The sequence below is a fragment of the Dendrobium catenatum genome, unplaced genomic scaffold, assembly GCF_001605985.2.
Source record: "Dendrobium catenatum unplaced genomic scaffold, ASM160598v2 fragScaff_scaffold_466, whole genome shotgun sequence".
NCBI classification, from domain to species: domain Eukaryota; kingdom Viridiplantae; phylum Streptophyta; class Magnoliopsida; order Asparagales; family Orchidaceae; genus Dendrobium; species Dendrobium catenatum.
Window position 1 is genome coordinate 188,574 of NW_021318928.1, and position 63,899 is coordinate 252,472.

General features: G+C 34.5%; 3 protein-coding genes across 3 annotated transcripts; 1 reads left to right on the forward strand and 2 right to left on the reverse strand.

Moving 5' to 3' along the window:
• The first annotated feature begins 12,279 nt into the window (after nucleotides 1-12,279).
• On the forward strand, nucleotides 12,280-13,372 carry LOC110103441 (nuclear factor 7, brain-like). Its single transcript, XM_020832165.2, has one exon. It carries the CDS (start codon nucleotides 12,662-12,664, stop codon nucleotides 13,184-13,186), a length of 525 nt encoding a protein of 174 aa, XP_020687824.1. The 5' UTR covers nucleotides 12,280-12,661; the 3' UTR covers nucleotides 13,187-13,372.
• Nucleotides 13,373-18,067: 4,695 nt separating this feature from the next.
• On the reverse strand, nucleotides 18,068-36,371 carry LOC110103429 (purple acid phosphatase 15-like). Its single transcript, XM_028694386.1, is given in 8 exon segments — nucleotides 18,068-18,187; nucleotides 19,048-19,329; nucleotides 20,369-20,559; nucleotides 21,361-21,578; nucleotides 22,031-22,364; nucleotides 27,581-27,772; nucleotides 33,234-33,489; nucleotides 36,339-36,371. Coding segments are annotated over 8 exon segments (1,626 nt in total).
• Nucleotides 36,372-37,727: 1,356 nt separating this feature from the next.
• Nucleotides 37,728-51,456, reverse strand: LOC110103435 (purple acid phosphatase 15). The gene is made up of 7 exons (XM_020832155.2): nucleotides 51,065-51,456; nucleotides 50,138-50,329; nucleotides 47,977-48,310; nucleotides 47,310-47,527; nucleotides 46,433-46,623; nucleotides 40,019-40,300; nucleotides 37,728-38,241 (listed from the first exon to the last, which is right to left on the reverse strand). The coding sequence occupies exons 1-7, from the start codon at nucleotides 51,342-51,344 to the stop codon at nucleotides 38,098-38,100; spliced, it is 1,641 nt and encodes a 546-aa protein (XP_020687814.1). The 5' UTR covers nucleotides 51,345-51,456; the 3' UTR covers nucleotides 37,728-38,097.
• Nucleotides 51,457-63,899: the final 12,443 nt, after the last annotated feature.

A 63,899-nucleotide genomic window follows, 5' to 3' on the forward strand; every position in this document is an offset into this window, starting at 1 on the left:
TTATTGAAGTTTTCTGTTAGCTATATTCAATTTTCCTGTTAGTTATATATCTTTGTTATTTTATCTGCATTTCCTTTCTGAACGGCATCTACGCTCATATATATATTTTTTCTGTTATCTATTTCTTGCGAGGTACACTGGAGCTTAATGATCGGCTAGCCTAAACGACATATTTGCTTTATAAGCTTTTAAGTGGCAGCGCCACATTCAGGTATAATTTCTGGCAACTCAAAACCTCTTAGTTATTATATCGGAATTCACTACATACTGCACACAACAAATTTTATAGGTATTACTAGTACGATGTTTAGGTAGCCAGCCTTAGGGTAGTTCACTGACCGAAGCTTTGGCCTCTATAGTCAACGCTTGCCATTCTCTCTGTGAGCCCTAGAGACCGTTAGGGTCATTTAGGGTCGTAGAGTAGGTCCAAGACTGACGGGGATCGCCGTGTGGTTGGGATCGTTTGTTTCGCTTCTTACGACGAAGTGGGCATCTGTGGTTTTTTGCCTGCTAGTGATTGCTGGTTTTGGGTACGATGCCTGACTTTACTTTATTTGCTGGCATACAGGCCCTGCCAGCAATTTTTTTTTTCTTTTTTTCTGTGAGCCTTAGAGACCCATTAGGGTCATTTAGGCCCTGTAGAGTAGGCCACCTACCTATGAACCATGCCCCGGCTCGGCGCTGTTTTCCCACAGAGAACGAAGTCGGTGCATGACTTGATGATTTTATCTGTGGCGGAGTACCTTGCCTGGAGGGTACGCCTTAGGGTGTGTTTTATTTTATTTTTTTATTATACTCTGATGTCATGCATGCATCTTGTTTTTTACAACACATTTACCCTCACATTATGCTTCACTTATCATCACGCATCATCACCATCAATATAGTAGGGAAATATTCGTATCTGTCATGCATCAATACATGGCGTTAAGGTAAACCTTTTGCATATTATAGAGTCACTGATTGAAATCTCTTGACTACGAATCCTTGATTTCTGCTAGGATAGAGCCTTCTTCTTGTATCTACATACTAGGGCGCATTGATTCGTGTTAGGATGTTAGCTGGCAGCTCACTCCAGGCAAGCCATAAGTCCAGGTTGTACACGCCTACAGTGTGTTTCCTTTTATCTATGTTTTGAGTCTTGTCGTTTCTCTAGGGTTAGTACCGATTTTGATTCTCTAAACTCAAACAATTTTTAAATCATATCTTTTACTCCATCAAAATGTTAATCATCACTAGGTAGATTAGGAAGAGATCTATTGGAAGAGAACTTAGGGAACTTTATTCTGTGCCCGAAATCAAAGTGGTAATAATCCAGACACCTCGAATCCGAGAGTTTTTTTAGATGGGAGGTCTAAGCTGTAATTACTACGGGGCTTTGCGCACGTTAGGGAAAAAAGACCGATCCCCGACATCAAATAACCCCATTCGAGCTGATGCATCGAATGGGGGAAATCTCGTGAACTTTGGGTTTTATAGATATTATTATCCCATCGAGTTGGGTTAGGTGAAGCCGCTATCGGCTCCCATGGGTAATCGTATATAACTCCATCATGGTCTAGGCCATCGGGACCTGCTTGTGTCCGATTGTAATAGGTCTACGACCATTTGTCCTACGGGATTAGTGTAATCGCTACTCTTTGCATTCGAGGACACATTGAGCAGAATCCATTGCGGAGACCCACAACCTCTTTCCATAACTGCACTTTGAAGCATCTCTTTCATCTCGTTCTTCAAGGAAAGATTGGAGCCCCAATAGCCCTTAGCTCATAGTATGTGTTAGATCTGTTGCCATCAGCACACAACTTTACTCCTATGTCAGGATGTTCACTATCATTCTCCCGTCAGCTATGGATGCCTATGCCTTTAATAATAGAATGCACTTGAACACCACCATCATCAGCCTTCACCGATGACTGATATTGGCCCTTTGCCTCTCAACCACCGTCATTGACCCTTCACCTACTGCCAATCATCATTGCCAGCATTAGCTTATTGGCCCGACGTGTTAACCTTGGATAATACTTAACCACCTCTGTTAGGCTTTCATGATCTTACTTTCTTACTCTTTGTCTATCAAAGGATCAATTTAGATCGATGGATTTAATTCCTGATCATACAACCATTACCTCGTCTTCCCGTCCGCTGAGGTCAATGATCCTCCTCCCGGGTTCTACTACAGCTAGATCCTTTTTAGACCATCTTCTAATGCAAAAGTGATTGATTACTTCTATCATGGATAGTCTAAGGGGGAGGAATAATCTCTCATCGAGATTCCTTACATACAAAACAAAAAGGGACATTAAAGCTTAGTATGTGATGCTTCTATTTAAGATAAATGGAATGCTTCTAATGTAAGAAGAAGTGTGGGAGAGAATGAAAAGAAGTTGGGGGGGGGGGGGGGGACCAGTTGCGCATATGAATCGACTTGTATATTGATGTTTTAAATTTTATAGATGTTTGATAGACTGTTTAATTGAAGGTTTTAGATAACTCTGGTAAATTGTTTGAGTAATAGATTGACATTCTTTCCAAGTTAGATCTTGGGGCGTGACAACCCGGGAGGAGAATCGTTGACCATCAGCGGACGAGAAGACGTTAGGTAATGGTTGATGATCAGGAATAAATCCATCGATCTTAAATTGATCCTTTGATACAAAGAGTAAGAAGTAAGATCATGAAAGCCTAACATAGGTGGTTAAGTATATTCCAAGGTTAACACTCGGGCAATAAGCTAATGCTGGCAATGATGATTGGCAGTAGGTGAAGGGTCAATGACGGTGGTTGAGAGGCAAAGGGCCAATATCAGTCATCGGGTGAAGGGCTGATGATGGTGGTAGTCAAGTTGCATTCTATTAAAGGCATTAGGCATCCATGCTGACGGGAGATGAATAGTGAACATCCTGACATAGGCAGTAAAGTTGTGTGCTGATGGCAACAGTCTAACAGCATACTATGAGCTAAGGCCTATTGAGGCTCCAATCTTTCCTTGAAGAACGAGATGAAAGAGATGCTTCAAAGTGCAGTAGGAAAGAGGTCAATAGACATATCGGATGTTATTTATCAGAGCATTGCTAGATGATGTTAACCTGTGTGGAAGAGGAAAAGGGAATTAATCAAAGAGGTTTAACCTATAGGAGATTATTTGTTAGATCATTGCTCGATGATGTTAACATATGTAGAAGTGATAGAGGAAATCCTCCAAGGATGTTTAACATATCCGAAGTTGTTTTTCAGAGCGTTCTTGATCACATTAACCTATATGGAAAGGTTGAATCAAATCTCCCTGGAATCGATTCTATGTTGATTGGGAGTGGGAGAATGACTTGTTTATCATGAATCAAATGTGTAGAATCGTATTACTTGAGACCGTTGTTACCTTTTTGATGTCGAGATTATGACCTTTCCCAAGGAATCAAAGTCCAGGTTAAGTATTGGAGGGACTTGCTGATGACAATCCTATTTGAGATTATAACCAAGGTTGCTCCAAGTCCATATTTGCTTTTCATGGAATTGATGTAGCAATAACTGATTGTTGAGAGGTGATAAAACAATATATGCTTTTTGTTTCAATGAAGTCATCCTTAATATTGAAGGTCTTCTTTTGGACCTAATAATAGATCATGGTAAATGAACTATCTCGGTTCAACCGTGCCCAGGAAGTTTACATGAAGGACCCTCAAGATTGAAGCAAAAATTTCCCCCAACTAGGAATTACTTCCATAGGCGGCGCCAAATTGTTGTGTCTTAGAATATTCATGACACTAGAGAGATAACTTCAAACAGACCGACCATCAAATTGGTTCTCGGTTGAATCAATTGAACCAACTGGTCTGATCCGATTTTTAAAAGCATGGAGATTACTTCAAACTCAAGAACTCTTAACAAGAAGTTTAAACTAGAGGGTAAGTGAGTTAAGTTGACGCATGAGCCGGCTCAAATTCAACTTGATACATGGCTCATGAGCTGAGCTCGATGAGCTAATGAACTAAATTTGAGCTAGACTCAACTTTACTCGTTTTAAAAAATATTAACATAAATTATACTTAAAACATATTAAAAGTTAGGAGTTCAAATAAAATAACTATTTAAAATATTTAAAATTTATGTATGATTTTTTATATCAAGTGATTATTTATTATTTATCATCTACCTTCTTATATATTTTTAATTTCATTATAATAATAATTTGAATTATCACTATTTATCTCTTTCGTTATAAGCAAGTTCGCTCATGAGCAGACTTGAACTCGTAGAATTAAGCTCAAACTGAATTAATTAATCAACCTCAAGCTAAGTATGATCGGAGTTTGAGTTAGCCCTTTTATACCTCTCGTCCAAACTGTCAATTAATAAGTTAAAATAAGCTAAAATGCAGCTCTCCTTGATCTATTGGCTAGGAGTTTGACTATCAACCAATAGGTTTTTGGTTCAAATTTTTTATGTGATGTGTGTGAATTTTTCTTAATTGACTCAAAAGTGAACAATAAACCAGTAAGAAAACTGTCCCAAACAAAGCCTAAGTTGCATTTAGATAATAAAATACCAAATTCAAAGTTCAAAAGAAGCGAAGTTATAAGAAGTAATGAGAAATAAACCTTCCATTACTCCTTTGCTTTGTTCCATTCATATTTTAATAACAGTAATTTCATTTCTCATGATATTAAGCATCAAATGTAAGCTAGCTGAAGAGTCTTGAACCCAGCAACAACAGTGCAAACGGAAGTTGCCACTTATCTTTACCAAACACGAGCAGTAGTAACATGATTTAACAGCATGGAAACAACATCCGAGCCAACAATGGAGGATGCATCATTCAGCTATTGATCTTTGCACATGTTTGCTCTTCCAGCTTCTTAACATTCCAACCATAGCTACCAATTGCATACAATTGATCACAATAATCGTGATTTGTTTATTTATTTGGAACGGGATATCTACACGCTGCCACTCCAAAGGGAGTGCTTGGCAGTGTAACTAATCCCTCGGCAGAATCTAGCGAGATCACCCAGTGGCATTGGGCCCACACTTATTTTGCCCCATTGAAGAGGCGAGGCTGTAGTAGAGGCTATTCGAACCTGAGATGAGGGTTCCCAACCGTGCTCACCCACCAATAATTGTAATTTAATTTTTCATTGATTTAAATTAATCTGCAGGAGCTCCAGCGACATTGTTCACTAAAGTCTCTTCAAAAATAAGCACAACTACTTCTAAACTTCTAAGTTGAAACCATAGAATAAAACTCCTAGTTTCACAAAAATATGAGATAATAAGGACAATTCTTGAAACATCAGCTCTGAAACTTTTCTTTGAAGCACGAAATGCAACGGCTTCATTTTCTGCTTCATCATTGCCTACTTCGGTCTTTCCAATTTCACTACAACTAAAAGATTTTTCAGCTTTTTCAACAATTCATTTGAACTAAACACTTCTTGGTATTGCTAAATTCAAAATTTCCTTTTCTTCAAAACACATCATGTAATTGTATTCAATAACTCCTGATTCCATTCAACAAAATAAAAAAAAGATATTGCTGAAAAATCTTGTAAGGCACCCTGCTAAAGCTTTGTTCTTGCTTTCACTATTAGATATCAGTACTGGCATCTACAGATATGTTGTAATGCTCCCAAATAACATGCCATCTTGTTCTGTTCATGCTGATTAGAAACAGAACTACTTTTGCCTATGTCATTTTTCTTTACCTAATGACAATGCATATAGTACAACCGTGATAGTCTGATAGATCCAATTCAAACTTTTGCTGCCACAGTCGTAAAATCTAATTAACAAACTACAAAAATTATTACATAAAAGTAAATATATGTAATGAATCACTAAATACATGGGCTAAATTTTGGTTAATTACATGCTCGCTATTTTTGGTGCTAGAGATAATTTGTTGAGTCACATGTTCGGCAGTCACTATAGGAAAATGTTCTGTTACAAGCGGACAACATCTACCGGTAATAGCAGAAATACGTCTGAAATTTCAATTTCCAGGCACATTTCTGGCGAAAACACATTCGACGATAATTGTTCATCGGAAAATATTAACCGGCGCAATTTTACCGTCGAAAAAGTTCCGGCGGCGTTTCCGGCATATATCTGACAAAAAAAAAGTTGATAATACGCCGTCTTCTTTAAGCGAATTCCGGCGTTTAATCCGCCGGTATTTCCGGCGCAATTATACGCCGGAAGTACCAATGGATAATTCGCCACCTTGAGCCGTCATACAACTGTCGATGGATGGAACCGGCGAAGTTTCCACTGAAAATTCCGACCCAAAAGAGCGCCGGAAAGATAATACGTCTATCATTCATCTTGTTCCGTTCATGCTAGTCGGCAACATCTCAATGCCACCCTTCCCTCTCATCATATCGATGGAAATCTCCATGCAGAAAATTCAAACACACGCTCAAAACTTAAACATGATAAATAAACATGTCTTGAATCCGATATGATGGAGTTAAGGCACAAACAAAGTTCATGAAAGAAAATGGTTGCATCCTAATGGGTCTTAGGAGATGGTATGACTCAAGCAAGGTTATGACATATATCTTGAGGGAAATGTCTATACTAATGACTACGACATAAGCAAGGTTCTATCATAAGAATTAAGGGCAAGACTTAAATGGGATTATGTCATAGGTCTTAGTGGCGATTATTACAATGCAAATGAGGCTATTCCATAATTCTTAAAGATAAAGCCAAAAAAAATAAGACAGCCAATGTTTTAAAGGAGATAGCTATGATAGGCCATAGGGGAAGCAATTATGGTTCATGCAAAGTTGTAGAGTAAGCCCAATGTAGTGATGGCTATAGCACATGTAAGATTATGACATATTCGTTGAAGAAGAAAGCAATGATATAAATAAAATCGCGATGCAAGTCTTGAAGGAGATGATGGTGGCCCATAAAAACTCTCAAACTAAGCAATCGTCAAAGTTTCATTCTACTTCAAATATTTTTTATCATTGTTTGTGCTTCAAAATTTTCCTATATTTATGAGATGACATGTCATTCAGAATGTCTCGAATAAACTAAAATGAGATATATTTATAACTTTTTATGAAGTTTATTTAATCCTTATCTAGAATGTGCCAAATAACTCTCATAATTATCAATAAATGATCATGTCGTCCCCTAATCATAATATGCTTATTCAACATTGCACATCATCTCTATAAACCAAGACATAAGGATCAAGGCATAGTATGGTGGTCAAAGGTTGTCCACCGCCACCAAGAATTTCTTCAATCAATAATTTAAAATTATCATAACGTAAATCTGGATAGCATTGATCCAATCAAATTTTATAAGCTAAAAATATGAAGGTTAAAATGATGTAAATAACTCAAAAAAGTTTTGCTTCTCAAATTGCAGGCCAAAATAAAATTTTGATGATATAATGTCATTTTTATATCAATATAATTTAAGAACAATTATGTTCATCATCAAATTTGGGGCCAAACAAAAAAATTGAGATGAAATGTCATCATCTTATATTTGTATAATATTCCTCTTCAAGAATAAGCAAATGAGTGCCTAATGAGGGAATTGACAATATCAAACTCCCCTACTTTCTCACGGGAAATTATTGCGTCAAGTTACCGGACGTGTTCGGAGATCAATGAAAATGCGTCACATCACCTCCTACTCGGTATTGAGCTCGGTACTGAACAGTACCAAACAGTACCGAGCTCGGTACTGCTCAATACTGCTCGTTACTCAGTATCGAGCTCAGTAATGCGAATACCAGACGTAAGTCTGTGTCCGGTGACCTGACGCAATAATCTCTCACTTTCTCACACACATGAAACTACATGTAAGAAAGAAGAGAGCCAACCCAAGCCAAGCATGGTTAGACCGGCTTGATCATGATTGATACACCTTGGTTTAGTTTAATTGGGGCTTCAAATTGAACGATTTTTGTTGTATATTGATCTGTGCTAGGAGATAGCCCATTTGATAGTAATTTTGTGATCAATGTTTGAGACTTTTTATATTTGATATTTTTTTGACAAAATCTAGTATTAATCTAAATCCGTGAACCTTTGGCATGCAACCCTTGCATTAAAATTTATATTTGTTTTATTAATCTTATCTTGATTTCAATACTCATTAAATAATAAATTTATAGCCTGACTTCACTATAAATTTCTAACAAAATTTATCGAACTCATACATTACATGAAAACCTCAATTTATTTGCACAAAAAATGAAAAAAAAAAAAAATTAATTCCAACTTATTATGTTATATGCACCTCAAATTATTTCAATTAGTAACTCAAGTTAACAAATCTATCATGAGTTTGTAGAAGTCCTTCGTCCAGATCGACTCCAATCACCTGCATTACAAGGTTAGAAAGCATAGGAAGAAATGATGTAGTAATGCAAGATATTGAGTAAAGCCATTGTATTTTCTCTGTATATCGCTTGTAGCTACAGTAAACATCTTATAGGAAGAAGATGACATAGGTGGTTTGAAAAGAACGGCTGAGATCAAAGTAGCTACAGTAAACGAGCGATCAAGATTTCACTAGGTCTGTAAAAGCTGCTGGAGCCGTCGAAGGTAGTGGATAAGCTAGTGCACGTATCACTCGGGATTATCATTTATCACCTCCCCTCAAGTTAACAGTGGCTTCTTGAAGTGTTAACTTGGTACAGAGCATGCGGAAACGGGCGGCCGACAGCGCCTTTGTGAAGATGTCAGCAGACTGGTCTACAGAGGCAATGTGATGCACAGCAATGTTCTTTAGCTTGATGCAATCACGAATGTAGTGAAAATCAACCTCTATATGCTTCGTACACGCATGGAATACAGAGTTGTTGGCTAAAGCAATGGAGGAGACATTGTCACAAAAGAGATTTGTGGGAGACGAGGTCTCAATTTGGAATTCGGTAAGTAATCGTCGAAGCCAGATAATATCACTAGCAGCAGTTGCCAAGGCTCTATATTCAGCCTCTGTAGAAGATCAGGCAACTGTAGTCTGCTTTTTGACACACCAGGAAACGAGGTTGTTGCCAAGAAAAGCACAGTAACCCGTGACGGAACGGCGAGTGGTGGAGTCAGATGCCCAATCTGAATCGGAGTATGCTTGTAACTCAAGCGAAGAACGGACGATGGGTAGACCCAGAGAAATCATACCACGTAAATACCGCAGAATTCTCTTGAGTAGCTAAAATGAAGCACATAAGGATTGTGCATATGCTGGCAAAGAAAATTGACAGCAAAGGACAAGTCCGGTCTTGTAATGGTGAGGTACTGTAATGATCCAACAAGTTGCCGATACAGTTCAGGCTGATGGAACAAGGCAGCAGCAGCCGGGAGTGGAGGTATTTTTGTTGGAAGTGGTGTTTGCACCGGTTTACAATCCTTCATACCAGCTCGAGATAGCAATGTCGTCGCATATAAGGATTGAGAAAGATGAACACCGGAAGAAAAAAGAGTAAGGATTTGAGCTTTCCAAATAGGATAATTGTCGGCAGTGAGTTGCGTACTGAGCACAGTTTTTACATTCATCATAAGGAACTTAAGTTGAGCTGGAATGGGAGGTTCAGTCATTGCGACTGTTTGAGAAGGAGTTACAGAGGAAGTCGGAGAATCCATTTTGGGTTACTCAGCTGGTGAACGCCGAAGAGGCTCTGATACCATGTAGAAGTCCTTCGTCCAGATCGACTCCGATCACCTGCATTACAAGGTTAGAAAGCATAGGAAGAAATGATGTAGTAATGCAAGGTATTGAGTAAAGCCATTGTATTTTCTCTATATATCGCTTGTAGCTACAGTAAACATCTTATAGGAAGAAGATGACAGAGGTGGTTTGAAAAGAACGGCTGAGATCAAAGTAGCTACAGTAAACGAGCGATCAGGATTTCACTAGGTCTGTAAAAGCTGCTGGAGCCGTCGAAGGTAGTGGATAAGCCAGTGCACGTATCACTCGGAATTATCATTTATCAGAGTTTAAAAACCAAAGACATTATGTTAACATTGGTATTTTTTATTATAAACTTTTGGAATATAAATATTTTAAGAAAACTTAAATCCTTACTCATTATTTATCAAATTAACAACTTATTGTGATTCACCCAATTAAAGTAATTTATTATATTAATGGATGATTAAGGTTCGTTAGGGATATCTTTTGTAATAACCCGTATTTCTGAAATGATTATTTTTAAATGAAAAATCTAAATAATAGTGTCGTGGCTTGCTAACGAAAGAAGAGAGAGGGAGGAGAGAGAAGATTATTTTGAGCTTTTTCTTCCGTTAATTTTGTTCGGAGACTTCTTCTATTCGTTGTAAGTAACTCAAATGTCATTTTAATTTTCATTGATTTTGAATTTCACGGATTCTTCTCTCCAAAATTGATAAAAATGCATTTCGTCTGATTTATCGTGTTTTTACCATATAACTTTTAGCATATAATAGATATGAATATTGTGGCCGTTTTGACAGTAACATCACTGAATTTCACATAGTGGAAGTAAAGTTATAATTTTTTGAAGTTATAGATATTATGTAGATTTTTTTTTTATTGAACATAATTGACTATTTCATACTGCATTTTTATTATGACATTTGCATAAACAAAAAATATTGGTTGTCAACACTATAAAATGGGTTGACTGTTAAAACATAATATCCTACATATGAGAGTGGGACAGGTTTTCCTTTAAAGATAGTTTGTGGTGTTGTCATGGTGATAGCATGTACTAAATGACTGAATTACGTCGACGGACAGAGGGTGATAAATCTTAAATGATTTTTTAAAGTCACATGTAATAATAATGATACTAATATGATATAATAATATGAAGAAGGAACATATGAAGGATGAAAGCACCACATTAAAACTAGATGTCTTGTCTTGTTGAATTATATATTGATGCATGTATATACAAACAACATTGATAAATAGAGTAGTGACATGTGTACATAAATAATATATGAATGGATGCAAGTATTGATTGTATATAATTGATATGATGGATGTAAGAGGATAAGACTGATAATATTAATACATGTGTGCATGTAATTATTTTTACTAACACTTGAATGATTATAATATCATTATTTTATTGATTTATTGATTCTCATGCATGTTATTGATTCTTAGATTCATTGTAACGATTTTTCTACTTTTATTATTAATCATCTCGAGTTTTATAAACGATAATTGATCATTGTTGAGATTAATTTTATTAATTGAATTGAGTATGCATATTGATTCTTCTCGTCTTATGTTGAAAGTTTTGGTGAGTTTGAGTTACTGCTATGCTTTTATGCTTATTATGTGAATTTTAATGATTTTAGGTCAGGATTAGACAAATTGAGATTAGCAAAAATTCTCAGATTTTCTTTTGATTTTGTTTGTATTTTTCCTTATTATTTTATAGTCACGAGTTTGTGATAGAGTAGTAATTGCACCGATCTCCTTACTATTGTATATTGATTTTGGGAGAATAAATATAATGCAATATTTTGAAGTATGCAATTATTTTTGTTTTCAATGGATATAGATTTCTTATTTTGATGATATGTAGAATCTCTGGTTTATTAATTAAGAAGATAAAATATATAATTCTTTCAAATTTGATTCTATGACATTACAACTTTCTTATTGATTTCTAAAGCCATTTTTTAGTGCAAAAATTTTAAATATTAAATATTATGGTTCTAAAAAATTGCTTTAAGAAGCAGTACTCGTCCCAAGCTTCGTTTAGGATAGTTTTCTTACTATTTTTTAAAACAACTTTTTACTAAAAAATTATTAAAAAATGGAAAAAAATGCATGTTAAAAGCTCTCCCAAACAAAGCCTGAGAGTCTGATTGGAACAGCTTTCTTATTATCTTTTAAAAATTTATATGGTGAAAAGTTATTTTTACAACCATAATATTTTAGTTGATTTTATCACAACAGCTTCATAACCAACTGTATAAAATAGGGCAACTATCCTTAACATACCATAAATCAATTTTGTTTTTTAGGTCGGCAAACTAGTGTATTTTTTTATTTTTAAGATGACTTTTTTATATTAATAATTTAAAAAATGAAAAAAAAAAACAAGTGAAAATGTTTTGATTCAAAGAATCATAAAATTATTTTAAAATGAGATTAATATAATTTTTTTTACATTGCAATTATTTAAAAATAAATTTAAGAATTTTAAAACTTATTCTTATGTCTTATAATTGGTCTATATTTCATTTAAAAAAAACAATTAAAAAATCCATCGACTTTTTTGGCACTGCTTCTTTATAAAGCCCGTCACGCCCGACCGCACCTCATGTCGGAGATTGCGGATGTCAGTTCCGCTTCTTTGTTTCTCTTGCACAGTAACAGCAACGAAAAAAGCAGAAATTTCAAAACCCTAGCGCTTAGATCCACATCCACTCCTAGAATAACCTTTTAACTCTTTTTCCCTTCCTATTTTCTCCTCCTCCTTCAATCTTTGCCTCAAATGAAACCTAGGGCTTCTCCATGTGCTCTCTCATCGAAGCAAAGCACGATTCCAAAGGGGCAAAAGGAATCCTGCGCTGGAGTTCATTTGAACTAGAACAATTCCCACTTCAACCAGCCGATCTCTCGGCGATTTGGGGTAATTCGTCAGAACTAAAGGGATTTAGCGCTTAATCCCCGGATAATCGTGCTCGCCATGGCGCAGACTAGCATTCGGCAGAGAAGGACAACGCTCCTTGAGCAGATCTCCATGATGGAGCCCACAAACCTCCGCGACCTCCTCAATATGCATGAGGAAGACAGCTTCTCCGTCGCCAGTCGCCCTGGTGGCAGGGCTGTAACCCTAGCGTCGATCCTGGAGTCGGAAAAGCGCGGCGAGCGAAGGCTTCTCGACATCCTCCGGGAGGAAGGCGAAAGCAGCGGGATGCCGCCGGAGACGGCGGAGGAGCGAGCGATTAGGGTTCCGCTGATGACGTTGATGGAGCTAACCGATGAGCTTGGAGGAGATGACACGACAACCACCGTCGCCTGCAGCGGCGGCGGAAGCGATGCGGTGGCGGAGGAGATGGTGTGCTGTGTCTGCTTGGTGAGGAAGAAAGGGGCGGCGTTCATCCCTTGTGGGCACACGTATTGCAGGGTGTGCTCGCGGGAGCTGTGGGCCGTAAGGGGGTGCTGCCCACTCTGCAATGGCGTTGTCGCTGATGTTCTTGATATATTCTGATTTATGGGTGCCAACAACCTGGTAAAGATTTTGGATCAAATTCTTTCTATAATTTGTATTCTGATGACGAACTGATGCTGATGATGATGATTTTGTGATATCGATATGTTTAAATTTTTGCTTTTTTCTTGGATTTTGTTTGGATTGAATGATGGTAAAGGAAATGAAATGAATTCTTAAAAAAAATTGTTGGGATTGTTGTATAAATTTTTTAAATTTATTTAAAAATGAATATGATATATGAATAATTAAATAATTAATCTTTGTGATTGATTGTGAGCCTCGATATCATCTCCAGACCATCGTGGCCTACATATCTCAACGTCGGTATCAATTGTCATTCTATGGCCATCTCCATTGGTAACAGACAATAAATGAGAGATCAAGCTGGTGATTTAAACATTGTAATCTCACCTTTTTCACTTAAGGAGATGGAAAGATTTTTTGTAATCCTCCATCTATATAAAGAATTGTTTCAGCTAGGTCAGGCAATGCGGTTATTTTTCTTTTCCTATTTTTCATAGAAAAATTATGTGTCTTATGAGCTAATTTTTATGTGTGTATGTGAATATTTGTGTAATGCTAATGCATAAAAAACTTACTTTGGGCATCTCCAACGGAACTCCAAACGACGGTAAGGCATTGTTGGTTTGCTCCATTCGAACGTTAAAAAAACCGCTAATCGGATAAAGGTGAATAGTCGTAATGTTCACCCGCTATTTTTTTTTAAACATATTTATATGATTAAAAAATATAAAATAAAGTATGAGAAAAAATCTATTAGGAATATTCTTTCTTTGGTGTTAGAAAATGGAGTTGAGTTGGAGACAAGTTACTGCATTTTGATGTATTACTGTATTTTGGAATGAAAAATGAGTTTTTCGGTTGGAGATGCTGTTAACCAATGTAAATATTTTAGCACGCAACAATTTGATGTTCTTTGTAAGAATAATCCCCCAAACCTTTAAACAATTGTATAATAGGTAATAAGCATGATGACAATAATAATGGAGCCTCCCCTTTAAACATTCATCAAATTATGAGTCAATTTTACAATGAAGGACAACATATTCTAGCTGGTGAAGGTTTCACATCCCTGTTTTTTCTAGGATTGTGCTTATAGGATGGAGGAGCATCAAGCTCAAATATTTTAGCTCTTATAAGAGGCTAGCCGAAAAACAACACCATCACAGTACTATGGAGTTCACATTGGGCTTGGTCACCCAAATAAGGCACCCTCTTCGACATTCTCATGATGCTTGACCAACTCGTAATCCCCTAATAGTCTTGTTAGACATAACTTAGGCTTCGTTTGGAGCGATTTTCTTATTGCTTCTTAAAACAGCTTTCTAGTATAAAAGTTTTAGTTTTTGAATTAGAAAGTTGTTTCAAGAAACAATAAAAAAAATAATCCCAAACGAAACCTTAATCTCAACTTATTGACACCCTCTTGATGTCATTCAAGATGAGCAATGATGCCTTGTATTAAAGGATTTCAGAAGTCCTCATCTCTTACTAATGCTATCTTTAGCACCTTCAACCAATTGGATTCAGGGTGACCCTTATAGATCCCTATTATAGATCATCATTTGATTCTTACAAGCACATCGATTACTATAGAATTATGATGCATATTTAAAATTATATAAAATAGGATAAATTTTAATGTAATGAGCAATATTTAATGTAATTGGTCTTCTAATCCTTACAATCTAATGTTAAAATGTTCAACAAAATTTAAATTGGAACTATTTAAATCAATCATCAATATTTGGAAAAAATCTGAATATAGTATAACAATTTATTCAAGATATTCTAATTCAAATTTAATTATTATTGATGAATATAGTATAACAATTTATTAATATCTGAATAAAAATATATATAAAAAAAATCTTCTCATCCATTAGTACTTTTCAGAGTTAACAAACCGATCAAAATGTCATAAGAAAATGAATTGGTTTACCCACTACTTCCCAACTCATTTTCAGTAGAAGTTCAAACCAATTAGGTAGCTGAAAGCAATACGATTCTGCAATGTAACAGCCTCTCTATAGTTTCTTGTATTAAATTAGAAGTTCGTTAGAGTTGGGCTAGCTAACAAATTAACTATAATCTTTATATTGCTGGTTAATAATAAGAAAAAAAAATATACAAAATATTTTTATTAGATTTAAATGAGAATTCAACTCTTAGGTTTTATTTGGGATAGTCTTTTACCGCTTTTTAAAATAACTTTCTAATAAAAAAATTTTTGAGCTTTGAAATTTTTGTACCAAAAAGTTAATTTAAAAAGTAATAAGAAGACCGTTCCAAATGAAGCCTTAATAGAATACATGTAGCAAACCTTAAGTTGCGAGATAAAGGTTTCGTTTGGGACGGCTTTCATACTGCTTCTTAAAACAACTTTTTAGTATAAAACTTAAAATTTTTGTACTTTAAAGCTCCTTCAAGAAGCAGTAAAAAAGTCCTCTCAAACGAAGCCAAAAGCTACTTCTTCTTCTTGTTTATATAACTTTTTATATTAGGAAAGGAAGATATATTTTAGAAATAATTATTTTTTTTAAAGTATAAAATAATAACAATTTTTTTAATATTGAATGCTATTTATAATATAAATTAATTATCTAATATTTAAATAGCTTATAAATTATCACATATAGAATCAGTTGTTATTTTGAAATATTTTCATAACTTTGAATGAATGAAATTATTTCATAAAAAAAAAAAGAATGAATGAAATTAGAATTAGGTTATCCGCTCTAACAAGTTGTACTTTGCTGAGCGCTGCTTAATGGATTCTGGCCGACCGCATGACCATCACAAATTTAATTATAGATTTATCAAGAAATTATTTTTAGGACATTTGTGGAAGGAAAGAGGGAGAAAAACAGGTGGAATTTTATATGTTTAATAACTTAGAGTTCTCATTAAGATTTTAATATTGCTCATGCTATTATACTCAAGTTAGTTTTAACGAAATATTTAAAAAATTCTAAATAATAATAAGAATGAGGGTCAAAACTCTTGTATAAAACAAATTTAATAAACTCTAATCATAAAGATTGTTGCAGGTTAGAATATACTTGGCGATAGAGTTAGGAATTTTGTCTCAGCATTGTACGCATACGGCATACCCAACACAGACAGAAAAAATGTAATACCAAAATTTTTACGTGGAAAATATTGGAAAAGGAGAAAATCATGAGGTTGTGCCCAATTGAAATGATTATACTAGTGTTTGATTAGATTACATGTGGCTGACTTGTCCCTGAAATTGAGGATGATCAGATTACAAATAATCAACCGTCGAGTTGAAATCCAGTTATGAGCGGAGATCGGAATTCCGACAACGTTTAGTCGTCGGGTGGAAATCCTGCTTTAATTGATGGTCTGATGGAAGTCCGGCATTAGTCAACATACGGGCAGAAATCTGGTGTTTGTTGGCGGTCAGGTAGAAGTCCGTCGTCAATGGCGGTCAGGAAAAAATCTGGTGTGGGTCTGCTGCTAGGTGGAAGTCCGGCGATGGTCGAGAAGGAGTCTGGTGTTAAGAAAGCTCTCTTCTTGCCTAAGTCCCCTCTCATGAGAAATGAGGGATCTATTTATAATTTTCTGAGAGTGCCATGACCAATAAATAGGAGGAATATCAAAGATAAATTGGGAGTGGTTTTAATGGATGGCCGATGTTGATTCCCTTGACCATGGACCGTTTAATGGACAGTTGAATGTCTTAATGACATCAAAATTTGAAAATCTTGAGCTTGTTGGATTCTTCTTGTCGAGACGCTCGATTCTACTAGAAGTATGTTACGTTTCGAAACTATTTGGTAATCCAAATTATGGATTCAACCTGCAAATGCGCTTCTAATCTTTGATTTGGACCCATTTGAGCTCGGATTCGGTCATATTTGGTGTCCTTGGGTTCGTATTTTCAAGACGTTCAGTTCAACTCTAAGTTTACTAAAATCGGAGTTCAGATAGACCCGGATTTAATTTTTGAAATTTCCAACTTGATTTTGCCTCAAGATTCGTGCCCGATCAAGATAAATTTTTTATGATATATCAAAGATAATGATTGAAGGCACTCGAATTCATATTATTTGGAGATAAATTTGAGAACTATATGAATTCTTTTTCTCCATTTTGCTCTCTTAAAACTTAAAAGACAGATTAAAGATAATTAGAGACCGTATAATGGCTTTAACATCACTGCCCATCATGACTTTTAGAACAGAATACTTTCAGCGCTCCATTATGAAGAAAGCACCACCAACCCTTCATCTAACATTTCATAAGCTTGATTGTTGGCCGGATATCGCCGGCCCGCCGCCATTTGCTCCTATCGGCTGCCACCGCCCATTCTAAAAATTATTCAATATTTACTAGATATGATGAACTTTCATTGTCTCTGATTGTAAAGAAAATTAAAAAAAAAAAAAATTAAGTTGGGATAATGTGAATGCTTAAAAGTTATTTGTGTGTGAAATTTGACCTTCTTTAAAAGAAAATTGTCATGATAATATTATGAAGGACAAATATCGGTTTTAATTAAAATAGTGAGGCCCAATTTTCTTGCTTAAAATTAAAAAAAAAAATAATGAAAAATTATAAAATATTGACATAGCTTCAGTTGAAATAGCTTTTTTTACTGTTTTTAAAGGATCATTCTCACATTCTAGTATAAATTTTTATACTAAAAACTTGCTTTATAAAAAATAAGAAAGTTGTCCCAAACAAAGACTTATTTAATGCATTACAAAATGCCTGAATTGAAATTGGAACTGATGTCAGTGAAATCGTTCTAAGCTTCAATCAGTAACTAGACTGAAAATGGAAGAAATCTTCAAAAAAGTTTGATCAAATTAAGCTCATTTTCAAAGCTCATTTGGGCAGGATGGGGCACTTGTGCGGCTGCCTGACTATATAGAGCTGATCACCTGTGCTTTTATATGAATCCTGATTTCGTTGCCATGTCCACAATGCATGAGTCTCATTTTTCACCTGCACGTTATGACATAAAAGTGAGAACATGAAATTTCCAGTATCAAAATTTAAAAATTTCTGTAGGATTTCAACAATATATTTATTCATTTACTTAGTACTATTATGCTAATTTGAAATTTTGAATGCATTTATAATTTAGAAATTTGTTTAGCATTATCAGTCATTAGGCCATCTCCAACCGAACGCCAAACATGCATATGACGTCGTTCGATCGCTCCAGCCGAACGCCAAATCTTCCACTGTTTGGTTGCGGGTGAATAGTGCGACCTCAATATTGGCGTTGCACTGTTCACCTAAACGATTTTTCTATCTCAACCGGATTTGCCATAGAAATGCGCCAAAGAGGAGAAAGAAGATTACCTTGCAAAAGCCCGCAAAATGGAGTTCGATTGAAGATGAATCACGACATTTTTAAATTTCAGTGCATTTTGAAGTGAAAAATGGGATATTCCGTTGGAGATACCCTTAGGCAGGGTTGAAATAAACAATCGTCCAAAAGACACAATTCTCCATTAATGCTTAGAATTTAGTTCTCTAGAGATTTCAGCCAGGTCAAGGGAGTTAGAATTTAAGTGCCATCTTCCTTTTTTAGCTCGTGGAGTCTCTCTTTCTCATCTTTCATCAACGTTCTTTCTACATTCTATCATTGTTTATCTCCAAACTAAGGTCCGTTTCAAATAATTCTCCATTAAAATAGAGCAATAAGCAATCCTCATTCTTCAGTTTAACAAGCTTTAAATAGTAGCAGTACTTGTTTATCTATCGAACCAAAGTTCCTATGACCTCTAAAGGAAAATATACCACTAAATGTAAAGGTATCAAATATTAAGATGACATAGTGAGTATGCTGATTATACCTCTAAAATTCCATGTCCGAAGCTACTTTCTTTGTATGCACTGTAATCAGGTTGATGGTCCCAGCAGAACTTGCCCTCAGCTGGTCCACCTGTGAAGTTGAAGGCGCAGAAGCCCCCTATATCATCTGGGGTTGTTGCTGGATCAGGACAGTGGCCAGGGTCATCTGCATGATTTACTTCCATCTTCTCTCGGTTTCCTCCATCTCCAACCACAATGTGAATGGGAGCACAAGGATCCAATGTGTAGTTATAAACCCGATTTGATCTCTCGTACGCATGCACCTGGCATTAAAGAGCGAATTAACAGTTAGAATTAGAAATCATCTACATGTTAGTTATTAACAATATATTCTTTCTTCTTTGTATAGAAAGAGTGCATTTCGACCAATGATATCAAACATGTAACTAATGTGTCTTTGAAGTAAAAACAACAATAGAACAAGTAGAAAACTACAGGAACTTGATGATAGAGACTGATTTTTGCTTATTTCTTTAACAAGAAAGAAAGATACAAGTGATCTACAATTCGAGAAGTAGATTGCTCTCCCAAAAATCTTAGACGTCGCTAGGAAACTCATAAGAAAGAAACTATAGCATGAAACAATTTGCATGAACTGAAAATAATACATAGCTAGCCTTAAATAGGCTCCCCTACTTTCCTCCAAAATCAGTTTTCTTTCCTCAATTAAATATTTAATTCCCTCTCAATTTTGAACTCATTCCCTAAATAATTTCCCTCCAATTGTCATTAAAACCTTCCTAACTATCTCTCCATAGATTTCTCCTCAATTTTGAACTCCTTCCCTAGATAATTCCCTCCCAATTATCATAAAAATCTTCCTAATTATCTCTCCCAAGATTTCTCCTTCTGACATAATGCATTATAGTTTTCTTGGGACCCACAACGGGGGTTGAATTCTCCCTAATAGTTACACTGCAAAAAGAAGATCTTCAAGTTCAATAGCTAAGTTTAAAATTTCTGCAAATTGTGGAGTAATCTTCAAGTTCATGTGTTATGCAAAAAGATGACCCTAGTGGCCACAATTTAGAATGAAATCTCCAAATTTTAAGCCCATGGTCGTAAAGGATAAACTTTTACTTCACTAGGGAATAAACTTAAACCTTAAGGACAAACCAAAAACTTGGGAGCAAGTTGATTGCTCTCATTAATTATACCCAACTTCATATAAATAATTAGTGGATTAAGATCAATCCCTAACTTCTAAAACTTGTAAAGCTAGTTCCGTAAGAAGTTAATAGCAACATAAAACGACGGGTTTGAGACAAGCGCATCACAATAAGAGTATGACAAGAAACTTACATGGCCATTGAAGACAATGTCAACACCATATGAGTATAGTAGTTCTTCCATTTCCACCCTCATGCACTCCACCTCCCTATAATGGGCTTTATATGTACTATACCAAGGTGAATGCCAAGTTGCAATCAACCAAGGGGTAACTCTTCTATCTACAGATGCCAAATCCCTTAGCAGCCACTTGTACTGCTCTCCTGTCATGAACAAAAAAAGGTGTTGCCGAGAAACATCATTGGCAAAAATGAAAGTGTGCATGTATGTTGGGAGAGTCTGGAAAAGGAAAGTGTAAAAAAAAAGGTAATGAGGAAAATAAAATGAATGAAAAAGGGTTTCATTGAATAAAAAAATGACTTCAAATGCAACTTAATTTAACTATCAACCTTATGGTCCAAACTCCAAAAGAGATTGAGGTTTTGAATTTAGATGCCAAGGTAAGAAGATTATGACATATTGCATTTGGACGTTGGATGAATCAAAAACATTTTTGATAAATGCCAATTTTCTATCATAACACATTATATAGCAGGAAGATGAAACTTCAACAAGTTTTGAATATAAAAAGGACACATAAAAGATCAAGATAATCATGATCAGAATTTGACTTCTATATTATATCTTCAGTATCTTGTGTAATGAACTCAGTTGGTAGCCCATTAGCTTGCTCTTTTCTGGGATAGCTATCATGTCTCAAAATGTAGAAAACTTAAACAGTGAGCTTTACAAGATGCATAAGGGACCGAGGAAGTTACGATGATTGTAAACACGTATGCTTGCATTTTTTGGATTTGAAATGAGACAATCAAGTGTGGACCTTAGAGTACCATCACACCTAATGGTATCTAAAACAAGAACGCAAAGGATGTACATGCCAATGAAATGCATTTCATATGTGTGTCGACATCTATATACCCCAAAGATAGAGAAAGTGGTCTATAATATGAATATCGTTGAATATATTCAACAGGAAAGTAAAAGAACTAGCAACTTAAGCTTACCTGACTTATTATAGGAAATGTATGCACCAAGCATGACAAAATGTATTCCTCCAGCCTTGAAGGAGTAGTAAAATGTGGAGTCTGATCCACTTTCTTTAGTTGGGAATGCAAATCTTGAACTATAAGCTTCAAAAGTCTTGCCGCCCACCTGTTCTTCTTCATCATGGTTTCCTTCTATCACCATTATTGGAATTTCTGACACTGTAGGTTCCATAAACCTGAAAAAAATTTCAATGATACATTTAATTAAGAAACAATTTTTGTTGAAGGTCAAAAGCAGAATTAAACATATTAAAAGTCTGAAAACATCATAAAAGCCACAAGTTTCTTGTTTGAGGGAGAGCTTGGAAGGATTAGGTTGCCTCCATGTGAACACCTAGAAATACCCAAGAGCATTTCTCCTCTGCAATGCAAAGGTAACTTTGCATATATCTACCCCATCTATACCCCTAATGGTAGTAGTATGAATAACTGGGTACACCCTTAAGAAGACTAATTATGGTTAACACCAATATAATGATATCTAGATTGACATCATTATTATGAAGTAAAAAAAATCTGTCTAATATACAAATGGGTAAATTAAAAGGAAGCCATAAAGGTCTTTAATTTTTACATATTACTATATGAGAAAGGTAGATCAATAATATAGTGTTTCAATAATCTTTACCTTGCCCAGTAGTCCCACCTAGGTTGGTAGGACTCTTGTATTGGGGTATTTGGAAATGAGCAATAATAGCACTCTGACCCAGTTCCATTAGTTAAATACAAGTTCGCGTAAGTAGCATCCCCCAACAATAAGATCAGATCGGGTTTGTTACTTTTCATATGATCTACAGTTGAAGTTGTATTATAAGTAAGGCCAAGATCCCCGACAATTGCAATTCTTTTTGGGTAGTTCTTAGGACCTGAAATGGGCATTGTTCTGAACTCATGTGTGGTACTCAATGCTGGTATTGAAGGGTCTCCACACCGATAGAAATAGCGGGTACTTGGTTCAAGTCCTGCAACCCATACAAGATAAATTTGATTATTATTGCAAAAACCAGCAAAAAATCTAACCCAAGGATGAAAAGGTTATGATCGTTTGAAAATGTGCATTTCAAAGTTGCATTTCAAATGTGTAAAGAAAAAATAGATTTGACAATGTAATGTACATCTAGCTAGACTGTGGACAAATATATGTTAGAAGCACCTAAAAAGGTTCTTTGGGTATTTCATAAAGTACCGAAAGCTTTGAATGTTATTTTTATAATGAGAAAATAACTAAAATGATTCATTGACTCTTTATGAAAGATCAAAATAGTCCACAACTATATTAAATACTCCACAACTATATTAAAGGCACTCAACTCCGTAAAGAGGAACCAAAATAGTCCCACCATAGAATTATTTTGATTTCATTTTAAAGACTTTAAGGATCAAAATAGCCATTTAATATAATTGGAGATCATTTATGTCCTTCATAAAGACTCAAGGAACAATGTTGGTCATGTTCTCTTTTAATAATGTTTGAGTAGCATCCAAAAAGATTATTTGGATACTTCATATAGTATGTACGTAAAGTTCAAATATTATTTTAATAAAATATGAGTAGCATGGGAAAGCATATGCTACTCATCAAAGAAATTAGCTTTAAGAGGACAATACAAGCTCATTAGAGAATCGATTTTACAATTGCAAGAGATCAACCCATTAGGTCAAAAGAAGTTTCAAGTGTAGAAACTAGAAACCAATAGCAAGAAAGCATTACATATCTCAAGAAAAGCTCAAAATTTTCCAAGCATACCACATCTTTTCTTTCTTGAATCTCATGAAAAAATCAGTCGACTAAGTGACTAACAATACCTAATATCCTAATATTTCCATCATATTTGATTTGGATATTTCTAATTGAGAAACTCTAAAGACAAATTGCATTTCCCAACCATTGCGAAATCCTTAAACCTTTAGATGCCACATAATTGGTGGCTTTATGTTAGGAAATGTAAATCAAAGGAGGTCAAAGTTGTACGTGATATAGTAGTGGTCATCAAATCCATTTTCTACCCAAAAGCTTAAGTTTATACCTAAGTGCAAATCATTTGGTATTTCTACATCAAGATATTAACTATGTGAATGTAAATCAATATTCTCTATGCCTTAACAATCTCCTTCTTGCAAGAGAGCTCTCCAAGTCAGGCATCACATACAGTCAAATATAAGTCTTTTTTATTTCAATATCATATATCATCAACAATGGTTAACCCGACCACGTGGAGCTATCATGGATCCCTTAGCAGCCACTTATACTGCTCTCCTGTCATGAACAAAATAAGGTGTTGCCGATAAACATTATTGGATAAAATGAAAGTGTGCATGGATGCAGGGAGAGTCTGAAAAAGGAAAGTTTAAAAAAAGGGTAATGAGGGAAAGAAAATGAATGTAAAAGAGTTTCATTGAATAAAAAAATGTGTTATGACTTCAAATGCAACTTAATTTAACTATCAACCTTATGGTCCAAACTCCAAGAGAGATTGAGGTTTTGAATTTAGATGCAAGGTAAGAAGATTATGACATATTGCATATGGATGTTGGATGAATAAAAAAATTATTGATAAATGCCAAATTTCCATCATAACACATTACACAGCAGGAAGATGAAGCTTCAACAAGTTTTGAATATGAAAATTACATATAAAAGATCAAAATAATCAAGATTAGGATTGGACGTCTATATTATATCTTCTGTATGTTCTGTAATGAATTCAGTTGGTAGCCCATTAGCTTGCTTCTTCTGGGATAGCTATCATGTCTCAAAATGTAGAAAACTTAAACAGCGAGCTTTACAAGATGCATATGGGATCGAGGAAGTTACGATGATTGTAAACATGACTGCTTGCCCTTTTTGGATCTAAAATGAGACAATCAAGTGTGGACCTCAAAGTACCATCACACCTAATGGTATCTAAAACAAGAACGCAAAGGATGTACATGCCAATGAAATGTATTTCATATGTGTGTCGACATCCATATACCCCCAAGTTAGAAAAAGTGGTCTATAATATGAATATCGTTGAATATATTCAGCAGGAAAGTAAAAGGACTAGCAACTTAACCTTACCTGACTTATTGTAAGAAATGTATGCACCAAGCATGACAAAATGTATTCCCCCAGCCTTGAAGGAGTAGTAAAATGTGGAGTTTGATCCACTTTCTTTAGTTGGGAATGCAAATCTTGAACTATAAGCTTCAAAAGTCTTACCACTCACCTGTTCTTCTTCATCGTGGTTTCCTTCTATCACCATTATTGGAATTTCTGACACTGTAGGTTCCATAAACCTGAAAAAAATTTCAATGATACATTTAATTAATAAACAAATTTTGTTGAGGGTTAAAAGCAGAATTAAACATATTAAAAGTCTGAAAACATCACAGAAGCCACAAGTTTCTTATTTGAGGGAGCTTGGAATGATTAGGTTGCCTCCATGTGAACACCTAGAAATACCCAAGAGCATTTCTTCTCTGCAATGCAAAGGTAACTTTGCATATATCTACCCCATCTATACCCGTAATGCTAGTAGTATGAATCACTGGGTACACCCTTAAGAAGATTAATTATGGTTAACACCAATTTAATGATATCTAGATTGACATCATCATTATGAAGTCAAACAAATCTATCTAACATACAAATGGGTAAATTGAAAGGAAGCCATAAAGGTCTTTAATTTTTACATATTACTATATGAGAAAGGGAGATCAATAATATAGTGTTTCAATAATCTTGACCTTGCCCAGTAGTCCCACCTAGGTTGGTAGGACTCGTGTATTGGGGTATTTGGAAATGAGCAATAGTAGCACGCTGACCCAGTTCCATTAGTTAAATACAAGTCCGCATAAGTAGCATCCCCCAACAATAAGATCAGATCTGGTTTGTTACTTTTCATATGATCCACAGTTGAAGTTGTATTATAAGTAAGGCCAAGATCCCCGACAATTGTAATTCTTTTTGGGTAGCTCTTAGGACCTGAAATGAGCATTGTTCTAAACTCATGTGTGGTACTCAATGCTGATATTGAAGGGTCTCCACACCGATAGAAATAGCGGGTACTTGGTTCAAGTCCTGCAACCCATACAAGATAAATTTGATTATTATTGCAAAAACCAGCAAAAAATCTAATCCAAGGATGAAAAGGTATGATCATTTGAAAATGTGCATTTCAAAGTTGCATTTCAAATGTGTAAAGAAAAAATAGATTTGACGATGTAATGTCCATCTAGTTAGACTGTGGACAAATATTATGTAAGAAGCACCTAAAAAGGTTCTTTGGGTACTTCATAAAGTACCGCAAGCTTTGAATGTAATTTTTATAATGAGAAAATAACTAAAATGATTCATTGACTCTTTATGAAAGATCAAAATAGTCCACAACTATATTAAATACTCCACAATTATATTAAAGGGTCATTTCCGCACTAAGCTCCTTAAATAGGAACCAAAATAGTCCCACCATGGAATTATTTTGATTCCATTTTAAAGACTTTAAGGATCAAAATAACCATTTAATATAATTGGAGATCATTTATGTCATTCATAAAGAGTCAAGGAACAATTTTTGTCATGTTATCTTTTAATAATGTATGAGTAGCATCCAAAAAGATTCTTTGGATACTTCATAGAGTATGTAAAGTTCAAATGTTATTTTAATAAAATATGAGTAACATGGGAAAGCATATGCTACTCATCAAAGAAATTAGCTTTAAAAAAAAAAGGAGGACAACACAAGCTCATTAAAGAATTGAGCTTACAATTGCAAGAGAGCGACCCATGGGGTCAAAAGATTTTTCAAGTGTAGAAACTAGAAACCAATAGCAAGAAAGCAATACGTATCTCAAGAAAAGCTCAAAATTTTCCAGGCATACCACTTCTTTTCTTTCTTGAATCTCATGAAAAAATCAGTCGACTAAGTGACTAACAATACCTAATATCCTAATATTTCCATCATATTTGATTTGGATATTTCTAATTGAGAAACTCTAAAGACAATTTGCATTTCCCAACCATTGTGAAATCCTTAAACCTTTAGATGCCACATAATTGGTGGCTTTATGTTAGGAAATGTAAATCAAAGGAGGTCAAAGTTGTACGTAATATAGTAGTGGTCAAATCCATTTTCTACCCAAAAGCTTAAGTTTATACCTAAGTGCTAATCATTTGGTATTTCTACATCAAGATATTAACTATGTGAATGTAAATCAATATTCTCTATGCCTTAACAATCTCCCTCTTGCAAGAGAGCTCTCCAAGTCAGGCATCACATACAGTCAAATGTAAGTATTTTTATTTCAATATCATATATCATTCAACAAGGGTTAACCCGACCACGTGGAGCTATCATGGAAGTCAGCCACTTTTGCACTTTGCCTAACTATGGTAGAATGCAAAAAATACCGACATGAGCCACAAATTGCTTGAACCACTCAATTTTAGTTGATTCATAGACTCTGATACATTTGCTAAAGAGTGTGGACCAAAGTGAACTAAATTTGAGCTTAATACACTAGTAGTCAATTTTTATTTTAACCCATAAGATTTAAAATTATGAGTGCCAAATATTTGATATTTTTACACCAATATATTTTTTAACTATCCAATGTGGGATTAACCTCAATACTCTCTCAAGAATCCTAGATGGTCTTCGATATGCAAAGCAATTTATCTTCAAAGGCAAAGACAAATAATATGATAATGTGTGCAAGTATAAAACTCCAAAAGCTACTTTAAAATTTAGTTAATCAGAGAAACATGCAAGCCTTGGTGAAAAGGAGCAGTTAGTCAGTTAAGGATTCGTTTGGAACGGTTTTTTTACTGCTTTCTAAAACGGAGTTTTAGTACAAAATTTTTTATTTTTTATTAAAACTTCGTTTTAGAAAGCAATAAAAAAGCCGTCCCAAATGAAGCCTAAGTCAGACGCTAGTGTATGGAACATTATATAACCTAATGGTCTAACGAAATTGTTGCCTTCCTGCATAAGCAACATTAACACATAATAAATAGAATATCAGAAGAAATTGTTGCTCACTTGCCTTCCGACATGAGCAACATTAACACAGAATAAATAGAATAACAAAGAAATCTAAACAATAGATCAACAAAACAGTGAAACTAGTCTGCATAGAAATATCTATCCAATAACATTTGAAAGCCTAACAAGAAAAATATGCAATGTCTATCTACCTGTAAGGCGAACATGGTGGATTATTCCGGATGTCTAATTCTGCATGCCTTCGAATGGATAAATCTGACTATAAACAAGTGAATGGCCAGTAGCTTTCAAAGCTAAGTGATGTCGCAATCTTCCATAACGAACGATACTTGCAACCTTTGCAGGATGCAAAGGTTGAATGTCATTACCCATTTGGAAATCACCTGCAGGCCAGCAAAAAAAAAAAACTGTCAAAATCACATTATCATCAAAATTTTCTGAGTTGATTTCTGGGAAATCAGTAGTAAATTCAAAGCAGCAAACCAAAAACCTTTAACTTCAAAGGATCGGATAAACACACAATCCTTTAATATTCATAACTGAGAAAATTTTACAGTTAATTAAAAACCATATCACTCTGAAAAAGACAGCACAATACCATCCCTACCAGCCACACTGAAGTTTAACATTCAGTTCCAATTAAATTAAAAGCTCATTCCTTATCAGAATATCAAACCAAAAAACTATCCCCAAACAATTTCCATCAGTTCAATAAGCATAACCAAAGTTGTCTCCATAGAATTTAATAGAGACCAAAAAAATAATTTTATCAACTCCGAAAATCATGCCAATTCATCGAGAAAAGATATCAAAAGTGTATTTGAATCCATTGCAATGCAGAATCGAGGTTTTCAGTCTTCCATATTTGAAGCGGCATTCTCCAAGAGAGTGAGAGACCCCTTTTTTTCACTCAAGATAAGAAATGAGGGAAATGAGAACTTAACCGCTTAAACTAGGGATCACGACTCTTTTATACTTTAAGTGTATTTATTTTATTTTAGCCCATCTTTAAAATAAAATAAATATTAGGCTTCTTTATAATAATTAATTCCATACAAATTTAATTAAGATGCTACATAAGCCTAATAATAATTTAATTCTTAAATAGATAACAAATTTAATTGGCTCAATTTTAGATAGCTTCTAATGTATAGTACTTTATTTAATTATATGTATAAATAAACGAGCTCATATATAGAATTTTCGTACATATAATTATACATATATATATATAACTAATCTACATATAAAAAATAAAATAAAACATAAATTCTTATATTACATTATAATTGTTAAATAAAAAAATTACAAGATTTGCTTTCTATTTTGCAAAGCTTGTAATTTTCTAGGTGCATCGGACAGAGTTTAGGCTCCATTGAAAAACTTATCATTAGTAGAAATAGTGTCCTTAAAATCTCTTTTAATGATCTAGTTAGAATACCATTTAGATCTAACAGTAATAATTTCATTCCAGATAATTTATTTTAATCGGATTCATATTAAACATAAAAAAGCAATTAAAATAATCCTTTTTAGAAGCTTTTAGTTTTAAAATAGTAGAGATAAAGAAAGTTTTGAAGGAGAGGTTAATAATATCAAGACCTCCAGACTTCCATCCACTAAAATATCACAAGCATGTCATGTAGCATAAGAAGAATTTTATTTTTTTTAGGGGGGGCAATTGCCCCCCCTTGGACTACATGGTTCCGCGCCTAGCTCACAATTAGAAACAATGTAAGGTGGGCTCTTTATAAGGGCAAATTATTGGGTTAGGTGACCGAAGGCGAAAAATAAGTTCGGACATCCAATAAAAATTTGCCGCGTCACCTTGCGCTTTTTGACTTGCGCTTTACCTGCGCTTTAGTTGCGCTTTTTAACTTGCGCTTTAGTTGCGCTTTAGTTGCTCTTTACCTGTGCTTTAGTTGCGCTTTACCTGCGCTTTACTTACGCTAATTTTAAAATAATATTTTATTAATATCCGGACCTATCTCTGCGTTCGGTCACCTGAGCCAATAATTTGCCCTTTATAAGATATCTAACACAATATCATAATTTAGTCTTTGGATATAAATTATAATTTATAAATGGCACTCTTAAAATTATAGTTAATAAATATTGATAAAAAAATTCTGCTAATAATAAATATTTCTTTCGATTATCTTATTATATGCAAGAATAATTCCAAAATTATCACATATTTATTACTATATATCTATATTATAGCTAAAAAATAATCTTTTTTAGGCCGATTATTTTCCGTATAGACTTAATTAAATATGTAGTATTATTCAATTAATATAAAAATTAAAGAAATTAATCTAATAGAGATTTTGATGACATATTATTTCAATTTAATTTAATTTTAAATTAATGAATAATTCATTCAAATGAGAAATATTTAATTGATAAATATATGAAGCAATTAATCAATTTTCTCCATAAAGAGGAAAAAATCATCTCGTATTTGCTAAACTTAATACAGATGTAAGGCTTCATTAAGATAATTAATTTTAGTATATGAATGAATTATCGCATGGTGGGAAAACTAAATCCAAAAAATTAAAAGTTTTAAATCGAGAATGGTTATAATTACAGCCATGGGAGATTATGATTATGTCAGTTGAAAATTAAGTTCGATGGATTTAATTACGCATGCATAGTAAAAGAAGAAAGTTTTTAATATACTTATCTGTAGTACTCAACGTATTAAAAACTAAAAATAAAATAATCATAAATTATCCAACAATGCATTGTTTGAAAGCAAAAGCCATTGCAGCAACTTCATTTGAATAGAAAATTTTTTCATGGAAGAAGACGAAAACAGTGAAGGAAAAAATGTACAGTTAAAGAAAGTCTTAGATCTTCAAATGATGAACAAATGAAAACTTTAATCATTAATAGTTAGTTATAATTTCATAGTGAAGAAAATGTTATTTTCATGCTCCTCTTTTATTTTTTAAAAGAAAATTTTATTTTAAACGAAAAACTCAAATAAACATTATGATTAGAGAAAATCATTTTTCATTGATTCAACATGATAATTAGTCTCTGATAACACTTGTAGGATTTAATAGAGGCGAAAAAATAATATCATCGACTTCGAATATAATGTCAAATCATTGAGAAAAGATATCAGAAGAGTACTTGAATCCATTGAAATGCAAAATCGAGATTTTTGGTTTTTCATGTTTGAAGTGGCATTTTCCAAGAGAGCAATAGACCACATCTTTTCACTCAAGATAGGAAATGAGAACTTAACCGCTTAAACTGAGGACTGCTATTCTTTTATACTTTAAGTGTATTTATTTTATTTCAGTATATCATTAAAATAAAATAAAATATTCAGTCGCTACACAATAATTAATTCTATACAAATTTAATTGAGATGCCACATAAGCATCAAATTTTCATACAAATTTTATTGAGATGTCACATAAGCATCAACTTTAATTGAGATATCGCAAAAGCCAAATAATAATTTAATTCTTAAATAGAACACTAATTTAATTGGCTCAATTTTAAATTGCTTCTAATATATAATATTTTATTTATATGTTTAAATATATGAGGCCACATCTATAAATTTCACAAGAGTCTTTTCAAATATAGCAAAATTAGAAAATCACAACACACCAGAATCTTGTAACTACTCCATTCAGCTAAGAAAACATAAGTAAGCAAGCGTGAAAGATCTTAAAGCTGTGTAAAATCAACATACTGGGAAAAAATAGAAGCATCATTGTTGCAGGCTAGAATATACACGGTAGTAGGGTCAAAATTTTATGTCTAAGCGTTGTATGAATATCTAGTACACAAATAGATAAAATAAGATCTTTTATGTGGAAAATCCTTACAAAGGGAAAAACAATGGAGCCACATCCAGTTGAAACAATTCCACTAGTGTTTGGGTACATTATAATTGATTGAATCGTCCTTGAGGACGATCATATTATAATAATCAACGTCTGGTTGAAATCTAGCGACATACAGGCATTACAGTAAATCGAGCATCAAAAAGCTTTTTCGTCGAAAAAAAAAACCACCGAAAATTTTTTCCAGCTGAATTATTTCACCGGAAAACTTTTCGCAATTGCGCCCGAGCCCGCTTGCGTGAGCTACGTCCACCCTCGGTGCGTCCGAGCCCAGCCCCCCGGCCCGCGGTGCATCCGCGCCTAGCCCACTGCACTCGGCCTGGCTGCGCTAGCTACCTCCACCCGTGCCCAGACCACGAGTCCGCACCCAGCCTGCCCGTAGTGCGTCTGTGCCCAGCCCGCCCGCGTACTAGATTTCCCGCTGTTCGCGCGGGATTCGAACCAGGATCTCTTCATTTAAGAGTGCCAACTCTCTGCTGTGATTATAAAATACGTAAAATACTAATTATTTTATATTTAAATAAATTAATCAAGAAAAATTTTAACAAAATTAAAATAATTCAAATAATTTGTTAATATTATTATTAAATTTGTTAATAAAATAATAAGTTACAATTATAAATAAAGAAGCTAAGGTTATTAATATTAAAATTATTAATATATACTATTTAAAGTTATATTAATATTAAAGTAATTAATAAAATAATAAGTAAAATTTATTAATAAAGAATTAAATTAATTATTACTTTAACAATTAAATTTTAATTTTTTTAAGTTATATTAAAGTTATTAAATTAATAATGAATTAAAATTGACTATAATTAATTAATAAATGAATTTACAAATATATGAAATTTTAAAAAATTATTAAATCCGTCGGAAAATTCGTGGAAAATTCGTCAGAAACAAATCCACAGGAAAGCCGCCAGAAATATGCAGGAAAATCTTTCTAAAATCTGGCGAAAATATTTTATCTTTATCCATTGAAAACCGTCGAAAAAACTGTCGGAAAATTGTCCAACGAAAATCCGTCGGTAATAGACGATTTTCCTGTAGTGGGGGGTTAGATGGTAGTCCAGCGAAAGCCCCAGCATTAGGTTGTGGTCTGGCAGAATTCCGGGTTAGTCGGTGGTCTGGCGGAATTCTGGGCGTGAGTAAGTGGTTCGGTAGAATTCTGACGTCGGTCGGTGGTCCGACGGAAGTTCGAGAGGTGGTTGAGGAGGAGCTTGGTGGCAAGAGAGGGTGGCAAGAAAGAATCTCATATTTCTTCTCTTCATTATATTCCTTCTTGCTTGGGGTCCTCCTCTCCATGAGAAGTGAGGGGTCTATTTATAGACTTTTGAGAGTGGTATGTCCAGTAAATACGAGGAAGATCAAGGATAAATTGGGAGTGGTTTAAATAGAAGGTCGATATTGATTTCTTTGATCGTGGATCGTTTATTGAACATTTGAATGTTTATTGATATCAAAATTTATAGATGCTTAGGCTCGTTGATTCGTCTCGTTGAGCCGCACAATTCGAATATAAGCATTTATGTTTGGAAACTCGTTTGATAATTCAAATTATGGTGAACCTTCCAAATGTCTTTGGGTCTTTGATTTTGGCTCATTTGGGCTCAGAGTAAGTCGAATTTATGTCGTTGGGTTCGTATTTCCGAAATGTTCAGTTAACTATAAGTTGTTGAAATGGAGTTCAGATTGGTCCACAATTTTATTTTGGAAGTTCCACTTGATTTTTCCTCGAAATTCGTGCTTGATCAAGATAAATTTTATATGGTATATCATCTTTTTAACCACAATCATAACCGCACAATCATACCATAAATACCAATAAAAATATCTTTAATTATAAATATATAAAAATATGAAACACAACCGCTTCTACAACTTTTCAAAATTACATTTCCGCAATAGAGTTTATAATTTTTTTTAAAAAAAAAAGTCACCGAGATCAAACAGAGAAATCTCATACCTGTGACCCAAGATATCCATACGGAATCCGCGGGTAGCGGAAGGGACACAGATATCTGCTCCGGCTCGAAACCCGTCACCCGCCTCACCACCCGCGGATCGGTTTCCGGTAAATCAACGGCTTCACCTCGAAAAGCCTCGCCGTCAAGCTTCACAGTCACTGGCGCGAAGGGCCCGTAAGCGTCGACGGGACAGCGGACATGCGGCCGCGCGCCGCATCCTTCAGCGACGGCAACTGCCGCCAGTAGCAGCGTGATGACCACAGCCCAGTTCGCCATGCAAATGCTTCCTTCAGTGTTTCTCCGGAGCTCTTCTTGTTCTCCTCTTTGGAAGGATAGCATTAGCTAAGTAATGAACTAAAAAATTCGTTTTTGAATAGTATTAAGAAAATATCTCATGTGAAACTAATTAGAAATAGGTATACCAATACAAGTTTTTTAAAGGAAAAATAGGATCGTATTGCTCGGTATAGCTCTGTATTGCTCGGTATAGCTCGGTATAACTCGGTATTGGCTTCACATGATGATATCCTTCTTAATACTATGGTAGAACGAGCAAAGAGTTAAGAGGGGAGGACGTATCTACTCAGGTGGACGCATAATAAATGTGAAGGAAACTTGCCTAAAAAAAATATGAGAATAAATAATAAGAGAAAATCTTTTATTTGTTCTTAGAATTTTTAAAAAGTAGGGTTAAATTTTACTAGTTATAATTCAAATCAGATTTTATGTGGGAAATTTTAATAAAATTTTAAAATAAGTATGATTAAAAATTTAAATATGTGATCAAGCATCATAAAATAGAATTTAAAACTAGGCAAAATTGTCTGTTTAACGGGCGACTTACTGCTGGCTCAACTGATAGCTCATCAATTGATATTGTTGTAACGTGCAACTTGCTACCGTAGCAGAATAATAAAATATATATTTTTTTAATTTTTTAATTAAATTATTTTAGAAATATTTTTCATGTTCAGAAAACATATCATTTACATTTTATCAAAATTCATCTCAAACTTAAGCATCTTATCAATCATATCAATCTGCCACGTTTGTACAGATTGATTTCAACATTCCTTTTATTTTCAAATGGTTTGTTTACTACTTTCATCTCTGTCTCTAATTTAATTAAAAAATAAAAAATAATATTTTACTGTTCTGTTACTGTAGCAAGTCACCAGTTAAATGGGACGACTTGCTACGATATCAATTGATTGAGCTGGCATCTGATGTGCTGAGTTAGCAGGTAAGTCGCCGGTTTAATAAACGACTTTGCCTTGCTTAATTTTTTTTTACAATGCCTTATCACTAATTAAGATATTTTATGTACTTATTTAAAAAATTTCCCTTAATTAATATTGAGTATCTTAAATCTTAAAATTATTTTAAGATATTTGGCAAAATAATTGTTAATTCTATGAATTATTTGGCAACATAATTAGAAATTTAGATGGTCTTCCATTTAAAAATTAAAATTAATATGTGAAGAATTTAATTATATGATAAGTATAAATTAGTTATTAATATAATTTTAATTACAGGTATAAATTATAACTGACAATGATTTAATTAAAATTAACATTATTGATTAAATAATTTAATTCAATAATTAGTTAGTATTATTTATTAATATTACTTATTTATAAGTTAATTTATTTAAGTATTTGATATGTTTTGTAACTCATCTTGGTTTGTTGGCAACCAAGAGGTCTTGGGTAGAGTCTTGTATATGTAATGTGTATGTGAGTTTGTGTTAATTGGCCTAAATGTTCCAAACAAGTTTTTGATTTTTAATTATATTGGTAATTATGTAATTGATTTGTTAATTTTTTTAAATAAAAAATTATTTAACTAATACTCATATTAATAATTTAATTAGTTTTTAAAAATTATTTAATTTTAATTATTAATTAGATTATTAATTTTCTTATTAATTAATCAATGATTTTACCCGCTGCCCCCCCGGGATCCGACATTGCTAATAAAGCTCAAACTCACATTCAAGAGTATATTGTATTCATGTAACATTTTAAGTCTCATATTATAGGGGAGTTTGAAATAGTTGCCTTTTAACTCTTTATATAGTATAAAATTCACATTTTTTTAACAAAATATATTTTGTGAGGTGACATGCATATATTATAGTGTAATTAATATTATTATTAAATAAAAAATTAGTAAAGTAAAATATAGTGTTTATACTTTAGTTAAAATAAAATAATTGTAGAACTAGTTGGTTCTTTCAAACTTGGACTGATTCACCCGATTCAGGCTGGTTCTATGCAAATCCAATTTTTTAAATTGGACTGGATCAAACAATTTACTCTACGATTGAATTGGCCGATTTGATCCGTTTTTTAAAACATAGCAGACCCTAAATTTTATCATAGGAAAAATTTTATAATTTATTCTTGACAAAGTTAGTAAAGATAGATTAAAATCCAAAAAAGAGGATATAATATAGTGATTCTATGAGATTAATGAAAAACCATTTTACCTATTTATTACGAATATAACTTATTGTTTGATAGTTAGTATATCATGCATATAAAAAAGAATAATAATTTATCATAATTTTATTAAAAATTTTACTAGATCAGAATATAACTTATTGTTTTGCCATCAACTTGTTTGCCTATGTCAAAGAGAGATAATATATATGATTGTATGTGAAGTTTTAAAAAATAAAAGATGCCTATAAACTAGGCATCCAATATTTCTACGTGTCTAAATATTAATGATTGCAAAACTATATGGAGTTGAAAAGTCTTGGTTGTCAATTTCTTATTGATAAAATTATGCTAATTGCACTGAGGAGTTTTTGCACCATCAAATAAAGCTTTAAGCATATTGTAGAGATATGAAAATTTTATACTTCAGCATTATTATCATATAGAAAACTTTTTAAATATAGAGATCAAAGAAAAATATTATATACACACATTTCACACCTAAGCATATTAAGAAACTTATGAATACATAATGGGCAGTGATATAAATAATATTTTATTACATTATTTCATTCTATAGTTGATTACAAATGAGGCCCTTCCTAGGGAGAAGGTCTTGGCTTGATGTCACAAATGTACATCATATGGAGCGCATTACATGGTGAGAGTTACAATAATCAGCATAAGCATGCTTGATTGGTTGGCAGGACCATAGTTGATATGATAGAGTCGGAAGAATCATAGTCGGCAGTAGATAGGGGTCCAAAAGACCATTAAAGTAGGGCAATACTCTGGTAGAACTCTAGGCATCAGGTGGTGGCCTGACAGAAGTTCAAGGGTGGTGGCCTAATAGAAGTTCGGGCCTTAGGTAGTGGTCTGGCAGAAGTTCGAGCCTCAGGTGGTGGTCCAGTGGAAGTCCGAGCCTCAGATGGTGGTCCGGCAAAAGTCCGGGTATCACGTGGTGGCCTGGTGAAACACAGGGTCTCAAGTGGTGATCCGACGGAGCAACGACGTCAGACGGTGGTCCGACGAAAGTCCGAGCCTTATGTGGTGGTATGGTAGAAGTCCGGGCCTCAAGGGGTCGTCCACAAGAGGTGAGGGCCTCAAGTGGTGGCCGACTGAGCAACGACGTCAAGCGATGGCCGGTCTGGCAGAAGTCTGGGCAGTGGTCGAGGAGGAGCTTCTTTCTTCTCTTCTTCTCTTTTTGCTTGGGTCCCCCCTCAAGCGAAAGGAGATGTCTATTTATATATTTTTGAAATGGCATGGCTCGTAAATAGGTGAGAGATCAAGGGTAAATGGGGAGTGGTTGGATGGACGGCTGATGTAATTGAATCCCTTGATCATGGACTGTTTGATGGACATTTGAATGTCTTAGTGGTGTTAGAATTCAGTGATCTTGGGCACGTTGGATTCGTCTCGTCGAGACGTTTGATTCAACTATAAGCATGTTATGTTTGGAAACCGTTTGGTAATCTAAATTGTAGTTTAAACCTTCCAATAGCGCTTCTAACCCTTGATTTGGACCCGTTTGGGCTCAGATTGGGTTGGATTTGGTGTCGTTGGGTTCGTATTCTTGAGACGCTCATTTCGACTATAAGTTTGTTGAAATCGGAGTTCGGATGATCCCAATTTGAATTTCGGAAGTTTCCAACTTGATTTTGCATCGAGATTTGTGCCCAATCAATATAATTTTTTGATGACATATCAATTTTATATATATATATATATATATATATATATAACATTTATATAGCAATCAATATTTTTAATAATTCTGTCAAATGCTCTTTGCAAGAGAGAAGAGACCAAAATATTTGTTTTCTTTATATTGCTTGTTAATTACTACAAATGAGCATTACTCAATCTTATTATGACCGATGGTATTCAAAATAAGAGAGAGAGAGAGAGAGAGAGAGAGAGAGAGAGAGAGAGTTTATATGTTAATATATATTGTTCATTTGGGTCAAGGTTGAGCCCAGTTTATGATGCACTAATGGGCCTTCAAATTCAATTGATATATATATATATATTAAAAATAAAAAATAGTAAGAAAAATGTCACAAACTAATCATTAATGAGATGCAGCCAACGTTCTGTTCGTAGTTATTTTTTTAACAAGAATGTGCATCCAAGAGAAGCCAACGTTCTGTTCTTAGTTTTCTTCAGTTTTAAAGCTCTAACGAAATCCATTTTCTGCACAGCAATCGCTATTAGAATTTTCACCACTGCAGCCTCATCCATTTATACAAAGCATCAGTACCAAAAACCTACAGGACTACTGTAATGTGTGGTAGAAAAGTCTATCCGTCCCCCTCTTGCTTAATTTCTCTGAAATTGGAACTGCTGCCACTAAAATCGTTCTAGGTTTGAATCACTACGTAGACTGAAAATGGAAGAAATTTTCAAAAATGTTTGATCAAAATAAGTTCATTTTCGTAGCTGAATTTGGTAGGATGGGGCACTTGTGCGGCTGCCTGACTATATAGAGCTGATCACCAATGCTTTTATATGAATCCTGATTTCGGTGCCATGTCCACAATGCGTGAGTCTCATTTTTCACCTGCACGTTATGCCATAAAAGTGAGAACATGAAATTTCCAGTATCTAAATTTAAAAATTTCTTTAGGATTTCAACAGTATATTTATTAACATTTATTCATTTATTTAGTACTTTTATGCTAATTTGAAATTTTGAATGCATTTATAATTTAGAAATTTGTTTAGCATTATCAGTCATTAGACCATCTTCAACCGAACATCAAACATGTGTATGGCGTCATTCTGTCACTCCAGCCGAAAGCCAAATCTTCCGTCATTTGCTTGCGGGTGAACAGTCCGACCCCAATATTGGCGTTGCACTGTTCACCTACATGATTTTTCTGTCTCAACTGGATATGCCGTAGAAATGCGCTAAAAAGGAGAAAGACGGTAACTTTCGCAGAAGCCAGCAAAATGGAGTTCGATTGGAGATGAATTATTGCATTTTTAAGTTTCACCGCATTTTGAAGTGAAAAATGGGATTTTTGGTTGGAGATGCCCTTAGGCAGGGTTGAAACAAGCAATGGTCCAAAAGATACAATTCTCCATTAATGCTTAGAATTTAGTTCTCTAGAGATTTCAGCCAGGTCAAGGAAGCTTAGAATTTAAGCGCCATCTCCCTCTTCTAGCTCATAGAGTCTCTCTTTCTCATCTTTCATCAACGTTCTATCTTACACCCTCAAAGTCTCTCTCTTAGTCTCTTTCACCTCTAAAATGGCGGCCAATCTTTCAACTAAAGGTGAAAATGAACAGAATTATTTCTAAATGGAGATCTGGTTCAGCACAGTGCATTAACTATCGAGTGCAACACAAACTAGCACAAGAAGAAAAGAAGCTAGAAAAATTTTACTTCTATTCAACTTCTTTATTGTCCAGTTAAATATCAACAAAAAGTAAATAACAAGCAATTGCCTCAATAACTTATTCCTTCATGGCTCTGATTCCGTATGAAAAAAATAAATCATTTTTGTAATACAACATTTTTAAGTACCATGAAAGTAAAAAACATGTTGTGAGATCCTTTCCTTGTGGAAGAAGAACTTCCACCGGATCTTGAGAGAGGAGGGAGAGAGGAGGGAGAGAGGAGGGGGAAACCGTGAGTCAAACTCAGCAAATTCTTATTTCCTTGGCTGCCTATTACAGGCCTAAACACACTTATTTAAAGACTCCTAAAGACTATACAAATAGCTCCACAAATGGCTACATATATCATACAAAAAACCTATACAAAAACAAACCTAAAAATCTGGAATAATATCTAACACATGTGTTTTCTATGATTTTAAACTATATTCGATGACTTTTATAGGTAAATAAGTAAAACCGATTTTGAGTATTTCATTTTGTTAACGTGTGTGTCATACTTATGTAACATATCGAGCTCTTATCACGCCAAACATAATATACCTAAGTGCTTGTTTATATTTGGCTTATTTACAAAACAAGCTGAAAAGTCTAATTCAAGCTAGACTTATATGCTTAACGAACAAGCTAAGTATAAACAATTATTGAGACGAAATGAGCTGTAAGCAAACATAAAGTTTTTTAACATCTACTTTCACCCCTCATTTGCTTCTCTTTCTACATTCTATCATTGTTTATCTCCAAACTAAGGTCCATTTTAAATAATTCTCCATTAAAATAGAGCAATAAGCAATTCTCATTCTTCAGTTTAACAAGCTTTAAATAGTAACAGTAGTTGTTTATCTATCAAATCAAAGTTCTTATAAACTCTAAAGGATACACTAAATATAAAGGTATCAATTCTTAAAATGACATAGTGAGTATGCTGATTATACCTCTAAAATTCCATGACCAAAGCTACTTTCTCTATAAGCACTGTAATCAGGTTGATGGTCCCAGCAGAACTTGCCCTCAGCTGGTCCACTTGTGAAGTTAAAGGCGCAGAAGCCACCCATATCATCTGGGGTTGTTGCTGGATCAGGGCAGTGGCCAGGGTCATCTGCATGATTTACTGCCATCTTCTCCCGGTTTCCGCCATCTCCAACCATAATGTGAATGGGAGCACAAGGATCCAATGTGTAGTTATAAACCCGATTTGATCTCTCGTAAGCATGCACCTGGCATTAAAGAGCGAATTAACAGTTAGAATTAGAAATCATCTAAATGTTAGTTAATAACAATGTATTCTTTCTTTGCATAAAAAGAGTGCATTTCGACCAATGCTATCAATCATGTTACTAATGCGACTTGGAAGTAAAAATAGCAAGAGAACAAGTAGAAAATTGTAGGAACTTGAAGATAGAGACTGATTTTTGCTTATTTCTTTAACAAGAAAGAACGATACAAATGATCTATTATTCGAGAGGTAGATCGGCTCTCCCACAAATCCTAGATGTCGCTAGGAAACTCACAAGAATGAAACTACAGCATAAAACAATTTGCATGAACTAAAAATAATGCATAGTTAGTCTTAAATAGGCTCCCCTACTTCCCTCCTAAATCAACCTCCTTTCCTTAATTAATTCTTTATTTTTTTCTCAATTTTGAACTCTTTCCCTAATTAGAATAAAAACTTTCCTAATTATCTCTCCCTAGATTTCTTCTTCAAACATAGTGCATTATAATTTTCTTATGCCCAACAAGGGGGGGCTGAATTCTCCCTGCACGTAACAATACTCAACCCCCAAAGATGCACTTTGTCCTCAAGGTGGAAGGATAGGAACCATCCACCGATCGTCTCGTATGGCTCTTACGTAGCATAGTGCTCTAGCAAATCCTTCCACTTGATTAATACTTCTTGTGCCCCTGTTTCTTCTCTACGCACACCTTCTTCTCCTAGAGGTTCCAAAATGACCTCCATGTCTTCTGTCTAAGTCCGGGGTAGTGAAGATGGTGTGTGATATCCTATCGCCTTCCTCAACTGTGAGACATGAAAGACTAGGTGCAATGCGGATGAAGGTGGTTTCCTTAGTCAATAGGCCACTACTCCAATGTGTTCTAAAACTTCATAAGGCCCAAAGTATCGTGGGGACAATTTATCATCCTCTTCCTGGCTAGTGTCTTATGCTTGTAGGGCCTTAGCTTTAAGTAAATCATTTCTCCTGGCTCGAAGAGTACTTCTCTACTATGCTCACAAGCATTCCTTTTCATGATTTGTTGGGCTCTCAACAGATGTCCCTTGAGCTCAAATAATGCTCTATCCCTCTCCTCTAAGTATTGATCTACACTGGATGCTAGTGTAGGGCTATGTCCATAATAAATCAAATGAGGTGGATCTCTCCCAGAGAGAATCCTAAAAGAGGTAGTTTGTGCTGATGGATGGTATGAGGTTTTATACCAGTATTCGGCCCAAGCAATTTACTTTGCCCAACTCTTCGGCATATCTGATATGAAGCATCTCAAAAAGGTCTCTGCACTTCTGTTGACCACCTCTGTCTGGCCATCTATCTGAGGATGATATGATATGCTTCTCTTTAGGACTATTCCATATAAACAAACAACTCCTTTAGAAATAACTAAGGAACACATTGTCTCCAACCGACACAATGGACTTTGGAAATCCATGCAAGCGCACCACCTCTCATATGAAAGTAGTAGCCACAAAGACTGAGGTGTAAGGGTGTTTCATAGGGATGAAGTGTGCATATTTGCTCAGACGATCCACTACTACCAGTATCACCGAAAATCCCTCCGAACATGACAATCCCTTAATGAAAGCCATCGTCACTTCCTCCCATACTCTCTCCGGATGAGCTAGAGGTTGTAGTAACCCTACTAGATTCATGACTAAGTACTTGTTCCTATGGCACACATCATGTCTCGCTATTCAATCCTCTACATCACGGCGCATCCCCACCCAATATATTTTCGCAGAAACTTGACTGTAGGTCTTCCGAGCCCCTGAATGTCTAGCCACAATGCTGCCACGAAACTCGTGCAACAACTTGGGGATATATCCCGACCCCCGTAGCAAAATGAATCTCCCCTGATGTACTAGTTAGGCTCCTCTCAAAGTGTAAACGGGATGACTGTCTAGGTTCAGCAACAACTTGGCCCTGATCTTCTTTAGTCCCTCATCATCCTCGCTCTCCTGTTTTAGATCTTCCCAATTTAAACCATAGGTACTGACAGAGTTGTCAATTGTGGCTCATCCATCTTTCGTGATAGTGCATCTGCGGCCTTATTCTCTAGTCCTGGATGATATTGAATCTCGAAGTCATATCCCAATAACTTGGACAACCACCTCTAGTGCTTCTCAATCACTATCCTCAGCTCCAGTAGAAACTTCGAGCTCATCTGGTATGTCCTAACAATAAAATGCCATTCCAACAAATAGGGTTGCCACTTTTAGATGGCCAAAACAATCACGATCAACTCTCGCTCGTATACGAACTTGAGCCTCGCCCTGGTAGTGAGCATCCGACTAAAATAAGCAATGGCTAATGGGCCAATGATCCTGCATGAGTAATACTCCTAGCTCGTATCCTGATGCATCTGTCTTTACCACAAATTGCCTGCTGAAGTCAGGAAGTGCTACCACTGGCACATAGGTCATGGTTTTCTTTAGCTGCTCCAAAGCCCATGTCGTTACCTCCCCCCCAATTGAAATTGTCTTTATTTAGTTGCTCAATCAATGGCCATGTTATTATGTCATGCTCTTGCACAAACTTTCGGTAGTACCCAGTGAGGCCTAAAAACCCTCGTAGCTCCCTCAGGTTCTTAGTTAAAGGCCATCCAACATAGCCTCAATCTTGGACTTATTTGCTGCTACTCCTGCTTTGCTCACCACATATCCCACATACTCTACATGTGGCTATGTAAACGAACATTTCTTCATGTTGGCATACAACTCGTGCTCCCTCAACATCTCCAACATAGTCCTCAGGTGACCAACATGTTTTGTCTCCATACGACTGTAGTCAGGATGTCATAAAAAAACACCAAGATAAACTTTCTAAGACAGGGTTGAAAAGCCTGATTCATAAGAGACTGAAAAGTGGTTGGAGCATTGATAAGGCTGAAAGGCATCACCAAAAACTCTACTGACTCTCATGAATCCTAAAAGTAGTCTTCTGCACATCCACAGGTTTCATTCTGATTTTGCAGTATACTAATTTTAGGTCAGTCTTTGAGAAGATGACCGCCCCAAATAGCTAATCCAATAGCTCATCAATCACGAGAATAAAAAACTTATCAGCACAGATTTCTTATTTAGGGTCCTATAGTCTACACAAAATCTCTATATGTTGTCCTTCTTTTACACTAGTAACTAGGCTGGAAAAGGGGCTCACACCAGGTCGGGTAATCCTTTCCTCCTGCATCTCCCTAATGAGCCTCTATCTCATCCTTCTGAATCTATAGATACTAGTACGGTCAGACACTAATATGTGAAGCTCCCTCTTTCAAGGTAATAACATGCTTGTGCTCTCAGGGTGGCGGTCACCAGCTAGCCTGCTGAAAAACCTCATGAAACTTTTGCAAAAACTGATGTATACATTCAGGAACATTGTTTACCTCAAAAATCTCATATCCCCTCCAAGCTTTGTAGCTCTACCAAATAGCACAGCTTTGCCCCCTTTATCGCCTTGACCATGATTTTGAATGAAACCATAATTCTGCATAGGCTAGCTTCCCCTCGCAACACCACCTTCTTCCCATCCATCGAAATCTCCAGTCAAGGACTTCTAGTCTACCTTGGTCTCCCCGATCATCTGTAACTACTTCATCCCTAAGATTACATCAGTGCTCCCCAAATCCAAAGGAAGAAAATCTTCCACTATCTGTATGCCCTGGAGTGCTAGCACCAATCTCCTGCAAATCGCCCTACTCCTCTCTACCTTTCTTATTCTCATCATGAATCCAAAGCTTCTTCTATCACCAATTTGAATTCCAACAGGTTTACAATCCAGTTGAAGATGAAGTTATGAGTAGCCCTGTTATTCATCAAGACCACCACTGGTTGCTCCCCGATCTTTCCCCTCACTTTCATGGTGTGATTTAGAGTAAATCCCACCATAGAATTCAGGGGCACTTCCACCATATCAAGGTGTAGATGCTCCCTTCCTTCTACTTCCTCCACCATATCCTCACTATCGGTCTCTTCCTCCTTGCAAACCATAAGAAACTGGAGTGTGCGGTCCTTGCTCCGATGACCTAATACATACTTTTCATCACAGTGAAAGCACAGACCTTACGCTCTCTTGTCCTGCACCTCTAATTATGTGAGGCACTTGAAGCTGGCCCCGAGGTGAATCCCCCCACCTTTATCCCTCGGTGCTTCCCACTGAAATGACATGATCTGGTGGGTCCTTAGTTCCAGTGAAGTTGAGGTACTCCTGTAAGAGCCTCTCGCAACCGCGCTCTTACTACTCCTCTCCATCGGTCTATGATCCTCCACTATCTGAGCTAGCTCCATTGTCTCCCTCAATTCTCTCGATCTCAGTAATAGAAAGTCCACTTATATGTCGTGCTTGAGCCCCTTCATGAAATTTTTCTCTAATATTGCCTCTAAAATTCCCCTCAACAATCACAACAACAACTCGAATATCTCCTTGTACCCCATGACAGTCCCCTCCTAAGTCAAGGTAAGGAATTGCTCGTGTAGGTCTCCTTCCTCAATGGCTCGAAAAAGTTCCAACAAGCAATCCTTAAACTCATCCCACGAATGGATCAAATATCTAGCCTCTCTCCACTAAAACAAAGCGAAGGCTTTCCCCTTTAGACATAACCCTGCGGTTGTAAGCTTCACCTCCTCTCTCAACCCATTCACCACAAAATATCTCTCAACTTGGTATACCCACCCATGGGCATCATTCCCTTCCTCACCTTCGCTTCTCCACCCCAACTTCCACATTTTCCATGGGTTCCCCCCGTGTAACAAGGGTGGGAATCCCACCTTTCTTCCATCCACCTACCATGATCCGATTCCATGGCTCTGCTTGTCTAGCTCCTTCTCCAGTTTTTCACTCTCCTTGCTCAAACGACATCCTATAGTGGTCAGTCACCCTACCCCTTCTAACATAAAACTCCCATCTTGTTGTCCCCCCATCCGAAATTCCTATTTCGTCCCTCTTGATGAAAAGAACTCTCTTCATCGAACTCTTCCCGTCGATCTCTTCCCTTTAACTTCGGCCGAGGGAATATCGGTCAAATCGTGGTGAGGGTTAGCACACGGAACCGTTGGTGGAGTTTTGGATTGCATCTCCATGAGCTTCCTCATCATCTTCTCCATCCCTCCAAATCGGCTCTCTATTCGATTCTCCATCGTTGAAAATCTTTCTTCCATGGTGGATAACCTTTCATCCATCCCAGACTTGATTTTCTCCAATTCGCCTTCCAAAATATCCAACTTCTTTGCTGCTATCTCTCCAAAATCTCGCTCTGATACCAATGATACATTTAGGAAGTAAAAAAAAAGCAAGAGAAAAGTAGAAAAATGTAGGAATTTGAAGATAGAGAATGACTTTTGTTTTTTTCTTCAATAAGAAAGAAAGAGACAAGTGATCTATAGATCAGCTCTCCCACAAGTCCTAGACGTCGCTAGGAAACTCACAAAAAAACAAACTACAACATCAAATAATTTGCATGAACCGAAAATAATACATAGTGAGCCTTCATTAGGATCACATACTTCCCTCCCAAATCAGCCTCGAATTAATTCCCTCTCAATTTTGAACTCTTTCCCTAAATAATTTCCTCATAATTATCATTAAAAACTTCCTAATTATCTCTCCATAGATTTCTCCTCAATTTGGAACTCCTTCCCTAAATAATTTCCTCACAATTATCATAAAAACCTTCCTAATTATCTCTCCCAAAATTTCTCCTTCTGACATAATGCATTATAGTTTTCTTGCGCCCCACAAGGAGGGCTGAATTCTCCCTAGCTAACAGTTACACCACAAAAAGGAGATCTTCAAGTTCAATAGCTAAGTTTAAAAGTTGTGGAAATTGTGAAGTGATCTTCAAGTTCAGGAGTTATGCAAAAAGATGACCCGAGTGGCCACAATTAATAATGAGATCTCCAAACTATACGCCCATGGTCGTAAAGGACAATTTTTTACTTCACTAGGGAATAAGCTTAAACCTTAAAGGCAAACCAAAAACTTCATTTAAATAATTAGTGGATTAAGATCGATCCCTCACTTCCTAAAACTAGCAAAGCTTGTTCCGTAAGAAGTTAATAGCAACATAAAACGATGGGTTTAAGACAAACAACATCACAACAAGAGTAATGACAAGAAACTTACATGACCATTGAAGACAATGTCAACACCATATGAGTATAGTAGTTCTTCCATTTCCACCCTCATGCACTCCACCTCCCTATAATGGGCTTTATATGTACTATACCAGGGTGGATGCCAAGTTGCAATCAACCAAGGGGTAACTCTTCTATCTACAGATGCCAAATCCCTTAGCAGCCACTTGTACTGATCTCCTGTCATGAACAAAATAAGGTGTTGCCGATAAACATTGTTGGCAAAAATGAAAGTGTGTATGGATGCTTGGAGAGTCTGGAAAGGAAAGTGTAAAAAAAGGGTAATGAGGGAAAAGGGTTTCATTGAATAAAAAAATGTGTTATGACTTTAAATGCAACTTAATTTAACAATCAACCTTATGGTCCAAACTCCAAGAGAGATTGAGGTTTTGAATTTATTGCAAGGTAAGAAGATTATGACATATTGCATATGTATGTTGGATGAATCAAAAACATTATTGATAAATGCCAAATTTCCATCATAACACATTATACAACAGGAAGATGAAACTTCAACAAGTTTTCAATATAAAAAGGACACATAAAAGATCAAGATAATCACGATCAGGATTGGACATCTATATTATATCTTCAGTATCTTGTGTAACAAACTTAGTTGGTTGCCCATTAGCTTGCTCTTTTCTGGGATAGCTATCATGTCTTGGAATATAGAAATCCTAAACAGCAAGCATTACAAGATGCATATGGGATTAGAACAAGAACACAAAGGATGTACATGCCAATGAAACGCATTCCATATGTGTGTCTACATCCATATGCCTCAAAGGTAGAAAAAGTGGTCTATAATATGAATATCATTGAATATATTCAACAGAAAAGTAAAAGAACTAGCAACTTAAGCTTACCTGACTTATTGTAGGAAATGTATGCACCAAGCATGACAAAATGTATTCCTCCAGCCTTGAAGGAGTAGTAAAATGTGGAGTCTGATCCACTTTCTTTATTTGGGAATGCAAATCTTGAACTATAAGCTTCAAAAGTCTTGTCGCCCACCTGTTCTTCTTCCTCATGGTTTCCTTCTATCACCATTATTGGAATTTTTGACACTGTAGGTTCCATAAACCTGAAAATTTTGAAAATGATACATTTAATTAAGGAAAAATTTTCGTTGAATGTCAAAAGCAGAATTAAACATATTAAAAGTCCGAAAACATCACACAAGCCACAAGTTTCTTGTTTGAAGGAGAGCTTGGAAGGATTAGGTTGCCTCCGTGTGAACCTAGAAATACCCAAGAGCATTGCTCCCCTGCAATGCAAAGGTAATGTTGCATATATCTACCCCATCTATACCCCTAATGGTAGTAGTATGAATCACCAGGTACACCCTTAAGAAGACTAATTATGGTTAAGACCAATATAATGATATCTAGATTGACATCATTATTATGAAGTCAAACAAATCTTTCTAACATACAAATAGGTAAATTGAAAGGAAGCCATAAAGGTTCTAATCTTTACATATTACTATATGAGAAAGGGAGATCAATAATATAGTGTTTCAATAATCTTTACCTTGCCCAGTAGTCCCACCTAGGTTGGTAGGACTCATGTATTGGGGTATTTGGAAATGAGCAAGAGTAGCACTTTGACCCAGTTCCATTTGTTAAATACAAGTTCGCATAAGTAACATCCCCCAACAATAAGATCAGATCAGGTTTGTTACTTTTCATATGATCCACTGTTGAAGTTGTATTATAAGTAAGGCCAAGATCCCCGACAACTGCAATTCTTTTTGGATAGCTCTTAGGACCTGAAACGGGCATTGTTCTGAACTCATGTGTGGTACTCAATGCTGGTATTGAAGGGTCTCCACACCGATAGAAATAACGGGTACTTGGCTCAAGTCCTGCAACCCATACAAGATAAATTTGATTATTATTGCAAAAACCAGCAAAAAAATCTAATTCAAGGATGAAAAGGTATGATCGTTTGAAAATGTGCATTTCAAAGTTGCATTTCAAATGTGCAAAGAAAAAATAGATTTGACGATGTAATGTTCAACTAGCTAGACTTTGGACAAATATTATGTAAGAAGCGCCTAAAAAGGTTCTTTGGGCACTTCATAAAGTACTGAAAGCTTTGAATGTTATTTTAATAATGAGAAAATAACTAAAATGATTCATTGACTCTTTATGAAAGATCAAAATACTACCCAACTATACTAAAGAGTTATTTTGGCCTTCAACTCTTTAAAGAGGAACAAAAATGGTCCCACCATAAAATTATTTTGATTCATTTTTAAAGATATTAAGGACCAAAATAGTCATTTAATATAGTTGGAGATCATTTATGTCTATCATAAAGATTCAATGAACCATTTTGATCATTTTCTCTTTTAATAATATATGAGTAGCATCCAAAAAGATTCTTTGGTTATGTCATATAGTATCATTTGGTATTTCTACACCAACATATTAACTATCAGATGTGTAAGTAAATCAATATTCTCTATGCCTTAACAGTTTCCCTCTTGCAAGAGAGCTCTCCAAGTCAGGCATCCCATATAGTCAAATGTAAGTTCTTATTTCAATATCATATATCAGTCAACAAGGGTTCACCCAACCACGTGGAGCTATCATGGAAGTCGGCCAGTTTTGCACTTTGCCTAACCATGGTAGAATGCAAAAAAGACCGACATGAGCCACAAATTGTTTGAACCACTCAATTTTAGCAAAGTCATCGACTCTTATACATTTGTGCAGTTTGCCTAACCATGGTAGAATGCAAAAAGACCAACATGAGCCACAAATTGTTTGAACCATTCAATTTTAGCAAAGTCATTGACTCTGATACATTTGCAAAAGATAGTGGACCAAAAGGGAACTAAATTTGAGCCTGATACACTAGTAGTCATATTTGATTTTAACCCATAAGATTTATAAGTGCCAAATATTTGATATTTTACACCAATATATTTTTTAACTATCCAATTTGGGACTAACCTCAATACTCTCTCAAGAATACTAGAGGGCCTTCAATATGCAAAGCAATGTATCTTCAAAGGCAAAGACCAATAATATGAACTAAAGACAAGTTAAATGCAATATCCTTCAAATCCTTTTGCAGCTTACTGTACTCATGTTTAGAAGTTCAGAATTAAAAACTCCAGTGTTTAAGTCCAAGTAAATGCTGTGACCATAGAAATTTTCTCATAGAGAGGACACTTTTCCTCAAGCTAGAATTTTCTTGTAGAACTTTATTATGAGTTTGCATATGAAAATTTACTACGATAGGAGTGAACAATTAGTTATTGCTAGCACTCAATCATAACTGATAAAAAATAACTGAAACGCAGCTAACAATATGATAATGTGTGCAAGTATAAGACTCCAAAAGCTACTTTAAAATTCAGTTAATCAGATAAACATGCAAGCCTTGGTGAAAAGGAGCAGTTATTCAGTGAAGTCAGACGCTAGTGTATGGAACATTATATAACTTAATGGTCTAACGAAACTGTTGCCTTCCTGCATAAGCAACATTATCACATAATAAATAGAATATCACAAGAAATTGTTGCTCACTTGCCTTCCGACATGAGCAACGTTAACACAGAATAAATAGAATAACAAAGAAATCTAAACAATAGAACAAAACAGTGAAACTACTCTGCATAGAGGGAACTATTAAATAAAATTTGAAAGCCTAGCAAGAAAAATATGCAATGTCTATCTACCTGTAAGGCGAACATGGTGGATTATTCCAGATGTGTAATTCTGCATGCCTTTGAATGGATAAATCTGACTATAAACAAGTGAATGGCCCGTAGCTTTCCAAGCTAAGTGATGGCGCAATCTTCCATAACGAACGATACTTGCAACCTTTGCAGGATCCAAAGGTTGAATGTCATTACCCATTTGGTAATCACCTGCAGATCATCAAAAGAAAAACTGTCAAAAGCACATTATCATCAATTTTTTCGAGTTGATTCTCTGAGAAATCAGTAGTAAATTCAAAACAGCAAACCAAAAACCTTTAACTTCAAAGGATCGGATAAACACACAATCCTTTAAGAATCACAACAATAAGATTCATAACTGAGAAAATTTTACAATTAATAAAAAACTGTATCACTCTGAAAAAGACAGCACAATACCATCCTTACCAACCACAACGAAGTTTAACATTCCGTTCCAATTAAATTAAAAGCTCATCCTTATCAGAATATCTAACAAAAAAGCTGTCCCCAAACAATTTCCATTAGTTCAATAAGCATAACCAAAGTTGTCTCCCCAATTAAACAGAACAAATGTATGTACACAGCATACCAATTCCAAGAAACAATGCAGAAACATTCACTTTCTCACCAAATACAGCAAAATAAGAAAACCGCAACACACTAGAATCTCGTAACTAATCCATTCAGCTAAGAAAACATAAGATAAGCAAGCATTGAAGATCTTAATGCTGTTTAAAATAAACATACTAGGGGGAAAAAAATAGAATCCTCATTTTAACAACAATCATAACCGCACAACCATACATAAAAACCAATAAAAATATCTTTAATTATAAATATAAACTAATGAAACACAACCCGCTTCTACAACTTTTCAAAAGTACATTTCGACAAATGCCGAGATCAAACAGAGAAATTTCATGCCTGTGACCCAAGATATCCAGACGGAATCGGCGGTAGCGGAGAGGGACACAGAAATCTGCTCCGGCTCGAAACCCCTCACCCGCCTGACCACCCGCGGATCGGTTTCCGGTAAGTCAACGGCTTCACCTCGAAAAGCCTCGTCGTCAAGCCTCACCGTCACTGGCGCGAAGGGCCCGTCAAGCGTCGACGGGACAGCTGAACATGCGGCCCCGCCGCCGCATCCTTCACCGACGGCAACTGCCGACAGTAGCAGCGTGACGACCACAGCCCAGTTCGCCATGCGAATGCTTCCTTCAGTGTTTCTCCGGAGCTCTTCTTGTTCTCCTCCTTGGAAGAACTCGGGGGAAGAGAAGAGAGAGAGGGTATGGAAAGCATGGTGAAAGACTGGAAGGATATGCTGCAGTGGACTAAAAAGAGAACATACGTGGAAGGAACGCTTGCTCACCCGCGACTTCCAGCTGCAACGGTTGATGGCCCTGTGACTGATGTGACGCGAGCGCTCAAACAAAAATAATGTTATTTTAATTAATCTTTTCTTTTGTTTGAATTCTTTAGAGACTCTTTAAAAAATAGGATTTAATTTTATTAGGTTTTAATAAATTCTTTAAATTCAGAATTTAATAAATTTTGAGTATGTTAAATCATAAAAATTATTTGAAAAAATCATTGCTAAACCTTATTAAATTTTATAAAATTATTTGGAAATATAATTCAGAATTTAGACGGTTGGTCCATTTAAAAATTAAAATTAATATGTTAAGAATTTAATTAGTTGATACATATAAATTACTTATTAATTCTCATTTTAATTAAAGTTAATAAGTTATAGTAAAAATAACTTAATTAAAATTAACTTAATTATTAAATAATTTAATTACTAATGATAGTATTATTTATTAAATTACTTGCTTAGATGTTAATTTAATAAGTATTTGATATTTATGTAACTCATTTTGATTTGTTCGTTTGAGGCATAGTCAGAAATTTTATTTAAGGGGATCTAAATTAAAATAATTCTTTTTGACGTCTCATTTAGAAGGTTAGAATACATTAAAATAGTTATGTTTTTCGTCTCATTATTAAATCCAAAAGGAGATGCAAATAATATGACCCTTAGAGCTTACAAGACATAAACATCTGTCACGGGCGGTATTCGTTTGGGGGCGAGAGAGGAGCGAAAGGGAAAACGAAAGTCGTGCTCACGGTCGTGAGTCTCAAGAGAGGAGCAAAGGAGAAAACGAACCATTGATTATTTTTTATGTATCCAAAAAAAGATGTTAGTGGCTTCTTTGGATTAATAAATAATTTAAAAAGAAAGAATTACAAAAATTAGAGTAAGTTTCCTCGTTAGCGAACTTGTTGCTCTGTTAAGCCACTAAAACAATCAGCTTTAAGCCTCTTTAGACTTTCAGTTTTAGCTTTAGCCACTAAAACAATTATTCCTCTTGTTGACCAAAATATCTTCTCATTATTCCGTCCACAACGGAAAGTCATTCCTCCCACTCTCTTTCAATACTTTACCACATTAGTCTTTCTCTTTCTACAGCTGAAGCATTGCATGATCCAAGTAGGTGGATTGAATACTTGAAATGGAAAAAGCATGTAATAAATAAAATGAAACTCACAAGGGGTTGTACCATAATGGATGCTTAAGTTCTATATATGGGCTTATGCCATTGGTCTAAGTAATTTTTTTAGGGGGAGGGGGCACGTGTCCCCCCTCCCTCCGCCCATGGATTGGGCTACCAAGCAAAAGGTCTTGGGTTTGAGCCTTGTATATATGATGCATATGTGAGTTTAGCTTAATTGGCTTAAATGTTCCAAAAAAAAGTATTTGGTTTTTAATTATATTAGTAATTACCTAATTAATTAGTTAATTATTTTTTAAAATAATAAATTATTAAACTAATACTCCTATTAATAATCTAATTAGTTTTTTTAATATTATTTAAATTTAATTATTAATTATATTTTTAATTTGCTTAATTATCTCATTAATTATTTAAATAATTTAACATCATTTAATTATTATTTATAATGCTATATAATAGTTATATATATTTCAAATTATATTAATTAAAGTATTTGTTATAATTTTTAATTACTAACTATCTTAATTAATCTAGAGTTTTCTTTTCATCTTCTCCATTTCTTCTTTACTATTGCTTTTCCTCATCACCATTTCTTAGTGCCTACTTCGGCCTCTAATGCTTTGTGTGACGTAATGTGTTGAATGAGTAACTTAGACTTATAAAAAACTTGTGGGCGTTCTAACGAGTTAATACTTTTTAAAATAATAAATATCTGAAGTCACTAGCCATGACCCTTATAAACAAGAAGGAAGAAAAGGGGAGAAAGGAAAGAGAAGGAGAAAACTTAGATTTAGATTCTGAAATCTAATTTTTGTTCGTCAGCCCACCTTGGGAAATCATCATGCTCGAGGTAGGCAACCCATTTCTCATTTCTATTTTCACTTCGGAAGTAAATTGAGAATCATGCTTTTAAAGGTATATTTCTTAAATTATAAAAAAGTTTCACATTGTAACTTTTTATATGTTGTTTTATTTTTTGTTTTGAATGATTTTAGTATAAGAATGCAAGTTTCCACCGTTTGGTATCTTCTACATTGATTTTTGGTGATTTTGGAAATTTGATACACTTCTGAATGATAGTAATGTCAAGAAAGTATGTTATTTTAATATCTTCTAAAAGCTTTGTAAATCCAATAAAGTTTTGAGATTCTGTATTGATAACTAAAAAAGTGGGAGTTTTTTCCTATATAAGAAAGGTCATGATTTGATTTTTATAGAATTTGTATTATAGTTTATAATTGCATTCTACATGCACTTCATGTTTGGAGTTTTGAATAGAAAGGAAATTGGGCCCAAAGTGAAAGTATTTTGTATTATAAATATTTTGTACAAGAACCACTTTGTATTGGAAACACTCTATATTAATAACTCTTTGTATTAGAAGTTATTTTGTATTGATTTTTTTTTTTTTGCTCTGCTCCTGTCTTGAGCATGTGGGATCGAGTTGGCTTTGCTTTGCACCTGGGTGACTAGGCAGGAGGTGGAAGATTGGGAGATATAAGGGGCATCAACGCATTTGCAAACAATTACAAATGCATTGTTAAATAAATGATATTTTACGATCTTTGGTTTACAACTATTTCTAATATGTAATCGTAATCTTTTATGTATTTTTATAATTTGAACTAAATGTTGATGAAAATTGGGTTTATATATACGGAGTCATAGACTCACATTGTTTTTGTTATATCATTTCAAGCAAGAGTATATATATTGTTGAGTAGATTCGGTTCGATAGAAAGCAAAGAAATTGGGTCTTTAGGTATTTATGTTTTAGAATTAATAACATTTATCTTTTGTGTGGCATTTTTGGGATCAAGATTTTTATATATGATTATTTTGATGATTTGAATTTATGTTTTAAGCACATTGGATGTTTATTTTATATACTCTTCATATTCTGCATTTTAAGTCCCTTAATGATGCAGAATTAAGCGATCATGTGCGTATTAGATTTGTTTTATCGAGTGCTCAATTTGGTTATAAAAATGTCAAATTTGAAGATTTGTGGTTGTACATTTAATGTTTCTAAGAATCCAAATATGTTTGTAACCCCTTATTTGGGAACATTTAGGCTCAAATTGAACCAATTTTAGTGTCATTGAGTTTGTCTTATCGAGGCGATCATATAGACTAAAGTTTGTTGAAATTGGAGTTCAGATGATCCTTAATTTAATATTAGAATTTTTCATCATGATTATGCCTCAAGATTCATGCCCAATCAAGAAGATTTTTTGTTCTACATAAATATTATTATTAAAAATTACTATTAAAATTTTATAAAGATATTATATTAGATTTTTTGTTACTTTTAATAATATTAGCTAAATTTTAATAGGTAGAGTAAAATTTAGTGTAATTAGATGCCGTGGTCTGAGAATTATAGTTGGTTGGCTACCTAGGTCGCAAGAACTGTGGTTGGATGGCGACTATTTGAGGATCATAGTTGAGCGAGTGAGGTCAGAGGATCATTGTAGGCGAGAGATCAAGGTCAAAAGATAGTAGTTGAGTGATAGTGATTGGAGGACTATAGTCAGGCAACAGAGATCAAATGGCATCAGCCAAGCATAGAGATGGTAATAATGGTCGGGTAGAGATTCTATGGTGGAGGCCGGGTTGACAACCAGCAACGATTGATAAATGATGACCAAGCGACGAGGATTCGCCGGCGATGGCCATGTGCCGAGGATTTGCTGATGGTGGTGCTCGGTTGGAGCTTCTGGATTCTTCAAAATCTAAAGCTTTCTTGAATCTCTAGCCGAATGTCCAAGCCTCACGCCATATGAGAAGCGAGGGTCTATTTATATATTTGTGAGAGTGACATTCCTCATAAATATGAAGATGATTTGGGGCAAATTTAAGGTGCTCCATCGGATGACCCATATTGATCCCCACGATCATAGAACGCTTATTCTGCATTTTAAGTCCTTTAATGTTGCAGAATTAAGCGATCATGTGCTTATTAGATTTGTTTCGTCAAGCCGCTCAATTTGGTTATAAAAATGTCAAATTTGAGACTATGTGGTTGTACATTTAATGTTTCGAAGCATCCAAATATGTTTGTAGCCCCTGATTTAGGATCATTTAGGCTCGAATAGAACCAATTTTAGTGTCGTTGAGTTTGTCTTATCGATGCGATCATTTTGACTAAAGTTTGTTGAAATTGGAGTTCAGATGATCCTGAATTTAATATTATAATTTTTCATCATGAATATGCCTCAAGATTCGTGCCTAATCAAGAAGATTTTTTGTTATACATAAATATTATTATTATAAATTACTATTAAAATTTTAAAAAGAGATTATATTAGATTTTTTGTTACTTTTAATAATATTAGCTAAATTTTAAATAGGTAGAATAAAATTTAGTGTAATTATATTGTAATTAGTTGAGCTTTATAAAATAGAATAATTAGTTCAAAGAATTCTGGTCCCTTATGACTCCTAGCATATATTATTTAATTACATATGCACATTTTTTATCATATTATAATAATTGAAGCGTAATTGAGCATGTGTCAAAATTGCACAGTTTTCTCTAATGATACGCAATAGAAAACCCTATTAGGAGAAATTTAATATTTTCATAAAATAATCAAATTACTAGAGATTATGTATAATAATATTTTAAGACTTTTATCATATAACACAATTTTTTCAGAGTCCAAATAAATTTTTATTCAATAAAAAATAATACAAATTCCAAAACACACATTGTGAAATTTCCAGTAAATACTAAAAAAGTTTGTAATCTCAATTTTTATATCTTATAAAAAGTTATGTGGTGAAACTTTTACTAGTGTAAAATTATTCACATTTTTTGCTAACAAAAATAGAAATTTGATAGACAAATTAGATAAAAACTTCGTAATTTTGAAAATTAAGATAGACGTAAGGTGACCTACCTCGGTTCAGACAACTTTCTTAACTGGGCCGACGACTAAAAATAACCCGAAGCAGCAAAATATTCTTTTTCTTCCTCTCCAAATTCTCTTATTGCAGGTTTTTCCAATCGAGTTAGAATACGCCAATCCAGATGTTGAACCTTCAAGTGCCATAGGGTGAGTTGGTGCCATTAGTAGGTCAAAGTTTGAGTGAGAGTGTGTGCAATAAGATTTAGTTCACTATTTTGGGTGCTGGTGCAGTAGAGGCATTACATATGTGGGTTTTCATTGTTGGTGTAGAGGCATTATCATACTGGGGTATAGGGTGTAAAACTCCTTAAATAAAAAAAGAAGCAAAACTTTTAAATATCAAGATGCCTTTTGGTGTAACAGTTGGAATTTCATCAATAAATTTCAAAGTTAAGCTTCTGAGAAATTACATCAAAGGGACAAAAATTGTGAAGCCGTTAAGTCAAAATAGACAATATCTCGATAATTAAGAGTTTGGACAATTACAAAATGAAATCAAAGCAATACACCATCTTGAAGATGAGAACTAAGTGTCATACATGACAAAATGCTACATCATAGGGGCCACCTCTTGAACCTTATATGAGTTAAAAGGCGATATGGCGGGAGCCGCCACTTGAACTGTAAGGGCCACATCTGGACTGGAATCCTATATGCATGGTGATGATTCTAGGATAATAATCAAGAAAAATATCCATAAAAATAAGAAAACAAAGTGATGAATACAAAGTTTTTTTTTTAGGAATATTTCTTGTTTATATCTCAACATTGCATTACAATGTCGAGGAAGATTGTTCATAATTGAAATAAGCTTATTATCACAACCTCTTTTTGATGCTCTTGGTAGAGAAGCATCAGAGCCTGGATGGGGAATGAAGTCTGTCTACACAGAGTTGTTACCCTCTTTCAAGTGATAGAGAGCCAGAAACTACAAAAGGAGAATAGATAGTTGTGAGATTTTTGCTCACTTTGGAGATATTTGTACTTGAAAAGGGAAAATTTGAGTTATAAAGCTTTTGATTATTTTTATTTTTTTTTAACTTTTGTGCAAAATTTATGATAATATATTAATAGTTAGAAGTATACATTTAATGATTAACACTATTTTAATATTTTTATTAGTAAAAAAAAATGGATTAGTTAATGTAGAAGCATGAGCGACATGTGTGCGATCCCTCTAACACATGCATGCGCACAATTGTGCATGTGCACACAACCACTGATCTGCTAGTCTACACGATTCATCACGTGTTCAACTTTCGACCCAACTAGGCCTATTTCACAATTTTTTAACAATCCTAACTCATTTTTTATTTTTGATTTTTGATTTTTTTTAGCCCAATGAAGATTCCATGACCAAGCTGAAATTATAATTTTTGAAAATTTATTTAATCCATGGTCACCATGAGAAGTTTATATTGATGTCCAATGGCTAGTTATGCATTGTATATATATTTTTTAATTTCATATTTATGGATTTCTTTAAGCTGAATATATATATTTTGGAATGGTGCAATAATTAACATCTAAAAATAAAGCGCAAATGATATGTCTAAAAAAATTCCACTTGATCAATGAGAATATTGATGCAGTATTTGCATCAAAACTTTTTTAAATTAAATTTAGAATAGTTTGAACTATGGGTTCAAAATTAAATCATGCTAAGTGTATTGACAAGATAAACCCAAGGATTGTCCAATTTGAGCTTAAACGAGCCCATATCAAGAGATTTAAGTTAAATTAAAAACTTTATAGTAATTACTGAAGGATTTTTCTTTTTTTGAAATTTTGTATATATACTTATAATCAAATTAATCAAGCAGTCATATGAGATGAATCTAATAAGTTCAATATCACTAGATACTAAGGTTATTAAGGCGTTTAAAAGCTAAATGAATATGAACCGTTCTGTGTAGTTGTGAAAATTTGCCAAATTTACTAAATTTCTACTTACAAAGTAGTATAAATAGATCTCAATTTTACACGTGAAAGAGATGAAGACATGAGTTTGAGGTTGCTTTGAGATCTAAAGAATTATATAATTCTATTTGAATTTCAATGCCAATAATTACAGCCAGCCACCACTGTCGCCAGATTGTTATCATATGATTATCATCGCTCAATTACTATCATTCGACATCCATCTCTTGATCATTGTCATTTGGCCACTATAACCAGATCTTCATAGTTCATTAACCGCATTTTGACCGCCATCCTCTTATTGTAATTATCAAATCCTCTTTCGATTCTCATGCATCATTCACTCTTCAAAAATATATGCTCATGAAACTTGCGAATAAAAAAAAATTAGTGAAACAAATCTGTTTTAAATAACAAGCCTTACACCATAAAAAAGTTGTACATTGGATGTAATATCTAAAGAATACCAACAAGCTCAATTTTAATTTATTGGATATATGATTAAATATAATATGATAGCCTATTATTTTAATATGAAGTCAAAGACTGTCATATCATATGTCAAAAGACTATGACATTAATATCTTCCATGCAGCATCCTTAAAAAAGATAGTTCATAGTCCAAAGCGATAGTATTTTAGTTCAAAAGAAATTTTCATGCAGATTTTTTTGATAAATGAAGCATCAAATATATTTCTCTAATTTTGAAAATTATGTGGGATATAAAGTCAACATTTTTTTTTATCTATGTTTAAATCATATTCAAATATATGTAGGAAAATATAAGATTAAATAAATTGATATTAATAATATGTATGATATTATATAAACTTTTAAGTGTTATATATGTAATTAAAAAAATTCAGATCTTAGATATTTTGTGATATACATTAGCAAGTGGCCTTTGATGTCTCTTTGATTGCCATGTGGACGGTCGATTAGTAGATCGTACTATGTATTCTATAGTCGAACGCTGACTTCTACTATAGGCACTGTTCTTTGGCTAACGTCTTATGCTTTCTGTCATTGAAAAAATTATTATGTTCGGACTCCGGACGAAACTCTACGTCCGGACTCCAATTAAATTAAGACATATAAATTTTTTAATTATGACCTGACGATCAAAACCAACCCATTTATATAAATTAAGACGAATAAATTTTTTAATTATTACCCTACGACCAAACCCAACTCATTTATACAAAAATTTGAAATCGCAGTAGTCCACTCATTTTTTTATGTTTAAAAAAAAGCTCGTGAAAGCTCCCAAATATTTATAATTTTTGCAGAATAAAACTTTTGGTATATGTTGAGAATGAAAAATAATAAAAAAGAGTCGATGAAGATGAAGACTGGTTTGGAGGATGACGTTGCATTCTTTGAGGAGATGATACCCTGATAGGATGCGGAGTCCAAAAGGCAGTGTGCAAACATCCAGGAAGAGGAAGACTTGAAGTTGAAAACTGCTGTTGTGGGGTCCAAGGGGGCAACGCTCCCTGGCAGACCAGTCGCGGGGTTAAGGTGCAACACCCTTGCGTGGGTTTCCAGGCCGGGGGCAACACCCCCAAAACAAACTTTGATTATAAGAGTAATTTCGAGTCTCACTTACTTTTTGAGTTTGCAAGTCATTAGTACTCCATGATTTGCATATCATTTTGTGTTTTGAAGATTGTAGTAAAAGCACAGTATTGATATGCCCTTGCAGAAAAATGCACATTTATGTAAATCAACTATGTAAAATTTTTAGTGATATTTTGTTCATTTTAAAGCTTTCTCAGCTTTTTCACAAATGTGTATTACAGAAACTTTGTGGGAAATGGAGTTTTTTATTGTTTATTGTTGATGTATACTACTGTAAATTACTATGTATTATTATTGTGTACTGTTGTGTATTAATGTGTATTGTTACTGTGTATTATTATTGTGTACTGCTATGTACTGCTGTGTATTAATGTATATTATTGTTGTGTGCTGCTGTGTATTGTTGTGCATTTTTGTTATATATTGATGTGTATTGTTATTATCTACTGCTGTGTATTATCGTGTATTATTGTTGTGTACTGCTTCTCAAATTTAAACACAATCTATTTCATTAATGGAGAACAAGCAAAGCAAGATCAACTATAAATATCTGTTTCATAAATCAATCTTTGATCTTGCTAACATAAATTTTGCTTTGGAGTAATTCGAGAAAGAGTGGTGACTTTAGATTTGGGCTTCTCCCCTCAAATCCGATTAATCCATCATTTTAGCTTTGCTTGTTAATGCGCTGAATTAAGAGCCATGGAGGATTTTGGTTGTAAGAGATCAATATGCCTATTCAAGTCTTCCTTCTAGCTCTTGGCTTCTATCTGTATTAGTCTCATTGTTGGATTTATCAACGAGCTAATAAGGGTTATATATGTATTTTATTTTAGGATTTTTAGTTTAGTCAGTGCAAAATTTGTAATAACAATCTAAATACTGATTAAAATATGCATATTTTTTAATTACACTATTTAAATTTATAATCAATGGATGATGAGTAGAGTGAGTCCTCCACCTAGTATTGTAAAATATATTCTAGCAATTGTTCTAGAAATAATATGTTAAATTCATGTGAAAAATAAATCATTATACACAACATTCATTCCGTACACAATAGTACACAACAACAATATACAACAATATATAACAATAGTAAACATTAGTACACAACAATATATGACTGAACACATCGATACACAATAATATACAGTGGTACAGAACAATACGCATCATCAAAATGAACAAAATCTTACGTAAACGAAAGTGAAAAATGCATAATAATTACAAATGAGATAATTAATAAATGAATGCATAGAAGCATGCGTTTTCGCAACATTCGATATATAAATTTTTTAAAAATACATTCTAAGTGAATATGCATGAAACATCACAAAAAACACGTAAACCATTGCTGCCCAATTTATATATTATCATTGAAGTATTTGAGCTTGTTTGAGAACTTGATATACCTTGAATGTGATTTTAGTTATGTTGTATTTGCATTTACGACAAATTTCTCTGTTGAAAAATTATGTTCAACAAAACGTATATTGCCTCATAGTATACATTGAAAAGAAATTATTAGGTAAGTAAAATACACTATACTCTAAATTTTTTTTTTCTTTTCAATGGATCCAAATGGATTTGTAGAGAACTTGAAGTCCTGCAAACCAATTAATCTCCATCTTGATTGGCTGTTTCTCATTTATTTTTCTCAATATGTACAAAAAAAATTTATTACAAAAAAATTTAAATATTTGAGAGCTTTTACAAATTTACTTTTTAAAAACATAACTAATAAATAAGCTGCATATATTAAAAAATTGTGGTATTTCCATACATACCACTTTATTTCAAGCTATTTATATATCTAATACATAAAATATTAATATTACATGCCTACAACCCATATAACAAATATGGGTGCGTGGAATGAAATATTAAAATTTTAAAATTTATATGATTGTATGAGTGGTAATAATGAAATATAGAAGTGATATATTTGATATTAATATTTTGGAATTTTTACATATATAACAGATAAAACTATTGAAAATACATATTTAACACATAAACTTTTAGATTTACTACTATAACACCTAAAACAACTCTTTTTAATCAATTCTAACATTCCATTTAAACCCTCCATAAAAAATCATTATCGGTGATTGTCTTCCCCGCCAATGACATCCTTTCACAGTGAATACAAGTATCTCATCGCTTCAATGGCATCCTTTCACTATGTGAGCTCGAGTCGTGGAAGAACAGACGACAAATGGTGACGCCGAAGCCAATAAGCTCATATACTTCAATCCCAACCCCTCTGACGCTGGCTATGGGCCTATGGCTTGTCGTCGTCATCTCGTCTTCATTCCTAATCTTAAGAGTAAGCTGCTTTTTTTCCATGTAGAAATTTTGATGATAATACAAATTCTTAATATAATTGAATTCCTAATGCCAACACAAATTCTTTGCCAGAGATTCACAATTTCATGAAGTCCATCTCCCTCCGCTTGCTCGGAGAAGACATCAGACAAAGTGCATAGCATTGTGGAACTGACAGTGCTGGAGGACATGAGAAACCTATGCCAACACTGTCGAAGGTGAGTTGCTTTGAGCTATTCCGATTTGCCAACGATGAAGGGCATGAGAAATTCACCTTTTTTTTTAAAAAAGAATTTTTTTAGCAGCATTCCTTCTGCTTCCTAGTCGCTGGTGCTGCCATTTGTGTGTCTTCTTGGGTTAGTAAACTTACCTTTATCCGTTATCAAATGAATTTCCTAATGCTCATCTTCTTCCTGGCGGATGTTCTGATGCCGCACGGGAGGCATCTACGGCTACGAAAATCAGGATTTTGAATTCGTCGTGGACGTCAGCGGTGCCAAAACACATTCCTTCGCACGAACGAATGGAAGAAGACACACGGATAAACGAAGTGGTAGAATAGAAGAAAATGAAGATTTATATGGTATATTAGTAAATATAGTTTGGTTGTTGAATATGTATTTTTAATAGTTTTAAATGTTATGTCTGTAAATTTTTTTAAAATTTTATATAAATGATATAATGTAATATTAAAATTTTAAGTATTAAATATATAAATAATATGAAATAAAGTTGTATGTATGTTGATATATGTGGGCTGTCGGATCTCTGGTTCTATGTCCGGAGCACGGACAATAATTTCTCGACACTGCGCTAACACATAAACTTCTATATTTACTACTATAACACCTAAAACACCTCTTTTTAATCAATTCTAACATTCCATTTAAACCCTCCATAAAAAATCACTATCAGCGACTATCTTCCTGCCAATGGCATCCTTTCACAGTGAATACAAGTATCTCATCGCTTCAATGGCATCCTTTCACTATGTGAGCTCGAGCTGTGGAAGAACATGTGACAAATGGTGTCGCCGAAGCCAAGAAGCTCATATACTTCAATCCCAACCCCTCTGATGCTGGCTATGGGCCTATGGCTTGCCGTCGTCATCTCGTCTTCATTCCTAATCTTAAGAGTAAGCTGCTTTTTTTCCATGTAGAAATTTTGATGATAATACAAATTCTTAATATAACTGAATTCCTAATACCAACACAAATTCTTTGCCGGAGATTCACAATTTCATGAAGTCCATCTCCCTCCGCTTGCTCGGAGAAGACATTAGACAAAGTGCATAGCATTGTGGAACTGACAGTGCTGGAGGACATGAGAAACCTACACCAACACTGTCCAAGGTGAGTTGCTTTGAGCTATTCCGATTTGCCAACGATGATGGGCATGAGAAATTCGCCTTTTTTTTAGATTTTTTTTAGCAGCATTCCTTCTGCTTTCTAGTCGCTTGTGCTGCCATTTGGGTGTCTTCTTGGGTTAGTAAACTTA

Bases quoted from the DNA above. Each gene is read 5' to 3' on its own strand.
- LOC110103435 (XM_020832155.2), bottom strand. From the start codon at position 51,344: ATGGCGAACTGGGCTGTGGTCGTCACGCTGCTACTGTCGGCAGTTGCC. The intron at 46,624-47,309 runs GTAAGCTTAAGT...TGTTCATGACAG, and splicing joins CATTTCCTACAATAAGTCAG to GAGATCAGTACAAGTGGCTG. The intron at 40,301-46,432 runs GTAAGTTTCTTG...CTTTAATGCCAG, and splicing joins ACATTGTCTTCAATGGTCAT to GTGCATGCTTACGAGAGATC.
- LOC110103441 (XM_020832165.2), top strand. From the start codon at position 12,662: ATGGCGCAGACTAGCATTCGGCAGAGAAGGACAACGCTCCTTGAGCAG.